The 72,089-nt window shown below is 37.2% G+C and overlaps 1 protein-coding gene and 1 pseudogene across 2 annotated transcripts; both read right to left on the reverse strand.

Annotated features, from left to right (window-relative positions):
• Window positions 1-1,318: 1,318 nt before the first annotated feature.
• Lonrf1 (LON peptidase N-terminal domain and ring finger 1) lies at window positions 1,319-34,413 on the reverse strand. 2 transcript variants are annotated; one of them, XM_027954717.3, is made up of 12 exons: window positions 33,645-34,413; window positions 21,941-22,059; window positions 20,290-20,412; window positions 17,175-17,324; window positions 16,261-16,501; window positions 16,065-16,128; window positions 14,725-14,839; window positions 11,215-11,336; window positions 8,489-8,647; window positions 8,220-8,382; window positions 5,066-5,218; window positions 1,319-2,665 (listed from the first exon to the last, which is right to left on the reverse strand). In XM_027954717.3, exons 1-12 carry the CDS (start codon window positions 34,351-34,353, stop codon window positions 2,507-2,509), a joined length of 2,277 nt encoding a protein of 758 aa, XP_027810518.1. In that variant the 5' UTR covers window positions 34,354-34,413; the 3' UTR covers window positions 1,319-2,506. The 2 variants fall into 2 exon arrangements, with proteins under 2 accessions (XP_027810518.1, XP_027810519.1); XM_027954718.3 differs by having other exon boundaries at window positions 16,065-16,161.
• Window positions 34,414-50,998: 16,585 nt separating this feature from the next.
• On the reverse strand, window positions 50,999-52,732 carry LOC114107298 (nuclear receptor coactivator 4 pseudogene; annotated as a pseudogene).
• Window positions 52,733-72,089: the final 19,357 nt, after the last annotated feature.

Genomic DNA, 72,089 nt, shown 5'->3' on the forward strand with positions numbered 1-72,089 from the left:
GCTGCAAAGTTATGTATCAGATTGTAAGTATATATCTCAGATGGTCCTTAAATTCACTGGTGAGTTGATGAGATTTTGGTTTCATAATGTCACTATGTTTCATTTTCTTTAATTTAGGAAAGAGGAGGAGATGAAAGTATTTGTGCAGTCCTACCATCTTAATCTCTTTTCTTAATTGGCACTTATCCCAATTATGTTTAGCAGTTAACCAATGACTACTTAAATCCTAAATCTGTCTGAACTACTAAACTGTCATAATACTCCAAAGAGCTTGGTTGGTGTATTTATTTAAATTACCCCCATCAGTACATAGCAAAGTATGTGAAGATGCTATGGAGTTCAAGAGTTCTCCTACCTGAGTTGGACCTTGAAGAACAGGAAGAACTGGACATGCAGACAGGTGTATAAAGAGCGACAGCTAGCTACTTTGGCTTGAAATGTTGAATTCATGACATAACTTAGGCACCTAAAGTGATAAGGGAAAAAATCTTTGATTCTTTTGCTCTTTTCCCCATGAAAGATGCAGTGGGAAAAAAATTATCATGGTCTAAAAAAAATCTAGAGTAATTGTCAGAGATCATTTGTCACAAAATTAGGATCAAATAATAAATAAGGCCCACAAATTTCTATTGGTATGTGTAAAAACGTGTACATATATGGAAATCATTAAATGCCCCTTTGAGTGTCCATTATATACTAAAAATGTGGATTTGACACCCAGGTAATTCCTTTTGCATTTGATATATTTTGAGAAATATATAGATAAAATCTTCATTTATACTAACAAATCCCTTATCACGCATTTTTGTAAATATAAGAAAGTTGAATATTTCAAAAACTACTGATGTTTCAGGGAATAGCTCATTCCTTAGAACAGAGTCCTAATTGGCATAATTGTGAGTGTGAAGGTGGTCTTCTAGAGAGTCATGTCTTCACTATTTTTTATAAAAATACTGAATATTAAAAGATGACTTACTTATACTTGGAAAATCTTGGCTGGGGAACTGAGGGCAGAAGTAGTCAAGTCTAATACACAGGAGTCTCAAGTGGGGTAGCATTAAGAAAGAATTTTATCTAAAGGGACATGGATTTCTTAAAAGATTAAAACTGTTTTAAATGATGGCTCTAGGATCTCAGAAGCCTCAAGATACTTCATTCTTTGCTTAAAAAAGTAAACAAAGCATTTTGAAAACCACAGCTCATGTTTTAACATAAAACAGTAAGCAAAACCCATTTGTTCTTTACTATATATAGTTTGGTTCCTCTACTGATCTTTTTTTTTTTTTTTTGACACTGATCTAATATTTAAGAGAAAAACTATTATGAATTAAGCTTTTATTCAAAATTAAATAAGCAAAAGCAAAAATTTTAAGAAACTTTTACAAATTACTTACATAAAAGAAAGTTAATAGGGACAGTCACAAGTTTGCAACAAATAATTACAAAAGTATCTAGGGCAGCATGAATAGAAACCATGTCACAGCATGGTGACCTAACTGTGGTATGAATAAGGCATAACTAACATTCGCACCAAGACCAGAATTAAAAACAAAACAAACTTTTAAAAGCTTAGTTCTACATTAAGCTTCTTCTCTCTCCTCAGATCCTTAATGGGTTTATACTACGTAACTTTTTAAACAAACACATCATGTCAAACTATAAATTACATAGATGGGCAGTTAATGTGAATAGCCCCCTAAAATGTACAAACTAACTGGTACTGAATTGAGTTCTCCATTTACCTTTATGTACAATTAAATGTAAACGATATTTTCACAGTTTTAAGTATTTTATGAATAGATGCACAGTACCATGTCAGGTTTGCAATTGTTCCTGAAAACTGGCTCTAGGTTCTGCATCCAATGCCTGTCGGTCACTGGGATGCAAGTTATTTACATAAATAAGAAAGAAACTGTGTCATAGTTACTGGTCAAGACAGTTCAGTAAGAGCAGTATTTCCAACAAAGAATGATACTCAGTACCATATTTTACATACTTGTGCAAATATAAGCATTAGGACAAATAAATCTGAGGCAAATTCAATTTGCAAAAACTTCTATCGCTATTGTTGTAAACTTGGGCAATAAATGACCCTCGGCAAATTCTGCTCTCTATGGCTTTTTTTTTTTTTTCCTTTTAAAATTTTAAAGCCAGAGAAAATACACACATACTGCTCACACAGGCGCACCCATTCACACATACACACATACATACTACATACATACACAGAGTTCTTAATTCATTTTAGAATATGGTACATAGTGCAACTTCATCACAATGTAGAGGTTTAACACACATTCAGTGCGTGTTTTTCTGTGCAAGTTCTTAGTGGTCTAAATCCTAGTTGAAGGTATTCATTTGAAAATCCAAGATTCAGGAGGTTGAAGGAAAAAAAAAAGTTTCATTACATTTCTTAGACCAGCACTGGATGTGCAAAGGCAGCGGACAATCTAGCTGTTCACACAGCCAGATTAGGATTACGTTAAAGTAAGATCCAAGCAGTTAGTTATTTAGATTGGTCTCTAGAAAAATAGGTCAGTATATGCTGTATCTTTGTCAGCCGTTCTTCCAAAGACTTCATTGACAAGACTGACAACTGATATCGAGGATCTACAGGAAGAACTGCAAGAAGCCACCAACACCATGCAGGTCCATTAGGGGTTGCCTGAAATTAATAAACAGTTAATAGTATTAATAAAACAAGTATTTATGCAATAATAACTAAAAACCTACTACTGACTGAACACTTCAATATGTGTGAGGTGCCATCTTGCATTCCATTAATAATCATAATGGCAGGATACCATTTTAAGCCTAAATAAATGGGGAAACTAAAGCTTGGAAACATAATTCCATTGTCCAAGATCTCTTAGCTTGTATGATGCACAGCAAATATTTCAATTCAGATCTGGCTCCACAGCCAGCCCTCTTTCCTCTGGATGACACTGCCTTAAGGCATGGTTTCTCCAACTCAGGCTATTGATATTTGGGGCCAGATAATCCTTTGTAGTGTGAGGCTGTGCACTGTAGTACTAGCAGCATCTATGACCTCTATTCACTAAATGCCAACAGCACATCTGCAGTTATGATATCTAAAAATGCCTCCAGATAGTGTCAAATGTCCCATGGGAGAAAAACTAGTCCTAGTTAACTGTTTCCTTAAAATACATATTTAAAGCATTAAAAAGTTAATTGATATTTAAAATTTTCTTTTTATTATGGAATCCTAAAAAAGATATAAGAAAAAAAAATCTTGGCTTCCAGTTTAGTTTGAAAAAGAAACATATCTCCACAAAGAAGTCCCTCTATGTTTCAAGGGCTAACCAGTGGCTACCAAAAGAACTAGGAATTTACATAAAAGGATTCGTAAGCCTCTTACTGCACATAATTGCTTTACATTGGACCTGAAATGTGAAGTTTCAGAATGACAAAAGGAACTGCCAGAGTGTTGATCTCAGTAAGCTTCTTTTAGAACCAAGTTAGATTTCTATATTTTGTAATGCCTGTTCTCAATCCAGCCTCACCAGTAGCTCCTTCTGCTTTTCAACATCAAAAACTACATTTCCCAGAATTTCCTCCTCCATTTCACTCCAGGTTAGAGGCACTCTTGGGAGATGTGGAAATTGGAAAAGAGGTTGTTCTTCTCTGGAGACTGCTACAAAGTGAGGGCAGCAGCTTTACAGAGAATTCTTGAAAACTACTGGCTCCACTGCTGTAGAAATACTGGTAGGGCCTATAATTCCTAAAAATTATAACAGCTTCCCCACAGTTTATTCAGAAGCACCCTGCTTCACTGTTGCAGGTGATCTATGGCAACAGATTCCCTGACCTCTAATGGAAACACCCCTGACCTTTGCTCTATCAGCTCTCCAACTATTGTATATACTTTATGTTTTATAGTAAACCCTTCATTCCTGGAATATGCAAAATGGCTGCTTCTGTTTTCCTGACTAAATCCTGGTTCATACTATTATTAACAGAAAGGACTGAAGATAAATGAGCAGGGTGGTGAAGATGATAAGAAAGCAATGATGAATTTTTATTTAAGTTTTTTTTTTCCCCCCAAGATTTAAAATTTACTTGTTCAGTTTTGTTTTTATTAGAGCCCATTTTGGTCACATTTAATTAGATTCAAGCAGCCAGGATAAAACAAACACATGGCAACTGATAATATGCTAGACAGAAAAGGAGTACTATTCTCAATTTGGAGGTGGCCTGATGTTGAAATTTCAAGTACAGGTGAAGGATTCAATTGGGATTCAGATAGACTTAGACCAACCCTTGAAAAAGTGAATGTGAAGCAGTATGAATCACTGTAGATTCTCCATCTTTGTATAACTGTTTACAGTCATTCCTTTATGTAATCTATCACACTTCATTCAATTCAAAATGTTTGTACCTAAAAGTTGGCATTTGATGAGTCTATAATCAGATTTCCCAGGAGAGGAACCCTTCTTATATGCCTCCTGCAGTACCTACTACACAGATCTGCACACAAGTGCCTGATACACATTAATTAGATTAAGCATACATGTAAACTCCAAGTACCTGAATAAGACCTTAAGAATAATAGCTTCATGAACAGTGAAATATTAAACAAATGGACAAAAATGGATTAAAATAGTGGGTAAGATGTTGGGAATAAAAGAAGAGGTAAGAAAGGATTTTTAACAAGTACAGAAAATTGTACAACTCTTCAGTGTCAAAGAATAAGAGTAACAGCTGATGAGCTCAAAGACACAGCTATCTTGTAGTCACAGTTTAAGGGCGGATAATGTCCCATTTTAAATTCCTTATGCCTCCTTTTGAAAATCTTCAGGTATTTACTTTCTCCTTCTCTGCCACTTCCTCCCACAGGCATTTTATCTGATAACTATTTTCAATCCTCTGCTCCTCTGCTATGTAAATCATAGTAAATACCCCTGCTTTGAAGAATGTAGTCAATTCTAAAGATGAGTGGGGGAGGGTAAAAAATGCTATTTAAAAAAAGAGAAAATGAAAAGCTATTAATTTTTGTTTATTAAAAAAGGTGAGACTTTTGGAAGCAATATCAAAGCCATCATACCTGAAGGTTTTCCTCCCTCTCAGGCATTGATCCAAAGTGCTGAAGAATCTGACTTCGAAATCTATCTCTTAAATTCTGAAACCAGCTGCAGGCTCGAGAGTATACCAAATCATGAAGCTCTCTGAGACTCTTGATCTCATCTTCATTTTCAACCTAGAAAGAATGGTCAGTAAGTTACCTGTGTCTCATCTCCCTGTCCACATCACCAAACTAACAGAAATGCAAAACAGTATCAGAAAACAAGGAGTACTTACCTTAGTGCTAAGATTACCCGAATATTGGTCTTTAGCTATAATATAATATATTTCTGCCTCACATAGTGCTAAAGGGACAGACTAAAGAAAGACAGCAAAGCCTGACTTCCATCTAGCCTTGCTAAGCCCTACAGATAGTTCCCTGTCTGTAAGGTTGGGAGTAAGTTCTGGCTCAAAGGTCTACAGAAAAATAGGGGTCAGAATGCAGAACACATAGCAACAAGTAGTAACAGGAGGAGGACAAAAATACATCTTTTACCAGGAAACTGGGTCAAAACACAAAACCAAACAATAAATAGCAATAAATAACCATGTTATACAATGCCAGGAGATAAAAAATTTGAGGATAATTTATATAATGTTTGACTTCTGCTCTAACATCACAAGGCTATATCAAAGCTATCATATCTGTGGTAACTCTACAATACCTCAGTGTAACCTTGAGCTTACTGAATGACCAAACTGCATATGTAAAATAGGTGCATCAGTCTTCCAGCTTGAAGAAGAATCCAACAGAACACAGGTGGAAGATCTAGGTTAATTCACCTATCTTATAACCATTCCTTTGACACACACTTACATCCCACTTGCTACATTGCCAGCTCACCCTCTGTTTCATATATATTAACTCATCTGAACAAATTACAGGCTGACTAAGCCTTTCATACTTCAAGGATGACTAACATGAAAACAACAAAAGGACTCTGAAAAGATTTTAAAATATAAAAGGTAAGACTATAGCATACAACAGACAAAAGAACAGACTTTTTTCTTTTGAAAAATTGAAATGAAAATTAGAACTAAACTTTTAAAAGGATCTATATTTTGCATAACAGCATGAATGTATTTTTTATATTATATATATATATATATATATATATATATATATATATATATTTTTTTAGTTGTAGTTGGACAGAATACCTTTATCTTATCCATTTATTTTTTTATGTGGTGCTGAGGATTGAACTTAGGGCCTCACATGTGCTAGGCGAGTGCTCTACCACTGAGCCACAACCCCAGCCCAGCAGCACAAATGTATTAATGTCACTGAACTGTACACTTAAAAATGGCTAAAATGGTAAATTTTGCGTGCATTTTATTAAAAATTTTGAAAAAGGGGAGCAAAGACCTTATGATTGAACAATTGTGGTCTTGCAATGACTATATAAGATTTAGTCACCTGCTAACATACACAGGAATTGATATGAGTAAAAAACAAACTTGTGACCTATCAAATTATTAAAATAGATAAAAAATTATCTCCTTTAACACCCTTACAAAACTGAAGAAATGAATCATGGGCTGTGGAATAACCCCATGAGTCTTAGAAAAAGGAGCCAACCAGGAAGCATGCAGGAATTTTAAAAGCTAGATTTAGAACTCTATGTAATAATATAATAGAACTTAAACTTTCATTAGAAGTCACAAAAATAATTACTATAATAAGAAAAAAATACTTTGAAATAGAAACAAATTTGAGAAGAGTTTCCAGGATGGACAAGAAAATCACTATTTAGATGCTACTAAGGTGAGAAAAAATAAATTCCTAAGACCACACAAAAGATTCAGCTTTCTAAACATGTTTTCAGTAAATCACCCTATTGTGTGTGTATATACACACATATGTTTAGCTATACACTCAAGAGATTTTCACATCAAATGCAATATATGAAGATGTAAATTTACATAAAATTAAAATAGGGTTATTAGTCTTACATAGAGCATTACCTTCAGCAAAGTTTCCATTAACCAATGCCCAAAGTACAAAGTATACCTTCAACTCAAAATTTCAACTACCCAATATTTTTGGTCTGCTGCACAGAGCAAAGTGTCCCAATGGCATGTATATAATAAGATAAGACAGGTGATAGCAAACTAAGTTTATCACCAGAGAGGCAATATGGTACAAACATAAAGCACATAGCTTGGGAGCAAATAGTTGGCTTTGAATCATTTTGTTACATGACATACAGAAGCTTGGGTAAATTAGTTAATACCTCTGAATTGTACTTTCCTCATCTGTTATTTTATAGTTGTGAAAATTCAATGAACTAATGATTAGGAAAATGTCTAAAATCAACATTCAATAAATGTTGACTGAAATGAAAGACATAAATAGATCAATAAATAAGTGATTAATGTAAGATTTGCTTTTATAATTCCTTTGCCAAAGAAAGTAGCTTCAATTTGATACTTATAACATCACAAGTCATTTTTCCAGTACCTCAATTAACTGAAGTTAGTGAATTAGGTTCTGGAAACATCAAAAGGGCAACATTAATCCTATCCAAGAAGGTACCTCCATCATGCCCTTCCCAGATGAGGTATCACCGATACATATACTTGACAGTACTTTATCTGTGATGCCTGACAGTTTTAACACAGCATTCAACTGTATTTATTTTATCATTAAGGTGATCTTAGGCACAGGAACAATTTTAATATGTGAACATTTTAATGTTTATCTTTCAGTCTACTAATTGTATCAACCTTTGATTACTAAACAAATTCCATAAAACAAGACAGATTAGCAACTTTTGAAAACTTAGATGGGTTGGCAGTTCAACTTAGTCAACTGCTACTGTTTAATAACTATCAAGCATATACACACATGCATGTATGTACGTATCAACACATACAATCTAGACACTGTGCTGGTGGGCAAGCATGCAAAAATGAAGAGGATGGAGGTTCTAGGCTCTCAAATTCTCCTGAATGTATAACAATTCAAACTCAAGATAAGAAAAAGGCACCTGGAGCTAATTCTCATAAGGGACAGTAATGAGGGTCTCCGACAGTAAGAACTGATTCATGTGCCTAGAAAATATCAGCCTGTATGCCTGCATCACAATCACTGGGTAGACCAGGGTGTGCTAGAAAAATAATATTTTAAATACCTTAACATCTTCCAGGTATTCAATGTCTGCAGTGCAATATCCATCTTTCATTCCTCTTTTTAGAACCCTGAACCGCTTTCCTCCAACTGTATCAACCACAGACCTTCCATCAGGTAAGAAATGTACATTTCTAATTTGTAACATACAACCATAATCTGCAAAACTGAAAGAAAAATCAGGTCAGTGTCAAAGTAAGTGTACAAGTTCTCATTCTTGTTCAAAGAAAGTTCCAGCATAAATAAAAACATTTAAGTTCACAAAAAGCATACCTATTTTGTGTGTCACTGACACACATCCCAAACTGCTTGGTTCCAGTCTGCATACTTCTTCGAATCATCAGTCTGTATCTTGGCTCAAACACATGAAGAGGACAAGGCACAGTGGGGTAGGCCATAGTGCAAACAAATATTGGAACATTCTTGGTCAAGCTGAAGGAAAAGATGTTTCATTATTACAGATCAAAACATACAATAAAACAAGTGATGTTTATAATAGCTTTAAATAAATGAAAAACAAAACCAAATCAGTTCTAAATAATATGATTTTAATTCCTGGCAAGAATAAGAACCAGCAACACCTTCATTAAACTCACACTGATGCCATATTAACTCTAAAAACCTGTTTGTGATCCTCTTATTTATAAGTTTGAATTTCAAAATACTAGGTTATCACACAGAGATAAGTACCTTTATAAATCAAAAGGGAATTTATTATAACTAATATTTTATATTAAAATATGTTTAAAATATTTGTAACAAAGGTCAGTATTAATTTCATTTATCCATAAAATATACTGTAATTACTAGATAACAATAAGATGAGCTCCCACAATAGAAAAAAGCAAGTAATTAAAACTTCTTAGGCATTAAAATATTTTCAAATGATCAAAAAACATAATTCAACTGGGCACAGTGGCATTGTCTGCCTGTAATCCCAGTGGCTTAGGAGGCTGAGGCAGGAGGAGGATCCTGAGTTCAAAGCCAGCCTCAGCAACTTAGCAAGGCCCTAAGCACTTTAGTAAAACCCTGTCTCAAAATAATACATATGAAAAAAGCTGAGGACGTGGCTCAACAGTTAAGCGCCTCTGGCTTCAATTCCCAGTACCAAAAAATAAAAAATAAAATAAAAATCAACTAGATAACATTTTTTCCAGATAACCCTAAAATGGTATAATATTTTTCACTACCAGATTGATAGAAAAGAAGAATAAAGGCTACACTGGGGCAGGGGGGCTAGCACCATGGGACAGTTTTAAATAGTATTAAGCATGCCAAATAAGTACTTAGCTCGGTAAATCAGAAATTTTGTTTTTGATAGGAAATGTCCATGTGCTTGGAACTAACAGGCTTTCTTTGAGAAATAATCCTGTAATTACTATACGAATGCTCACTTTAGCATTGTATAGTAGCCAAAACTTGGAAGCAAAAACAAGAGACTAGTGAAGTATGGTTTATCACTAAAATGAAATACTATGCTTTCCACTGAAAGACAACGTGTCCAACACTGACTTAGAAAAACTGTGTTGATGTGAGGAGGAGGTTAGAGAACACTATAAATAATATGATCCCATCTTTCTTTAAAAAGAACTTATCTATACAGTAAAGTCTGGGAAGACATGCCAAAATGTCACCTGTGATTCTTTTTTGGGTTACCAGATATAGTGTTTCTGCTCATTTTGTAGTCTTCTTCAAAATGACCATAAATTACTTATGTAAATATAATACTTAATAAAAATATGTTTAATTTTTTTTTAAATAGCCCCACGAGTAACAAGCAAGATTTCCTTCAGCTTCTTTCCACCACCCTCAGATCTCCGCATGCTAGGGCTTCTCCTTCCCTTGCTTTTACCACTCCTCTGACAGCAGTCAGGTTGCATCACTAAGATTTAAAAGGTCAAACTGCAGTTTTCTTAAATCTAGACTTTCAGTGCTGATCAAAAAGGTTCACAGCCCTCACATCAGAATATTTTCTATCATAAAACCACACAAAATGTCAATTCTGTGGAAAGACAAGTTACTATCAATTTCTATAAAGAAAACAATAGAAATCTTTCTTTTATTGAAGGTCAATAGCCTATTGACACTTGATGGGCACATATCGAAAAAGAAACGTCTACAAGTACAATTGATTTTGCTTTAGAAACAGAAATAGAAAATGTTCCATTTATGTTTTGAAATATGATAGAAGCAAAAAAGTTGTTAAATAAAAACAGCATATAAGATTACAATATTGTTCTTCAGGGTGTTCAGTTAAAGCAGAGTTAACAAATTAAAAACCTGTGAAAGAAATTCAGAGAGACCTCAGTGACTAGTAAAAGAGGGAAAGACATTAAAGGAAAAGAAGGGGAGAAAAGTATAAGAAAGTAGTACAGGGCAATCAAAGTCAGGCCCAACCTACCCAGCTCCAATCAGTTGTTTGTGCCCTAACAGTGGTGTGTTACTATATACCAAAGGCACCTTGGGAGTTTCACCTGTCTGATCCTATCTTAGTTCTGCCCCCATTCGGTATTTTTTTCTGATAATTTGGCCTCTAAGTCATTCCTTCAAATTTCAGTCTTTGGTCCCCTTCCAAACCTCTAATTGGCTAAAAATCCCCTACTAACTTAAGTCATTTACTGTTTACCTCCTACAGAGTCATGAGACAAGAGAGCTACTGTTACCATCCATGTTACTGTTACAGGCTCCATCTCTCTAACTCCCATTCCACTGCTTGACTGTCACTCAGGAAATTCCTCTCCCACCTCAATAATACTTCAGTCCAAAGAAATGAGTCAAAAACTCCCTATTAGAACACCTAGATACTACCAAATGAACTTTTAAAATAAACTTTGTCTGCTGAGGATATGGGGAAGTTAATCACTATTTTTTAAAAATATGCCTTGGCTAGAGTGACTTAAGGACAGGATCCAGTTTACTGTGGGAAGATTTTTCATTACTATTTTCAAGGGTAATGGTTTATGATTTGATCAAGTTAATTTTTATGAGAAGAAACTTACTGTGAGAGTTCAGCAGTTTCTTCATCATATATTTTTTTTCTCTCAGACAGTTCATCAGGCAGATACTTCACTATTAATTCTTCCAACAGCTGTGTGACACAGTACCTCCTATCTGCTAGATACTAAAAGACAATATTATTTTACATTCCAGTTGTTTTCCTATGGTATAAAACATGTGAAACAGTTTAACTGATATATTAAAGCTTTTATTCCATATACAGTCGATTCTGAGTAAGTTTAATTATGGAGGGGACATAGCAGTGGATAACGCTGCACCCTTCACGAGTAAACCTATCTGAGGCTTTCCTCAAAAGCATTCAAGGTACAAGGTTGCAACCTGAACCAAACACTGCATTTAAGAATATTTCCTGCTATAATCAAAAATCCTTCATTAGCAGTGGTCAGCCTTGCCCCTTCCATCTCCCACAACACAGTCCAGTTTCCACCTGACAGCTCATGGTACTTACTGAAACTATCATTTTGACTCAGAAATAAAATGAAGATAAGGCTGAAGAATATAATGCATTTCCCTTACTGAAGAAAAACAAAACAATTCCTCTCTTTGGTTACCGCTTTCAGAGGCAAAGACTCTGGATAATTTTTCTTTCAGGTTTTCCTATTATTGTCACGGTCACTCAGACCTTATATCAGGATACACTATTACTGTGTGATCCACCATCCCCTATACAAAATGGTACATTTATGCTACTTCTTAAACACTGAACTGCAGTCCTTGTGCATTTTTGTGTCATTTTCTATTTCAACTGATAAAAACCATCTATTTCACTCCTGCTTATAAAAAGAAACTATCCTTTAAGACTGGCTCCAAATTTACCTTTTTATTATAAAGCTTTCCTTATTTTTCTGTCTCCCTAAATCCCCATATTTTACCATATACAAGAACTTACCATTCCCTGCATTGTATTATATAAATATGGATAATTGTACTCGGTAATTAAACTAAAAATTGCTTAGGGCCAAAGACCAGGTAAGACTGAGTACACAGAAAATGCCAATATAAATTTTATTAAATACACATAGTGAAGAAAAACTCTTGGGAGACAATCACAAGACAAAGAGAACCTATCATTTAATCTGTAGAGCCAGAAAAAGGGTGGGGGATAGGTATGTGTCAATATCCAATGACAAATACATTAGGAAATGTGAGACTTTGGTAAAATGGTGTAGAAGTGGTTTTCAAATTTAAGAATCAATCAGGGCTTGTTAAAATATGAATTGCTGAGCTCTACCTGAGATTCTGATTAGTGGATATGGAGTGGGGTCTGAGAATGTGTATTTCCAACAAGTTTTCAGGTGATACAGATGCTACTGGTCAGGGGAACATATTTTAGGAACCATTGGGCTATAGATTTAGAGAAGTACCATTAAGCAGAAAATATGTACAGAGATAATTTAAGAGTTTATGATAAGATTAATCAGAATACAGACACTATAAAAGCAGTTCTTTATTATCGATTAAATTGATAAAGACGCTTGAAAATTGAATGCCCATGTAATTAAAGTTGCGGGGAAATGGCCTCTTTTACATTACTAATAGGAATTCGAAATATGTGTAACATTTCTGTGGGCTAGATAATCTGGCAATTGGTTTTAAGAGTTTTATAAAGCTTTTGATCCAGTAAATTCACCTCCCAGGAATTTAACCTAATGAACAATCAACAATTCATACAATCATTACTTTAAAATTCTTTTCACAAAAGCATGGTATATTAAAAAAAGAAGAAGAAAACAACTTCTAAACTGAACAATAGAGAAATGCTAAATTATTTTACTGTTATACTGCTCTCAAAATTAGGTCATTAAAATATATTTAAATGTAAAAATGAACAAATTAAAATGACAAGTAGAAAAAATGTAAAACTGTGGAGAATAATGTAATATTGATGTTATTAATTATTATTCAATAATATCAATTAATATTGATATTATTAATATCTCCACTGAGATCTACTGGTTTTACAGGTCATTGGCAATGATCACAGACTCTGAGAGAGGATTATGGAAAACTACACCCACCTCTTTAAAATTCCATATATTTAGATTTTACAAACTATATCATGCAAAGTATCTTCAAAGTTGGAGAGGATACACATTTTAAAACAGTATGTTAGCTGTGTTTTCAAATAACATGCTCTATGTTTTTCTTTGAATTCCAATGGTTTTTAAGAAAAAACTGTCTCTAAATGAAATCAGTGGATCTAACAGCTAATCTGAAAAGAAGCATAATTATACTACAGAGTATCTAAAACAACTAGAAAAACAGGTTTAGAATACTTTATCTGAAAACACTGATCATATTAGTTGAAAAAGTAATGAGTAAACTTCTTAAGAATAACTTTATCTTATGTATCCTGACTTTGCAAACATTCTGTATACGGTACTGCTTTACATATCAGCTTGCATTGTGTGTAAAGCATATATCAAATGTTAACAGTATGCATAGGCTATTATCTGTAAAGAGTCTTGTTTTCTAATATAGGAAATAACTATAATCAAAATGCTTTTATAAATTTTTTATTCATATTTGGAAGACTTTCTTTTCCTGTAAACAATCCCATCAGTCACAGCAGACAGAATCACTTTCCCCATCATTGCTCAGCATCACAAGGCTTGCACTGTACCTTAGTTGATCATTCAAACATGATTGAGAGGGTACTGTCCTCCCCTTGGGGCAGGAGACTACACTGAGATCTACTGATTTCACAGGTCATTGGCAATGATCACAGACTCAGAGAGGACTGTGGAAAGCTACATCCACCTATTTCCTTCTAGTCTAGCATTTTCCAGAGCAGCACTATGTAGTGTGGTAGCCATGTGCCTACTTAAATTTAAGCTAATTAAACAAAAAACTAAAACACAGTTCCTAAGTCACATAAGCCACAATTCAAGTACTTAACCAGTCATAAGTGGCTAGTGGCTACCATCCTGGATAGCAAAGATATACAGCATTTTTATCAGTGCAGAAGGCTCTACTGTTCTACATGTTAAGTGAGCTGGGAGAGGCTTAAAATCTGGCTTACTTACTATCAAGGGCAAAAGGCAATGCAGTATGATTTCTCTAATATTGTCATCATTAAAACTGAACTTATTGGGATGGGGTTATAGCTCAATGGAAGAGCGCTTGCTTAGCATGTGTGAGGCTCTGGGTTCAATTCTCAGCACCACAAACAAATAAATAAAAATTTTTAAAATATTAAAATAAAACTGAACTTATCTATGACCAAGTAACTGACCATAATTCTTTTTGTTAAAAACAAATTTAACTACAAGGGGCTTTGTATTTTGTACCTATCTTCTTTCCTCTACTCTCTCAATTTCATTTTTCTCCTACATTAGCATATGGATAATAAAATATTTTCCTTTTTAGTCACTCAGCATAGGTAACATACCTTATTCTGGACACTATAGCCACTATTTCTATGGCTGAACAGAAATCAGATCGTGTAACCAAATTAAGACCAATAAACAGATATTAATATATATATTTACCTCTTTTAAGCTTTCTTTGCAAAGGGGACAATATGGTGCATGATCTAAACAGCGCTCAAGACAATTCTTACAGAATGAATGTCCACAAGGGGTTGTTACTGGCTCAAAAAACAACCTGAAATCAACCAAAATACATATTAGTTTTCAAATTAAACTATCCAATTTTGAAAAGCTTACACTAAATTATAGACCAATGCTAACCTCTACTTAAGAAGAAGAAGAAGAAGGAGGGCCTGATGAGCAGGAAAAGGAGGGGAAGGGCAGTGATAAGCACAATTATACCTTCCTGAACTAAAGTTCTCAATCAACAAAGGCCCACTTGGAGCCAAAACCTGTGCTGACTAATATGACAGCTATAGAACAGATGAGGCTAACTAAGCACTTGAAATGCTACTAGTTTAAATTGAGACATACAGTAAATATAAAATGCACACCAGATTTCAAAGACTTAGTGAAAATAAATAATTTAATTATTATTTTTGTATGGTTTTAGATTCCCAATTTATCATCAACTTAAAAATGGTTCTCTTAGTAGCATTACTATATAAAATTCATTAAACTACATATTACTGTTGAATCCTAAATAACTATTAGGCTTAATACTAGATGCAATACTCAATGCAGAAAAACTGATTTTACTAACTTTATAATTATTTCCTAAAACATGATATTTTGCATTCCCTAGAAATATTGTCAGATTTAAAGGTACTTTAGAAATCACCTGGTATAATCTCCTCACCTCAGAGGCTAAGAATAGACTTGCTCAGGAATACAACTAATTACTCCCAGCTTAGTATAACCTGTTTCAGAGCTCTTGACTTCATTAATCCTTGATTTTACTACAATTTATATAAATAAGAAATATTCTTTCAAAACATTCAGTCTTAAAGAATTAAAAGTAGTCTGCACAATGGATCCTTATCCAGCGTTACTTAAAAAGGATTTTATGATTAATAAAAACAAGTTAGAATCATAAACATAAAATGTACAATTAGAATTCTTATCCAAATCTAAAACCATGGCTATATCTAGGTTTAAATATAATATCTATAACTTTCATAGTACTTACAACTTCCTAGATTCTTCTTTTATACTTAAACTACTGGATTCTCACATGCTGGACATAATCAATGCCAATATTGACCCTACTTCTTAAACAAGGAAAACTGAAATTCAGAGATTTGGTTAATTGCCCAAAGTATAAAAGGTAAATCCAGGACTAAAAACTTGTATCTTCTGATATTTAGTCCAGAATTCTATTACTTTATATTGCCTATTATTACCATTATTTATATTTACATTAATACAAAATATTTATCTAGAAAATTTTACATACTGACCTCATGCAGAGAGAACACTCAAAATCTGAGACATCTATTAATTCTTCTGGGATGTCGCCATAATCTAATGAAAACATACAGACTTCACTAGGCGTTTCTATTCAAACAAACAACAGGGTTTTCTTCTTTAGAAAAAAGTTTAAAGGACATACTGAATAAATAAATTTATTTCATATGAGTACAGTGAAATTTTTACCTCCTTGTTTTTTAAGCTTATTTCTTCCATCTTCACTTACAACCACATCCTGTTCTAAGAGAGACAGCTTTCTTTTTAGCAGAACACCTTTTTCCTGAACAGAGAGTAAAGGTTCTGAGGATACCCTTTTTAAACAATCATCTCTGGCAGGCATATCTTTTGAATTGATAGCCTGTGCTGACTGAGCACGGTTTAAACTTCCTCTGACAGGTTCTGAAGTATCCTCTGGTAGTTCTTCAGTCTACAGAAATATAATCAACAAAGATAACCCCATTTCTTTATTATCCATTATTATTCTAGCCAAAAATCAAACTAAATGAAATTTTGGTGCCTTATAATGTTCACTTTGATGCTCACTAATAGCACCCACTTTTAATTCCAAAGCCCCTCTCAAGTAAATGATGTTTGACAGTATTAATATAAGCTGACTTATGTTATAATGAGGTTTAAAGTAGTCATGCTAATATAGTTGTTCATAAAGTACTAAAATAAATACAATGTTCTATAAAGTACTAAAATAATGTTCTACATATTCAAAGAAACTAAGTTTTCTGACATTTAAGTGACCTAAAATTGTGATCAGTAAATATTTCACATGAAAACTTTTACTATAAATGAACGACTACAGACAAAATTCTATTAAGATAACTAGACAAGTTAAAAGTGCTTGAATGGGTTCAAGTGCTTGAAACCAGGAAAGCAAAGATCTTAACATTTAAAAAAAAAAGAGAGGGACTGGGGTTGTGGCTCAGTGGTAGAGCGCTTGCCTAGCATGCTTGAGGTGCTGGGTTCGATCCTCAGCACCACATAAATGTAAAATAAAGATACTGTGTCCACCTAAAACTAAAGAATAAATATTAAAAACAAAAAAAACAGATGAACTACACCCATGATATTTTCTTCTTACCCCTTACCTGCTTCAGGTTAAGCTCACTGGAAGTGTGAGATTCTTCCATTACTGAAGGAAAACCTAAAGGTTTGTTTTTAATACATGGTAACGAATTCCAGGAAGATTCCTTCAAGCCTTCTTTTAAGTTTTCAGGTGATAATAAATCACATAAAATCTGTAGGAGAAATATTATAAAAATAATGAAGAATATATAATGTCTTTTTAAGAATAACACTAAATTAATCTAATATTGAAGAATGTCTAGAAAGTTTATATCAGACATTATTAATAATGAGAAAAACAGATCGGTTAATACAATAAAGTCATACAAAACTGATGTATGCCTCAATGGGTCAAATCACCTCAAAACAACAAAATAATTCAAAACTCTGAAAGGAAGACACAGAATGGCCTGAGAAGGTACCCAAAGTGAAGGATAACTTTTTTTCCCTTCCATGGTGCTGAGGATTGAACCCAGGGCCTTGTTTATGTGAGGCAACTTGCGCACTCTACCAACTGAGCTATATCCCCAGCCCAAGGGTTACTTTTTAACGTAAGGATTATAAAGAGATCACAAGGCAGAAAATATTTACCTCTGAATATTAGTGAACCTATCCTGTCAAAACAGCTCATGGTTCACACCTATGTGCATTTTCAAGTTAGACACAGTATATTGTTGAATATTTATAAGAATGAAAGAATTTGACCCTCTAACAATAAAATTTTAAAATTCCTTGTATTTACATTGAATTTATCGCTGAGACTTGTGTGGTCAGTCACTAATGCTCAGCACTTAGATGGGAGCACCAGATGGCAGCTGCCCTACACCAACTGGGAATTAAACTTGGAGATGGCTTATAACAGGGAAGGTTAAGATAGGGGAACAACTCGGCTGCAAAAATATTATAGGGATTCTGGTGGGGTTTTTTTGGTTGTCCAATAAACTGTATTTACATATATAGTAGAGCATTTCTTAAAACCTAAATTTGGAGATTCTGTTTTTCAGTGGCCCTCTCTATCAAACTAGAATTATCCACAAATAAATATATAAAAATGTGTACAATACAAATAAAAGTGTTAGTAGATGCTCAACTAACACCCCACTTAATGATGAAACATTTAGGGGCTGGAGATGTAATTCAATGGTAGCCTAGCACATATAGGCCACTCGGTTGGACACACAGCACCACACAAAATAAAGGGAAAAAAAAAAAACATTTAAAAAGGTGTATAGATTTTAACATCTTCCCTCATATTAAAAAAAAAAAAAAATCACAGGTACCCAGTAACTCCACTCCTAGGTATTTATCAAATAGATATAAAAACGAATGTCTATGAAATGACTTATACAAAAAATGTTCCTAGCAGCTTTATTCACAACAGTAAAAAAACAAAACAAAAACAAAAAAATACCCCAGCAAAACTGGAAACAAATGAAAAATCAATATTAACTGAATACCACAAACTGTAGTATGTTCATAAAATGAAACACTTGTTCAATAATGAAAAATAAAAAAATTCCTGGTTGTTATCTCAAAAATGGTATGTTGAACAACATCACCACTAAAAAGCCAGAGTATATTCTATATGATGGCAATTCATGTTTTCCATAATTTTGTTCTATAATGTTTAAGTAGCTATTAACATATATATGTAACCACTTTCCATATATAAATAAAATCACTTTCCCATATATATTATAATGTATATAAAGTCATTTTCCATAGTTTTGTTCTATGATGTGTTAGTAGATCTATAATATATATGTATATATATGTATGTGTGTGTGTGTGTGTATATATATGAAATATTGAGAAAACTAAGGCAAATATGCTGACTGCGGCAGTATTGCAGCAACATCATGAAAGCAATGTTTAATAAAGGAATGTCAATCTGGTTTTGACTGAACAAATTACAGGTAGAATCCCTTTCCAAAATGCTTGGAACTAGAAGTTTTTTGGGGGATGGGAGTTGTTTAAATATTTGCAAATTCATAATGCACTATTCTTGGTGATCGGACCTAAGTCTATACATGAAATTCATTTATGTTTCACATACAGCTTACACATGTAGCCCAAAAGCAATCTTCTACAGTATTTTTAGTGCTTTTGGATTTTGAGTGTGACCTGTCACATGACATCAGGTATGGAATTTTCCAAGTGGCATCACATCATGATCAAAAGTTTAGATTTTGAAGCATTTCAGATTTTACATTTTCAAATTAGCGATATTTTGCCCATAATAAGGAATATTTAAATTAATTAAATAAAAATATTGCATTAAAATATCTGTGAATGAAATATTTTGATTTCTCTAAGAATTAAATATACTAGGTCTGTGAAACTGAAAACTGCTTGTCAAATGTTTCCTATTATGTACTTTTTTTAAAATTTTTTAATTTTAATTTTTTTTTAATTTTTATTATTGGTTGTTCAAAACATTACATAGTTCTTGACATATCATATTTCATACATTTGATTCAAGTGGGTTATGAACTCCCATTTTTACCCCAAATACAGACTGCAGAATCACATCGGTTACACATCCACTGTTTTACATATTGCCATACTAGTGTCTGATGTGTTCTGCTGCCTTTCCTATCCTCTACTATCCCCCCTCCCCTCCCCTCCCCTCCCCTCTTCTCTCTCTACCCCATCTACTGTAATTCATTTCTCCCCCTTGGTTTTTTTTTTCTCTTTCCCCTCACTTCCTCTTATATTGTAATTTTGTATAACAATGAGGGTCTCCTTCCATTTCCATGCAATTTCCCTTCTCTCTCCCTTTCCCTCCCACCTCTCGTCCCTGTTTAATGTTAATCTTCTTCTCATGCTCTTCCTCCCTGTTCTGTTCTGTTGTTCTCCTTATATCAAAGAAGACATTTGGTATTTGTTTTTTAGGGATTGGCTAGCTTCACTTAGCATAATCTGCTCTAATGCCATCCATTTCCCTGCAAATTCCATGATTTTGTCATTTTTTAGTGCAGAGTAATACTCCATTGTGTATAAATGCCACATTTTTTTTATCCATTCATCTATTGAAGGGCATCTAGTGTGTACTTTTTATTTAATTTTCTAATAATCATTTCTAAAAAGACCTGTGTCAGACTTGTCTTGAACTATTCAAGTTGGTAAACTGATTACCTTTTCTACTTGTAACTTTGCAGGTGCAAAATCTTCATCAAGGGCCAAGCACTGAAGAAAGAGTTGTAAGGCATCTCCTAAAAAGCCAGCATCCTGAAGTACTTTTCCTTTCCTGAAATAGACCTTCAACAAAAGCACATGTATGAAACCTTTATAAAGCTTTTAACAAAATCAAGAAAAAAAAAAAAAATTGGCTCAGAAATGTGAATGTGAAACTGAATGACCCCAGGGAGGCCAAAGTATTTTAAAGGCTCATCTACCCACCCTGAAAAGCTGGGGAACTGAGACCCAGATGATTCCTTCATCAGACTTCACAGCCAGTTAGAGTTTGGCAAAACCAAAAATACAATGTTATCTCACTCTCAAGAAAGTACTAATTTAAAGATTACTGGTATCAGTTGTTTGAAGGAAAGAGGAAATAGTAAACTTATACAAACTTTAAGATGCATCAACATTAAAGAAATACTAAAATGTGAAAAAAAAGTTCACTTTACAATCAGGGCAATATGGGAAATGTCTTCTAGATTACTATCTTTGCCTATACCATTTCTTAAGAAAGTACTTATAGATATGATACTTTTCATAAATCCTTATTTTGTCTTTTGTCCTTCAGGATATGAATTCATAAAGTTCTATGAAAAAAGCTGAATCCTACTAATTGCTACTGATAAGACAAAATTTAATTTGTGGGTTGATCTACCAACAAGTGTCAACTGCAAGTTTTAAATAGGTCTGTAACTAGCATGAAAAGAGGTTTTATAAGCCACAGAACAAACTATGTAATAACTTCAGAGGAACCTAAAGAATATTCTACTCAGTTTTTTAGCTATCATTTAAATGGCTGAAAAAAACCACCTTTCTGATTAGTAACCACTCGTTACTTCAGTGTTAAGTCCAGAGGGTTCTTTCCTTCTTAACAGTTTTAAAGCTCTCCATACCAACTACTTTCTTCTTAATCTTTTGTTTTGTACCAACCAGTCATGCCATCATGGGAGTTTTTATAATTTTCCTTACTGATATATATAATTTTTAGAGCATACTCACCATAGTATCCTCAAAGGCAGTTTTGGAGAGCAAATGTAGCATTTTTAATTTCTAGCCTAAAGAATACTTATGGGAGACAGATTGATTTGCCTTCAGAATTTGATGAAAAGGAGAATTAGTAAACTGATTATATGTAATTATATGTTATTCCTCAATAACATATGAGGCAAACCATATGTTACTCTGAAACCACATGCACAAGCCAACCTCTCCTCTGCCCACATCTACTTTCTAAATTCACTGCCTAAACACCTCATTGTCATTATAATGCCTTGAACAATTTTCCAGCCTCAAGGACTTAATCCTCTTTCCATTAATAAATCTCCTTTAGTGAAGTTCAGTTTGAATGAATCTTCACAATATGGCGAAGTGTATTTCTTTGCAAAAATTTAGTATAATAACATCTTTGGGTTTTTTCCCTTGTCAGGAATTCAATTTATTCTTTGATTATAAAACAAAGGATTGATGATGTAAAAAATTTCCAGATGACATCTACTCAAAATATTGGCTCTAAATTTCTAGCAAACTATATATTTCATTTGACCATCTGTTTTGTTAAATCTTGTAACCAATTAAATTAAATGTAAATATAAAAAAGCAATTTTACCTCAGGCCAATTTGGAAGTTGAAAGAGAACTGCATTTAAATCTTCTATGGCTGCTTTAAACTCCTGGAGACCAGCATAGGATTCTGCTCTGTAAATTTTGAGAGTCAGGTCGCGGGGCTCTGAAATAAATATTTTATAAGGATATATTATTTTACAAAGATTACTGCATAATCCACAGAATATTATCATGCTAGCCTAAGAAATGACTTACAATTTCAGGGTCTAAATCCATCAAGCTAAAGCGGAAGTACAACACAGGGTAACCCACTTTACATGCTGAATCTTACCTAGAAGTTTTATCAAATCATTACAAACAGAAAATTTTAGTAGAAAAAATTATTGTTCTTGAGAATACAGAAGTATTTTTATAACATGAATAATTACCCCTAAGAAAATGGTATTTTTAAAAAAGAATAACCTATAGATTTTAAAGCCCACATGTTACATATTGAGACTTGCCTTTTCTAAAATGTAAATCTTAAATTTTACATCTTCTAAATCTTCATCTATTAGATTTAGAATGGACATTCTCTTATGACAAGGAACTAGACAGGGTTCTATCTTTTGAGGTTATTATAGTAGTCTTAGAGGAAATACATAGTAGGTTCTGGAGGAAATGAGTCAAGATATAAAAATATAACTGTTTCTAAAGGAAATAGGTTAAGAGTCAGCTTTTAGAAGGTCAAGATTTTAACACTTGCCATTAGCAACAATGATCTTAGACCATCTGAAAACATTTAATTTCATATGTTCTTAGGAAACCAAACTGTTGTTAATTTCACTATGCTCTAATCTCTACTTGAGACCATCTATTGTCCAACAGCATAAGGAATTTCAGATATTGAGCTGGTTCATCTATGTTATTGCAATCATTTACTACGGTACGTAGATCATGAAACTAAAGGCTAAGCAAACAATTATGTTTGTCATTTCTATAAATTTTAACTTCAGTCTTTTTTTAAGGCTTTTCGTCTTTGAAGTCTTCAAAAACATATGCTTGAAAAATAAAGGATTCATCATGAGAGGACACAGACCCTTAAGCCTCTAAAAATAAAATTAATACTACTCTAACAGCTCCTTGGTGCACACTAGTTTTTAAACAACTGCTTTTCTACAGAGAAGTCTTGCTTTACCAATTAATTTAGACAGGCAGTTTTCAGTTGCTGGTGCTTGAAAACTGGAATTATAATCTTCCCTCAATTTAATATCAATAAATGTTTTTAAAGTTTTTTGAGGCATATCTTCTTTATTTAGAAAGAAATGTTTGGTTTTTGCTCCTTAAAGCAATATATAGAAAATCATCCTCTGTGAACAAAAATGCACAGAAATCGAAAGCTCCACATTTTTAATCAAGCAAGAATTAAGAGTTTCCAGCACAAAGTAAGACCTTGTAGGTGCTCAAAACTATCTTTATTATTCCTGTTTTTACAGAGCTTACAATCTAGCTAGAGAATTTTGAAAGGGCATCATTTAAAAGATGTGACGAGCACAACTGGAGATGAGAAAACAGAGAGGTGTATGCCAATACCATCTAAGAATGAACAGTAAAACTTCATCAAAAACTCAGTGCAAAAGGCTGGGGCTGGGGTTCAGCAGTAGCGCACTTGCCTTGCATGTGTGAGGCACTGGATTCAATTCTCAGCACTGCATAAAAATAAATAAAATAAAATAAAGGTCTATCAACAACTAAAGAAATATTAAAAAAAAAAAAAACTCAGTGCAAGAAGTGCGGTTTTCCACCCACAGCTCCAGGGCTTCCAATGATACCCTTGAGACAGACTTCACCAAGAGGGAGTTCACTACAGAAACAAGCAGCTCATTCCATGCTTATACCCCTTGTGGGCTTTTCATTTCAATTTTTTTCTTGTACAGCAAGTTCTCGCTGGTACTTAGGGCAATGCACAATCAGAATTGTGGAACATCTGCCCCTCACCTTTATATAACTTCTCTAGGGCAGTACTGAAAGAAGTGACTGAGAAGACCCATCTTTGGAAAAACCCAGTTAAATCCATCTATAAAGCTGATGGATATGTTAATTACTCCCGATCATTACACAATGTATATATGTATCAAAAATTCACAATGCTCCATAAACAAGTACAATTATTGTGTTAATTAAAAAAGACATGGCAAGCCAGGTACAGTGGTACACGCCTGTAATCCCAGCAGCTCGGGAGGCTCAGGCAGGAGGACCATGAGTTCAAAGCCAGCCTCAGCAAAGTTGAGGTGCTAAGCAACTCAGTGAGACCCTGTCTCTAAATAAAATACAAAACTGGCTCAATGGTCAAGTGCCCCTGAGTTCAATCCCCAGTATCCCCCTTCAAAAAAAAAAAAAAAATACATGGCAAAACAAATCTCCACTCTACGCAAACATTCAGGATGAAACGCCCCCTCTAAAAAGAGTCCTAAGAAATTAGTGCATATTAGGATGAAAAGATGTACTCTGAAAAGACCCATACTTTAAAACTCCTTGTAGAGAATGTTTTCATTGATAATTTCAAATGTTAATTGAATAATTATCCTAGATAACTCTATTAGAAAAAAAAAAGAGAAAAGTCCATTAAATGAGTTCGAATTTCCCAGTTTTTAATGTTTTATTTTTGCATTACTGGGAATGGAACCCAGGAGTACTCTACCACTAAGCTACATTCTCAGTCCTTTTAATTTTTCATTTTGAGACAGGGTCTTGCTGTTGCCCAGGCTGGCCTTAACTTCCTATCCTCCTGCCTCCTCCACCTCCTGAGTAGCTGGGATTACACACATGTGCCACCACACCTGGCTCCAGTACTTTTTTAGGAGATCAGAACCACTGTTATGGTGGTTATGTTATGTTTCATAAGTGACCCCTAACAACTGTGTTGGAGGCTTGCCACTGAAGTGGCCTTTAGAGGTGGGGCTTTTGGGAAGTGACTGGATCATGAAGCCTTTGACCTCATTAGTGGATTAATTCATTGGCAACTGAATGAATTACTAGGAGGTAGAAGAAGCTGTCAGGAGGAGGGGCCCAACTGGAAAAAGTAGGTCACTGTGGTCACGCCCTAGGTTTCTTGTCCCCAACTCCTTTCTCTTTCTGCTTCCAGCTGTTATGAGCTGAATAGCTTTCCTCTACCATGCTCTTCAGCCATGATGTTCTGCCTCACTTCAGGCCAAGAGCAATGGAGCCAGCCAACCATGGACTGAAACCTCTGAAACCATGAGCCCAAATGAACTTTTCCTCCTTTAAATTGTTTACGTCATGTATTTTGGTCACAGCTGACAGATGACCTCATTTATTTAAAATCCTTAATTCTAAAAAAGAGCCAAATTCACTAATTGAGCCCCTTTAAATAATCAAAGCATACAGAATGTTGTCTTCCATGTAAAAACTTTTCAAGAAAGACAAAAAAAGCAATCAACCCTGACTTTGTCATTACCTCAAGTTTGAAGAAGTCAATAATTATTTAGTCTCTGCTCTCCACCTGAGCTTGAGGACAGTTAACCAGTTACTTCACTTGCCCATGTCATTTGGGAAGATTCTTCCAATCCACTATTATAAGTATCTATGGTACCAACAAATGTCTGGCATATTACATACTTTGAATTTGCTGAAAAATTGAAAATATAAAGATGACATGGTTTGAGCTAATTGTACTGAACATGATGATTACAGGTCTTAACTCTGTGATCTTATTCCAAATCACTCAATAGTTCTAGTTTTGTTTCCTGTCTACCAGGACTAGGGACAGATGTTCTAGTTCTGGGTAATGACTTGCTTCTCAGACCTTCATTTTCAGTCTTGATTTTTCACCCTAACTCCAGTGTCCTCAAATTTCTAACTGTTCTGCTATACTTTTCCTCAAACACAGCATGGTCTCAAACATTTTTCACAATAATCTTTTCATGACATCACTGACTCCCTAAACCAAAATCATCCTCAACTTTGTCTCACCTCCTATACTTCTCAAACTTGCCTTTCCAGTCGTCCTGATAGTAACTTACCTGACACTAGGCTCCCAAATCTCTCTTTACTACTACAGTGATAGCTTTCTAACTATCTCCTGCCTCCAGTTTTACCTAGGTCCTCACCACCCACAAGATAAAATAGGTCTTATTTAGTTCAACATACAAGTTGTTTCACGTCTGCTTCCTGCCTCTCTCTCCAGCCCTACTTCCTATCATTATCAACCTCCCACTTCAAATCTCAATAATACTTTACCACTCATCCCGCTCCAGGTATGCCCTATTTCATGCCTCCTTCCTTTGCTCATAGATCTCTGTAGTTAGTCATATCATTCCTAACCCAGACCTCCTTTCATCTTTGGATAACTTTTCTATCCAACAAGACTCTTGATCTTTAGGATATCTTTGTTAAAGGAAAGCATCTTGATCCTAAAGATCAAGAGTCTGACCCCTGAAGTCACACTTCGTGGCTTCAATTTCTGCTCCTCCCCGCCACTGATTATGAGCGGAGGCAAATTACAAATCAATTTATACATTCAATTTTATAGCTAAGGAAACTGTGTAAGGAAAACATTTTTTTTTTTTTTTTTAAGCTGAGCATAGTAGCTCATGCCTATAATCCCAGAAGTTCAGGAGGCTGATTTAGGAGGATCGTGAATTCAAAGCCAGCCTCAGCAATAGCAAGGCGCTAAGCAACTTGGTGACAGCCTGTGTCTAAATAAAATTTAAAAATGGGCTAGGCATGTGGCTCAGTGATTGAGTGACCCTGAGTTCAATCCCAGGTACCAAAAAAGGAAAAACTTATTTTTTAAAAATACCACCAACCAAGCACTGTTCTAAATGACTTACAATTTTCAAAAAATCCTATGTGGATCCAGCATTGTAGACATTTTTAAAGGGTAAGAAAATTGAGCACTGAGTTCAAGTAGTTTGCCTGGGATCAGTTGGTGATGGATTCAAACTCCACAGTTCTCTGTTTATTTCTATGCTATGTTAATTATAATATTTACCTCATGAAGTTACTCTCAAGAGCAAATCCATATATGTAAGGTACTTAATATAGGGCTTTGTATGTGGAAAGTACTATTTGTTTGCTATTATGATTATGCTTCTTCACTGCATATGCACAGCATTTTTGAGTAGTTTAATTTGAATATCTAGTTTTGAGCTCCCTCCATTATTTCCCACCTTTGAATCCTCAGGCCATGGCTCTGATAATGTATCATAAAGTAGGGGAAACATTAAAATCTGACTCAGTTAAGCTCCTCAAGTCATACTCTCATTTTCTCTTCTCTTAGAACCAGTTTTATTAGTTGTAAATCATTAGGCAAAAAAAAGCTATGTCACACATCTGAAGAAAATTAGTCTTGAGTTGTCCAGAATTCTTCATGGGCTGAAGAAAGTTTCTAGAGACACCCATCTTTGTGACATCCTTAGGAATCCATGACCAAAGTAATAGGAGTCTTAAAGTTCTCTCTTTGGCCTATCTTTTAAGAATGTTTTTCATATTGCAAAAGTTCTAAAATATTTATTCACAAAATTTAAAGATATAAGAAATTAAGAATTAAAAAGTATTTTTTCCCAGCACTGGTATTATCAAAAGACAAGATTATCACAATTAGTTTAAAGAGCTAATTGGCTTTTATTTATAATTCTAGAATCAGGTAGCACCTAATTTAGAATGAGTGTTCTGATAGGGTGGGCAGAATTTGGCTTAATAGAAAAGAGCTGAGATCCAAGTGTGGTGGTACACCCCTGTAATCAATCAGCTACTCAAGATGCTGAGGCAGGAGGATCTCAAGTTCAAAGCTCGTCTTGGCAACTTAGTGAAAGCCTGTCTCAAAATAAAAAAGGGCTGGAGATGCAGCTCAGTGGTAAAATATCCCTGGGTTCAATATCCAGTAACCCCCTCCAAAAAAGTTCAGTAGGGTAAAACTTGGTTATCATAATTAAATTGAAAGATGCCAACTGATGTTATTAATGATTTATAAATCATGTGCAAGAATAGCAGTTTAATATAAAACTAAGATCATAAGCACTAGATTAAAAATCTGGGTTCAGATTCCCTTTGAGTAGTTTATATAACTCTTAAAATATCAGTCTCCTCACCTAAAAAAATACTTACATCTTAAGACTTCTGTAAAGACTGAATAAATACTGCACATAAACAGTTAATACACTGCCTGACACACAGGGCTCAATTTGTAATAATAACTGTGGCTGAAAACATTACAAAATATTTTAGAACACATCAATTAAAAAAAATAATTACCTCTTGAGACAAGATATACAAGAGTATGTTTTACCTTGTCATTTAACCACATAAACCTTAGACTAGAGGAGAACCATCCTTAGGGATCTGTAGGACCAGAGTAGGCCATAGAGGGGAAGCAAGAGACAATACTATCTTACTAAAGAAAAAAAAAAAAAACTGAACAGAAGCTTTTTTCTTACATTTGAGAGTACTCTGAAATCATTCATCTTCTATAATAAACAATTCCAATTTTTAAAAATACCTTTGAAATGAAAGAAGTACAAATTAATCTCAAATTTTACTTGAATTATTTCTAAGACACTTGGAAAAATGATTCTGAATTCCATCAAAATAGAAGAAAAATCAGTGGAGTAGAATAAGGGGGACTGAAAGGAAGAAAGGGAAAAAACAGTAAAATGAATCTGATCTAACTTTTCTGTGTACCTATATGAATATTCCACATTTCACCATTATGTATATTTACAAGGAGATATATAGGAAGTACTAGGGACTGAAATTAGAGCAAATTGTATTCCATGCTTTTATAATTATGTCAAAATGAATCCTAATGTTAGATAGAATAAAAAGAATAAAATAATTTAAAAAGAAAAAAGATTCTGAATAAACAAAAAGTCAACAGACAAGTAACTAGAAATCTAAAATAAGTTTGGGTATACTTTGATAAATTGATTAAAAAAACAGGTAAAACATGGAAATTATTCATTTAAAACAGGTCACTTCACAGTCATTTATGTAACTAGTTTTTTCATCTTTTACATCAATAAGAATAAGCCACTGAGCTGGGGTTGTAGCTCAGTGGTAGTGCACTTGCTTAGCATGTGTGAGGCACTGGGTTCGATTTTCAGTACCACATATAAAATAAATACAAATAAAGTTCTATCAACAACTAAAAAAAATTTTTAAAAAGATTAAAAAAAAAAAGGAATATACCATTATAACTGATCTTTTTAGTAACTCTGAGGCACTGCAAAGAACAAATGAAACAAACCAAAAATATTCTGCATATAGGCTCAGTTAAATAGAAGTCAATAAATCTCATTTTCTCGAGATTTTCATTAAGTATCAATTTGCTATGATCATAAAAAAAATACGAACTCTATAAGGAGAAGGATTTTATTTTGTTCATGTCTATATTTCTAGAATATGAATCAATATCTGGCATATAGAAGGTACTCAGTATTTGTTGAATGAATAGTAAGAGTACTTAAAGATTTGTTTCATGTATGCTAATTTTTATATCCAGTTTATGCTCAGAGTAATAGTCATATATCACTTTTAGCTCTAATTTGGTTACTTACATAAGAAAGTCACCTGAAATTCCTGGGGCTTTTTTCCCTTAATCTATGAATTACCAATACTAGTTATCTGCTCTTTTATCTCAGTCTTTTGTAAGGATTAACTAAGATAATGGAAGCAATAATATTTTGTAAATTATAAAGCACCAAACAAATGTCAATGTTCCAAGTCCTTTGTATAGTAAGGATATAAATAAGTCATTAATTAAATTCAAATATCTTCATTTTAACCTAGTTGAATTGTTAAAAATTCAGTATTTATCTATGACTTGATCAACATATATTTAAAGTGTTACCACTGATTAACATGTGCAAACTGGAATGAGAATTTAACCTTGATTCTGGTAAAATTAATTTAATAGACAGAACAGAATAAGACCAAAAAATCACAAGGTTTTGATTTCAATTTCCACTGTATCACCTAACCATAATACAACTTTTAAATTTTAAAATACTTTATTGTTTTCTGGGAACTCACTCTGTGTGAAGCACTTTTTGAAACCCTACATTTTCTCTCTCATTTAATTCTCAAAATAACCCTATGAGGCAGAAATTATGCTCACTTCTCAGATAAGAGAACCAAAACAGAGTGGTCAGGCAACATGCCCAAGGTCAAAAAGTAAGGGGAGCGCTGCACTCAGGTAATCTGCTTCCAGCACACATAGCTTTCATCCTCAGGTTATACTGCATCTCTCTCTAGCTGCCTCAATTTCCTTCTGAGGATAATAGTACTCCAAGGATTCTGTCAGGATCAAATGATATATAGGATAAAAAAGTACTTGGTAACAGTCAAGGGCTACAGAACTAATATTAAAGACAAAATTTTCCTTCCCCAAATACTTTAATGCCCCCTGTGACCTTTATATTTTAAAACCAGTTCAAACTGTAAATTATACTGTTCTGTTGTCTCCTTTGAGGGAGACGGATGAACACAGGAAATAGGCAAGTCAGTGTAAAACTCTGTTAAGAACAAAAGACAGCGTTATATAGTGAGATCATTTCAACAGACTTGAGTATAAAGACTCCAGCAGAAAAGACTTTTACATAATATCCTTGAATACTAAAAGGAAAGTTATGAAACATCTGAGAGTTAATACCAAAAGATCAATGGATTAAATGTTATCTAAATATATTCAATGCAACAGAAACTTATGTAATCTCAATGGGAAACTTCTGATTTTGGCAAAGGTTTTCAAGCTTTCCTTTTCTGTTGACAAGGATAAGTTTAGATGTGTGTGGGCTAACTGTAGACTAGATTATTTTTTTCTATTTAATAGTATTTGTTTCATTATGAGAAATACATGAAGAAATCATAGTGAAGATTGCTTTCATTATCAACATGACAGTATCATTAATAATTAAAACTGGGGCTAGGGTTGTGGCTCAGTGGTAGAGCGCTAGCCTAATGTGGGTGAGGCACTGGATTCGAACCTCAGCACCACATAAAAATAAACAAAATGAAGATATTGTATCCAACTACAATTAAAAAATATTTTAAAAAATTACAACTGTATAATTATTTAAATACATTTCAGACAACTGTATAATTATTTAAATACATTTCAGATTGCTCAATAGCTAACTTGCCAGCTCCCAAGTTAAAACCTAACAACAGTACAAAGAGATTTATGGCTCTATTAGTTAATATTTTTGTGTTATTTAACTAATATTTGTTTATTTTGGGTTTTGTTTGCAGTGCTGGGGATCCAACCCAGGTCCTTGCACAGCAAGTGCTCTACAACTAAACTATACCACTAACCTCTTATTTATGCTCATAAATTATGAAACATAAATCCATCCTTTATCCACTAAAAATTATGAAACATAAATCCATCCTTTATCCACTAAAAATTATGAAACAAATTCATCCTTTATCCACTAAAATTTGGTTTAAAATTTCTTCTCTACTTCACATTAAAACAAAACACCTTAACAAAATACCGTATCTTAGTGCCATTGAGACACATTTATTTTCAAGCACAGAATTTATTTTTTTTAAAAGACAAAGAGGAAAACATAAGCTAATGAGGTAAAAGTCAAAAAGACTTGAGTTCTAGTCCTGCAAAAGTAGAGTTAAGTGGCTTACTGGGGTATAAAATTCCCATGTGCAGTCTATGCAACTTATAAAAAGAAGAGTCAATCTTTCAGAGCCTTTTTCTGTTAAAAATAATCATCTCCAATCCAAGACCTAGAATTTCCTCAATTAAAATTGTGATCATAGAATGTTATGTTAGATCTTAATTAGTTAATGTGCTCACTGTTCTTCCATGGATTAGGACCTAAATTTTATGAATCACCTAATTTAAGAGAAGGTCAAATAATTATATTGGTAAAGCTAACACTGATAGTGCTGTAATACTTCTATACTTTAGACAAATAAATAAATAAATAAATAAACAAGAACAAACTTCCCTGAACAATCCTCTTAGATAAGCTATAAAGATAGAATGACTCTAGATCAACATATAGAAGTGGAGGATGTAGAGTTGCCTGTATAAACAGCCAGCTGGATGACTGGGAACAAATCATTTTGCTGACCTGGCTCTGCTTCCTCATTAAGATGAGACTCTGGTCATTTACTGGGTGGTTATCACCAAGTCCAGCTTCTTCACACCACTTAACTCACCCAGAGAGCTAGAGTCATCTGTACCAGAATTCTGGACTCCAAATAGTTTTCTTTTGCTCTGGGTCTATCATTTTATTCTAAACTGCCTACTCCTCCTCATAAAGAATATGAGAATATGCCAGGTTTGTGCTTTGAACCCTAAAGGTATTTTTCTAAGATATTGTGACTACTTCAATATGACTAAGCACTCAGAATAAAAGACCCACAGGATGATATTTTCAGTTACACAGTTCAAAAACATACTTAATACATATAGTCAGTTTTTATTTTAGACGTCTATTTTCTTGGAGATTACTGACAATACAGATAATAAAATCTTGAAATATGTTTATTATAAGGTTTACCAATAGTGACATGATTGACATTTGTGGCCTGATATTTCTTTATTTACATAGGAGGCTGTCCTAAGCGTTGTGAGAAGTTTAGCAGGACCCCTGGACCAGTCACTAAATGTTGGTATCAGCAACACTCCCACAAGGGGTGGCAACGCAAAATGTCTCTATATAACGTCCCTGAGAACGGGAAGGTAAAATCCACTCCCCCATTGGTGGAGAACTGCCAATTTAAAGAACAAGTCTTCATTTTTCTTAAGTTTGACATTACCCTCTTTCATAGCTAAACTAAGAAAAGTTCTAACCAAGGTTAGGAAGCCAAAGCTGCTGCTTCTTCGACAGGAAGAAATAGACAGAAGACTTATAAAGCCTACAAAGCCTTTCCCTATAGCTAGATCAGAAATGTTGAAACAAAAAAGAAGCGCAGCAAACACTCTGGATCAGAGGCTCTCTGTACCTTTACAAAACCTAGGTGCATCTGAAACTAAGCACATAGGTATATGTGAAGTATGACTTGAAATAGGCTGACACTGACAAGAACCAATTCTACAAGCAGTGTCTGATAAGAGGTGACCACCGGTGGGCGCCCTGACACCCGCTGGAAGCACAGCGGCCGGCTGGGCCTCCCGGTGCTGGGTGCCCGCGCCGAGCTCCCGACACGCCCACCGGACGTCACCCGTTACACAACGCTCCCCCCACCCCAGCTTATGCAATTCTGCCCTCCCGCGGCTTCCAATTGCCCGGGTGACTTTTATGCGAGAGGAAGGTAAATGCTGCCCACCTAGCTTCGACTGGGGATCCTCTCCCCGACCTGACTGTTGTTCCCCGCGGCGACCAGGCCAATTACCGGAAAGATCCAGGCAGGAAGCCAGCAGTCACTCGGGCTAGCCCCTCTCCCACTCGTCCCGCGCCCGGGCGGCCTCGGTGGGGGTCACCCGCTCCGCGCCAGACGCGCGCACCCCCCGCTAGCCGTGGCCGAGGGAACCCCGCTTCCGTGCGCCCCTCCCCGCGCCGCGTCACAGTCAGCTCCCAGGGCGATCCCCATTGTGACCGAAGCACCCCGGGGCGCCGCCCCCTCCCACACCCTCGAGCACCCCGAGATCCTACACACTGGGGGCCAACTGGCTCCCCGGGAAGGAGAAGTGCCTCTCGGGGAGCAGAGGAGCTCTGGGTACCCGGCCCGTCCGGGAGATGAGGGTGGAGTCGCCCGGCCCGCGTCGCATCCCCGCGCGGTCACCTGCTCGCAGCGCCTCGCAGGCGGCGGCCAGGGCCTCCCGGTAGCGCCCCTGGTGCAGCAGCTCCCCAAGACGGCCAGCCGCTCGGGCCCGCTCGCGCTGGCCGGGGAACCACTTCTCAGCCAGGTGATTGAGGACGACGCTGGTTCGGAAGTCCGAGACGGCGACGGCGGCGGTCAGAGGCGGCGGCCGCGGGCTGGTCCCCTCAGCATCAGTGGCACTAGCGGCGGCGGGCGGAAGCCGGTCCCGGCAGAGGCGGCAGCGGGCGCGGAGCTCTCTCCGCAGGCAGCGACGGCAGTAGCTGTGGCCACAGGGCACCGTCACCGGTTCGCTCAGGAAGCCCCGGCAGCCCAGGCAGCTGAGGAGCCCGCCGGCCCCCGCAGCCGGAGTCGCACTCCAGCCCAGCCCGTGGCGGAGCCGGTAGTTGAACACCAAGCAGTCCACCAGGGTGCCGAGGCACTCGGGCCTGACCGGGGCCCCGCGGCGCAACGCCGCCGCGTACGCCTCCAGCGCTCCCTTTAGGTGGCCGCCCAGAGCCAGCAGCTCTCCGCGGCGGAGCAGCAACTCCCAGGGCTCAGACTCCGCGGCCGCGCGCTCCAACCGGTCGCCACTGCCGCCGCCCACTTCCCAAAATCGGCCTGGACTCCGCGGCCTGGGGGCCATCTCCTGACTCCCTCCCGGGGATCCCCTCGCCACGACGGGAGAAGACATGGCCAGCGGAGGGCTGCTCCGCCGTCGCCGCCGCCGCCGCCCGCCGCCACAGTCCCGGAGCCTCCCGGGCGCGCGGCTCCGCACGCGGCCCGCGAGCAGGGGGGCGTGGCGCGCGGACATGGCGGGGCGGCGCGCGCCCGGGAAGCCCCCGGGGCGGGGCCGGGGGCGGAGCCTGGCGGGCCCGGGGCGGGGCCCGGCTTGTCTACCGCGCCCCGGACTCCCCTACACCACCCGCGGCCCAGTTCCCGGAGAGCCGACCGCCCGGCCCCGCCCTTTTCGAGCCCCTCCTGGCCGGGGACGCAAGGTCAGATGATCCCCCAGCAGGGATCTAATTGGCTTCTCAAGAAAGGAGGGCATGGCTTGCAACTGAACAAAGCCCGGAGGAACCCTGAACCTCCATCAGCGGGTCGCCTGCCGCCGGGCCCCGCCCACCACGCTATGCCTTTTCCCCAGCCCCTGCAAGGTGGGCGTTCTTCTGCCCAGAGGCCCGCCCGGCGGAACCGAGACTCTTATTGTCCACCCACTCCTGACGTATCCGCCCACCAGGGTGGGAACGGCCCCTACCTCCACCCTCCTCTCGGCGAGTGGGATCCTCCGGGCGTAGTCTTGTGTGAGGAGTGGGTTCTGGGTGCACCAGGTTACAGTTGGACACGTAGAGGCACCGGGACTAAGAATGCGCAAACCCATGACTTTGTGACGCCTCAAGTCTGTAATCGGGCAACTTCAGGAACAAACCAAAAAACCCGTGTTTCTGTGCCTACTTCCTCTAGAGGGCAAGAGGGGTTTTTTGGTGCCAAGTTAGTGCCGTCTTTCCTGTTTGAAACTCAGAAACTCACCCCCCGCCCCGCTTTCGAGTGAGGAAGCCCCCAAGTTCCTCAGGTACTCTCCAAACTGCAGGCACAACACCAGGGTGCTGCATTTGATATTTTAAAAGAACACGAGGATTAAGGCTTTTTCACATGGCTGTCACCAGATCACCACAACTCAAGGGGGTCTTCAGTTTTGCCTACGGGAGGAAAGAAAAAGAAAATATTATCTGACTTACATACAAAGCGTTACATTTCCTTTAAACTTGTCAGCAGCGAGTTTAAAGCTCTCCGTTGAAAATATTTATAGATTTGATTATAGGGTATTAGATTGTCGATGTAGGAAGAGAACTTTTGGTTCTTTTTCAAATGTTTGGAAACAGCGAGAGAAAGCTATTTGTCCAGAATCACCCAGCCAATATTATGTAAGAGATTTTAATCTCATCTAACCTTCTACTATAATGTTACTGTGATTGTAATGATATGTAAGGTTTAATAACATGTAATATTTCTTTAAATATTATTCTTTAAAAGATTTTCGAAGTAAAGGAAGTTGTTAAATGGAATATTAACCATCATGTTCTGTGTGAAATTGGCTAACATTTCATTAATATCCCTGTTTATACAGGACAGGCAATTAAGGCTCAAAATATTTGAATACATGTGGTTTTACCACACAATGAGCAAATTGTGTAACTTCAGAAAAGATACATATTACCCCTAAGGAATTGGGAAAAAAAGAGTTGACTCAGAAAATCCCAGGCTCATGGGTTCTAATAGGATGCAGAGACAAGTCATTGTTATTCACTTTGCACCTGAAGCAAATTGCAGGGAGATCCGAGGAGCACTTCCTAATCATTTGGGCTGGGGAGCATTGGGACTAATTCAGGGGCATAACCTTAAATCGAATCCTAACTACCTAAATTACACTCTCCCTCAAACAGAACCATGACTTCAGTTAGATGCCCATGTACTTGAGACCTGAAAATCAACTAGTATAACAAATATCCATATGCGCATGCACATTAACTTTTGAGATGCAGTCTTGTCCTTAGCAGCTACAGTAAATATTTCATAAATCTGTTCATGATTATCCAGGGAGTAGAAGAAGTCCACAAGCATTCATAGATTCCTTTTCAAATATAGTTCAAATCAGATTTTTATTATTGGATTTCCCCCAAAAAAAGTATATGGTTCAGAAAATAATATGAAGGAGTTCCTATCCCTAATAAATAAAAAAATCTGCTTATGATGTGAAATAAAATGACACAATTATGATAATGTGAGGGGGAAAAAAACTGTAGGAGGAATCTTGCCCTGTTCTCCTTGGCATTTGTGAATGGTTATAATTCATGTTTGCTGGTTTATACATTTACATAACTTGTTCTCATTTATGTAACTTATTTATGTAAGAGGCTGTACTGCCACTGTGGCCTTTGTATGCTGCACAACTTCCCTGTGAATCAGGAAGTCTAGGCATAGCAATCACCAGCACTGTAACAGGTCACTCTTCTATCATTCCATGCCACCAAAAAGGGACATACACTTTGATGCAACTACTTTTTAAATTCAAAAGAGAGAGAAATTAGTATCTTCATTCATTTTCTAAAATTCAGACTTTGGTCTCTGACTCACCCAGTAGGCTGTGAGGAAAAAAGAGGGAATCCTGCAGACAGCCCCTGCAACCAGGAGGAATATGATGATTCCTTTTCTTTTTTCCTTCAAGCATTACTTGCTTGTGTCATTCTTTGCTAGCAAAGTAGTAAAATCATGAGATTTGTATTTCATTTCAGTTTTTTAGTTGTCTTCTAAAATAGATCGGTTATGTAAGAGAGTAAGAAGAAAAGCGTATCTGTTTCCTAATTTGGAAAATGCTTATCACCATCATTCCCTGCTTATCCCTCCCACCCACTGCCACACCAGAAGACTTTTCCTGATATAGTTAGGTAAACTCCTGTTTAAGAATCACATAACACTGTGCTTTTATTGTATACAAGTCAGCTGAAGATATGTATTTGAACCTTTTTTCTTTTTTTTTTTTTTTCTCTGAGTTTGCCATTTGTTTCTTCACATTCTTATCACTAAAAGAGACAGAGACTGAATTTAAACTTTGAAGAACCAAGCAGGGGATGCGAGTGAAGCTCACTGATGGAGTTTATGCTTAAGAAAGCCATAGGTTCAATCCAAGTAGCAAAATAAAAACCCAGCAAAATTATGACCTCTTCCTGATTTTAGTTGATAATGTTCTTCTAGTCACTACATTGAAAATAGTCAAACATAAAATTCCACATAAGCAGCACATACTCCATAATGTTTCTATACATGGTAAACAGATGGAAGAGGATTTAGAGACCACTTCTCATATTTCTAACTTTATTAATCTTTTTTTTTAATAAAGATTCCAGAAGCTGCTGGTTTAATAGAAGTCATACTGGAGAAGGGAATCCAGAGACTGATACTGACAGTATCCATGCCTGTGTGCCTGGAAAGAAGTCATCTGGCTTCCCTGGGCCTCTGTAAAAAGGGAACTGGAATTAGCTCTAAAGTGTCTTCTGCCTCTTATAGCCAAGCCCTAGGGGTTTGTTTGAACACAATAATAGGAGGCAAGGAGTCTCCCAGGCTCAGGAACACAGCAATGTGACACCTGATGAAAATGTAACAGCAGAAGGTGAAGGCTGAGAATAGAAGAAGAGGGTATCAAAAACCACATTCGATGGTGCACACTTAGCCCTGTTCAGAGGAGGGGGAACCAACCCTGTGACATGAACATTTTTCATGGCTAGGGATCCTCTACCCCACACACATCCTTGCCCCTACCATAAATCTGAGAGACTGGAGAAAAGCCTGTGGGGGGGAGGGGGACTGGTTATATAACTTGGGCATTTGTGGGGAAGTTTATATAAGATGCTAAAAATACAGTATATGATTGCTATAATAGTGTTCTAAGTAAAAAGCCCTAATGAGGACAACCTGAGTAGGTTAAATAGAGGTGATCTTAAGTAGATGTCTAAACCCAATTGTCTGCAATGACTACTGTCTAACCAAGTACAGTTTACGATTTGTCACTAAAATATCCTGTTATCCCTATGAGGAACATTGTCCAAGTGCTCAAGAGCCTCTTTTATAATACCCTGAAGAATCCAGAAATCTTAAGTGTGTACACCATGTTCTGTTTTCTTAGTAGACAAATTAATAAAAATCAATGCATTTTCCAGTACCAAGCTATTAAAAAGAAATAAACCTCATACATTAGTTAACATATTCTAAGAATTAACTACACATGTATTCCCCTTATACTCTCCATCCTCCTTCCTTGCTCCCCTTTAGCATTTACTATTATCTTTATAGATATAGATACTCCACCCTCTAGAATGTAAGCTCCTTGAGAGCTGGGCTTTCATTCATCTTGTTCATTGATGTGTCTCTCGCTCCAAGGCATTGAGAAGACACTAGATAATCTTTGTTGAATGAGCCCACCCAGAAATCAAAGATATCATCTGCTATTCTTTGGTTCTTTAGTGACCAAACTCACTCACACTAGAACAATTTATTTCCTTCCTTTCTTTTCTGTTATGGACTCAATGTGTTGTCCCCAGATTCATATGTAGAAATCTAATCTCATGTGATGTTAGTAGGAGGTGGAGTTTGTAGGAGGTAATTAGGCCATGAGGGAGGAGCCCTCATGAAAAGGATTAGTACTTTCATAAGAGGAAGCCAGAGAGCTAGCCCAGATTCTTATCATCAGGTGAGCATACAAGAAGTTGTCAGTATGCAAATGAGTAGGGAGCCTTCACTAGAACCTGACCATGTAAGTACCCTGATCTCAGACATCCAGCATCCAGAAATGTGAGGAATAAATTCTTGTTGATGATAAACTACCTAATCCATGGTTATAGTAGCCCAAGTGAGACATTTCCTTCTCTTTAATGCTTTCAATCTGGTCTGTCAGACAATCCTTTTGTATCTACCTTCAGCTTAGATCCTGAATTGATTCTTTTCACTGTCCTCCTACCCAACAGCCCCCACTGCCACCTTAGCCTAAGCCATCAACATCTGATGTCTTGAAATTAAGACAATTGGTTTGGTATTATTTAGTTAAAGAATTTTGCAAGTAGAAACAGATATAAAGTTATATTCAGTGAAAAAATATATATGCATATATATACATATGAATTAAGAAAACAAAGCATAACAATTTGAACAGAGACTTGGGTATTGTTATCAATATGATTGTTTTAAAATATTTCCTAAACGATTGGGAATATCAAGATTTGATAAGTGCTCATGTAAGTCAAAAAATCTTGGAGTCATCCTCAACTCCTCTCTTCCCTTCATCTCCCATCTGTTCTTCCTAAAATCCTTTTGGTTCTACCTTCAAAATACATCTGGAATTTGATCCCTTCTCATCCACTGCCTCCCACTACCTGGCTCCAGCCACCAGCATCTCTCATTTGAATGACTACCACAGCCTTTTACCCAGCCTCTGTCATCAGACCCCTTCCTTCTGTTATCAACACAGCAATCAGGGGCACCATCTGAAAACATAAACTTCAAGCTCCTCCAAGCCCCGCATTTGCTTCCTACCCACTCTGAGGACAATCCTAAATCCTGATCCTGACTCAAGTCAGGGCTTGATCTGTTCCCCCAATCTCTGACCTCGTCTCCTGCTGGTCTCCCTGTTCTTTGTGTGTGTGTCTCCTCTCCAGTCACACTGGCCCTGAGGAGTCAGGACCTTTGTCCTTTCCATTCCTCTTCCCTGGGGTGCTCTTCCTATAGACATTCTCAGGGCTACCCTCCTCTCTTTTCATAGGCTTTTGTGCAAATATCACCTCTTTTGTGGTGACTTGCCAGGTCTGTTTATCACCTTCAGTCCCACTTCTTCAACCTTTAGTAATTCTCTCTGAAGTAATTCTCTCTGTTTTATCCATCTTATTTACTTTTTGTCTCCTCCAAAGAATATAAATGCCACAAGGGATTGTATTTACTTTACTCACTTCTGTATATTTGGTGCCTAGAACACATAACAAGTTGTCAATAAAAAAACTGTTGAATAAAAGATCAATAAAGGACTCTGGTGCTACACACAGAAACATGTTTGCCTGAATGCTCAACTGCTCCTATGGTCACTTGTGCCACGAGAGGGCAAAGTAAAGCCTATAGAATTAAATATGTGAAATGGAAAATGTAACACAGTTTCCTAGGACAAAAACTTACATGATAAAAATTATATCTAAGACAAATAAGTGGAAATAAAGTTGTAATATCAGCCTATTTGAAAAGGAATCCCTAGTACTCGTGACCAACACCACGTAAACCTTCAAAAATTTCTTGAATGTACTAGAAATCTGGTAAATTCTCTCATGCCTCTCAATATAGAGAACCCCCTACCACTGTCTTCCTCCCATGTGACTTTGTTTTGTGTATACATCCCCAAGGTTATGGAACTTAGTTAAGCTGTCTCCTAGTGTAGAGGATAAAGGCATACAGAGCAATTTTACCTGTCATATTTTCAGTTCCTGTATGATATTTTAAAAATCTGAGTTATTAGGTAAATCATAAAGGATTTGGGATTACAATTCATAAAATGAGTGGCATGGATAAGGTGACTATTACTGCAGTTTTTGTCTGAAAGACTAGGTTAGTTGGGTAGGGAATGAAAAGATCAAACATGTCAAGAAGGAAGATACCTGTGATTGGGTTATCCCAGATGATCTGGGTCCACCAGTTCACTGCTATAAAGGAGAGATGATGACTTCTGATGATAGAGGAGTACATGTGTTAGATTTTCATCACTATAACAAATACTTGTGATAATCAACTTATAAAGAAAAAAAGGCTTATTTGGTTCAATTTTGGAGGTTCTAGATTTTGATAGGTTGGTTCTTTTGCTTTGGGTATGTGATGAGGCAGAGCAACATGGCAGGAGCACCTGTTAGAGTAAAGGCCAAAAAGCAAAAGGGAATGAGGAAGGGTGTCCAGGTCCCTTAATTCCCTTCAAAGACATGCCACCAATGACCTAAAGACCTCCAAGTAGGCCCCATCTCTTAAAGACTTCACCAACTCCCAATAACACCCACCTGAGGAACAATCCTTTAATACACAAACCTTTAAGGAACATTCAATATTCAACCTATGAGCCAGGCATGATGGCTCATGCCTGTAATCCCAGCAACTCAGAAGGTTGAGGCAGGAGGATCACAAGTTCAAGGCCAGCCTCAGCAACTTAGTGAGACCCTAAGCAACTTAACAAGATGCTGTCTCAAAAAAAAAAAAAAAAAAAAAAAAAGAACCAGTGATGTGTGGTTCATTGGTTAAACACCTCTGGGTTCAATCCCTGGTACCACCCCCCGCCCCCGACCTCTGCCAAAAAAAAAAAAAAATCTATGGATGGCAGTAAATGACCTTGAGATGAAAATGTAATGTAGAGATCAAGCATCAAGACAAGAACATAATACATAAGAACAAGCAAGTAGGTTAGTGGTTGGTAAAGTTAAAAGATAAAATGACAAGCAAATGGAATATATGAAATACATCAAATTGATGAGCATTACAAATAAGTTTTAGTCAGTATCTAGTGCATGCTTAAGTCAGGCTTAGAGCCTTGGACCAAAGAAAAGGATAAACATCTCTTTTCCAATTCTGACATAGCTAAATGAGAGGACATTCTTTTAAATGTAAGTGAAAATAATTAATCAAACAACACAAATAATTCTTTATTTAACGTCTCAGTTCATTTAGTTGCTATAATAAAAATACCCTAAACTCATCATCTATACACAACAGATTTAGACTGGAAAGTCTAAAATCAAGGTGCCAGCATATTTGATGTGGGTGTGCACTCCTGCTTCATAGATGGCCCTTGTGATTGCTGTGTTCTCCCATGGCAGAAAGCCTCCCCTCCATTTTCATAAGGCCACTAGTCCCATTTATGAGGGTTTTGTGATGGATCCTTCCTCATGACCTAATCACTTCCTAAAAAGACCTATCCCCGGGGCTGGGGATGTGGCTCAAGCGGTAGCGCGCTCGCCTGGCATGCGTGAGGACCAGGCTCGATCCTCAGCACCACATACAAACAAAGATGTTGTGTCTGCCGAAAACTTAAAAATAAATATTAAAATTCTCTCTCTCTCTTAAAAAATAAAAAGACCTATCCCCTATTACTCTCATATACAGAGCCTCCAACATAAGAATATGAGAGGGGACACCAACATTCAGACCACAGCAACTATGTATTACAAAAGTAATAAAATATAGGGTTTTAAACAAGTTTAAGAATATGGATACAATAAAATAAGACTGAGGGAAGCCAGACTCTGCTAAACTTCAGGTTAGTCAAAAGACAATGGTGTTTTTTGATGATCCAACCTTTGATGTTTTTGTCGATAAGGAAGCATTAAGCTAGGTACTCCAGAGAACTAAGGCAGTAGGTTGGTTCCCATATTCTCAGAACTCTATTTGATCCCACCAATTTCTTTATGAAACCAAACACAAACACATGATTAAACAAAATGCCTTGCAAAAATCAGAAATATCTTAAGAGAAGTCTACATAAAATGTGAGATGTAGGAATATGTTCTGGTACGTGTATCATTTTTTTGTTTTGCTTGTTATGTTCTTAGTAAGTTGATGGAAGTGTTATGTCATTTTATATTTCTTCGGCCACGGATTCCAAAGTAAACAACCACTATCAAATGGAAATTTGTGAAAACTATGATTTTTACATGTATCTTACCCAGGGCCTTGTGCTTACAAGGCAAGCACTCTACTAACTGAGCTATAACCCCAGCCCATACTCATGGGTTTTTGTTTGTTTGTTTTTAAAGATTTATTCTTTAGTTTTAGGTTGAAACAATATCCTTATTTTATATTTATGTGGTGCTGAGGATCAAACCCAGTGCCTCACGTGTACTAGGCAAGCATTCTGACACTAAGCCAGAACCCCAGCCCCATGTATTGGTTTTTAAAGACCCTTCCACTCCCAGCTGCCAGTTCATATAAGCCGCCAGAATTCTGGACACCAATATAATATGATTCTGACCCTAGTTTTTTTGAAAATGCTGGACTCTAGACCTTGGACTCTGATCCTTATTTCGTAGCTGACAGCATTTCTAATCCAGCATGGGGAGAACCAAAGCCTCCCACGACTGCATTTATTCCCAGGCCAATTTTGCTTCAAGTGCTTTTGGCCCTTAGAGAATTTATTAATCCACATGTCACTATATCATTGTCCCCTATTACATCAACTCAGGCCTCTGCGGTAGAAAGTGCTTTCCAGATTTAGATCCAACCTTTCTGAACAGCTCCAGGCATTCTGAGTAACTAAACAGCTGCAATTTTGTTTCTCCTAAATTTGATGTAGCCATGTTATCTGACTCCAAATATAACGAGATAGCTCAAATACAGCCAGCAATAGCTGAGGTTACTAAGCTTCTTTCTATTTCTCTTTACATAAATAACTTGTTTTAAAAAAATGCTTTCAAATTCTTTATATGATAAATCAAACTTGTTTGGTGTTTATGTGATTAAAAAAGAAAGAAGGAAGGAAGGAAAGGAAGAAAGAAAGAGAGAGAGAGATCCTCAAAGCACATAAGAAAAATTGGCAATTGCCACCTTGGTATGAGTTGGACCCTGTGTTCATATGGTGACACCAAAAATCATCCTACCTGAGGGCAAGCCACCTTGGTCTGTAGAAATTATTTCTAAAATCCTTTTTGTTTAAGAGAGACTAATTTGAATACACTCCTGCCTTTAGATGTTTTCTCCCCAGTGGAAAATTAAGCCCCTTTGGGATCTCAAGTGAAATCTTTTATTTTTGAGTAAGAAGAAATGAAGGGAGATGGGGAGGGAAGAAGAGGGCAAGGAAGTAGAAAAGAAAATCATCCACTGGCTGCAGCTGCAAAGCCTTGAGCCAATCCTGGTGGAGGCCATGAATAGGCATGTGCATCTCCTTCCTTCCCAGGCCCACCATTAAGTCTTCACGTAGTTGGAGCAAGTGCTTGCAGGCATATCTTTGTTCTCAGAGTATGTCCAGGGTGTCAGCTATAGCTGCTGGTGTCCCCAAAAAGGGCCACTATGCTGTCAGAGGGCTTGGGGATTGCTGTTGCCATATCTGAATCCAAAAATGGAGTCTAAGCATGGACAGAGACCAAGGTGTTTCCAGTTTAGTTGGCCTTAGTTATAAGTAAAAAATAAAATACATTCTAAGAATGAAAAGACAAAGCAAAAGAAACCTGTAAAGCATAATCAAAAGGCATACGTTTTTTTCATTGTGAAACCCTCAAACATGTTAGGGAGAAGAGATGCTGAGGGAAGACTCAAACACCTGCATTCAGACCTTAAGTATAGCAGACTCAGTGGACATCTGCTAGGTAGCTGAAGTGTCTCTCACCTTCTTTTTTTCCAAATGTACACATTTAATTATTTAGCCCAAATACTCCTAACCTGCAGTGGGTCTAAGAAGCATCTGGGATGCATTTCTGAAGTGCCAGTTCTTGTGCCTGAATAAACCAGGATGTCACAGAGTGAAACCATTTTAGGTGATTCTAACAGAGATGATCCAATATCTGACTCAAGTCTAACACTGGTAGGTGGTCCAATTGAGGACCTTAAAAGTCAGCCTTTACTCCCTGGGTTTTCATTTAAGTGTGCTCATTTCTTTGGACCATGCACTGGTTCATTTTATTCATACTTACAGTAGACATTCATTACCAAATATTGAAATAAGAATGTACTATATGCTAAGCACCATTTTAGATATTCTCCTAGTTGGATCAACTTCTTCCAAATATGATTTGTATAATGTTACAGATTTATCTTATTCTTTTTAGCTGTTACCTAGTGCCTCCTTCTGGGGAGACACCATTGTAGGAATGAGGGTCATATGACCATTCTTCCTAAGGGAGAGAGCATAATAACCTCTAAAAAGTAGAGAGCTTCTATTGTCTTTCTAAGGCTTTATAATATTGCCAAGAATAAAAACTTAGATGAGTGTTCTATGAAACATATAAGAAAATAAAGGAAGTTGTCAACAGTGGGGGGAGGGGAGGGTTGTGAAACAATGGCTACACAGTACATAAGAAAATTACTACTCTTTCTGTTTTGATGAAATCTATATTGACCAAAAGCGAATCCTATCTTGTTCTCCTTTTAATCAATGATCATATCCACAGTAACATGCTGCAACACTGGGAACTAGGTTTTAGGAACAGAAATAAATACATATTTCATGGAAAGAAATCAAATCTTTTGTTTCTTTAAAATACCAAATACTTAGTTCTTTCTCAACAGTATCTAGTCTTAAGCTTGTATAGTGTGTAGAAATGGGGAAAAAAGTCTTTTAGCAAATTATGGTCACCTTTGGAACTTTCATGCCCTCTGGTTCACATACCAAGAGAATGGAAGGTCCATCCTGTTGACATACCAGGGTAAGTCCTAAGGGTAAGTATTATGTGCTGCCTTGACACGGTGAAATCAGCAGGGCCTTGAATGTTCTGAGTGCAATTTCTCATCCCTGCTCTGCTCCAATGGATAAGGTGCTGTAGATGAACAACCTTCCTTATCAAGAGCACCAGAAGCAGTTTCCCCCCCAACCAGTTTGCAGAATTATTCAAGCAATAATCCAGTCACATTCTCTGTGGGAACCAGCAGACACCTTACCCTGTTGGTACTCTAAAGCCTGACTCTCACATCCACCGATGGGTCCCTGGGTTCCTGTGTGCCACCCTAAGTAACATGTGGTGTCTTCTCCCATAGGCAGTGAGTATATATGACTAGGAAACCACTGTGCATCTCTTCTGTCCCATCACAGCTGTGGAGTCTTCAGGAATCCCCAATTCACAGCTGGAACGAATATGTGATGAAATCAACATGTTTTATCCTCTTGTGATAGTCAGCTTTCTTGTTGCTGTGATTAAATACCTACATAAACAACTTAAAAGAGTAAAGATTTATTTTGCCTCACGGTTTCAGAGGTTTCAGCCCATGGTCAGCTGGCTCCATTGCTTTGGGTCTGATCTGAGGTGAGGGCGAACATCATGGCAGCAAGAGAATGTGACAGGGGATGCTTGCTCATCTCATGGCAGCAGGGAAACAGAATAAACAGGGTTCAGGGATGAGCTATGCCCACTACAGTTTCCGCCACCTCCCAATAGTCCATGCAGCTATGAATCCCCATTGGGTTGATCCATTAATGAAGTTACAGCCCTCATGATCCAATCACTTCTCTGACATTGCTACATTGGGGACCAAACCTTTAACACGAGTCTTTGAGGGCCATTCTAGACCCAAACCATAATCCCACTTAAATCAGATCTTTGTTGAAATACATGTTAATTTTTTTATTTCTATATGTTCATTTTTTTAATATTTATTTTTTAGTTATAGGTGGATACAATATTTTTATTTTATTTGATGTGGTGCTGAGGATGGAACCCAGTGCCTCACATGCTAGGCGAGTGCTCTACCTCTGGGCCACAACCCCAGCCCAATATGTTTAAATAAATAAAGCATGTACATGATTTTAGAAACCATTAGAAATCATGTGTTTTTTTTTCCACCAATATCAAGACAAACAGTGAAGCAATCTACTTGGATATTTTCTTTTTGTCATAGCCTGTCTTTATATTAGACTGGCAGTAAAATACTAAGTCAGTTGCAGTGGATTGTTAACCACTTAACAATTTTTCAAGATAGGTACTATTATCTACGTTTTGCAAATGAGGAAACCTACTCTAGATGCAAAGCTAATAAGAAGGGGAACCTGCATTCAAACCTGGATCCAAGGCTCTTACTAGCAACCCAGATATGCCTGGGCATTTCTGGGGAGAAGTGACCAGAGAAAGGGGGTTGCCTAGGACAATCAGTTCCAAGCACAAAGCTAATAAGGCAATAGTCATTTTGTTTTAGACAGAAAAAAATCAAGCAGGTGTTCTATACACATATGCTATTAGTACTGGTTGCCATACAGGAGAAGCCATGTAATAGGAAGTGAACGTGCAGTTAAAAAACATAAATACTTATCCAGACTATGTATTTTGATACCACTTTCTAGGTAGCTCACAATTGGTTGTACAAACATATTGCAGCAGTATTTAGAAAGCACAGTTTGAAACATGTGTGCTCTGAAGGTATTGATCAGCAACCAGCAGTATTCTTACATAAGCGTGTTTATGTTGCATAACATCAATACCTAGCGCAGTAGCCAAATGATGTTATGCTAACTGATGGGAACAGGAAAATACTGCAGAGCTCAGCACTTCACACAGCACTGGTGGTATCTAGTAATAAGAAGCTACTCACCTTGAGAATACACTTCCTGCAGATCTGTGATCAGTTCATTCACTTTTTTCACTGCAACTTTTGCTTTGACTGTAGCCTGTTTTTCACCCTCATTTATTAAGTTTCTTTTTTAAGACAGGGAATACTATTTTTAAAATATTTCAAAATACAAAAAAAAAAACTGACCTGACTGAATACTGGCTGGCCTTCACCAAGGTTTCTTGTGCTGAATCCATTGTTTGAAGGATTTTAGACATAGTGATTTGTAATGGCATTTATAGAGCTTACTATTAGTTCTCAAAGATTCACTTGTAAATTAAGCAGATTTGAGTTACATTCATGCTAATGGTGCTAGTTCAGGGAAAGTGTTTCTATTGACATCAAATCACTGTGCTTTGGAGACACCGTCTTTCATTAAACCTGCTCATTATAAGACCAGCTTTGGTGTCTCTCACCGCTGCGGCATTTGTTGTAATTAGCACACTACATAAACATGCCATCATGTACACACATCTGCTATGTAGCCTCCAGTTTGCGTTGACTCCTGTTTTATTACATTGAAACTTAGGGGGTGGATATGTCTTCTGCCTCCACAAGCCTCAAAAGTCTTAGTAGAATACTCTGAACCTTCTGAGCACACACACACCCCCCACAGGATTTTGTCTGACAGTGAGTTTCAAGACAATTGACAGTACAGTATTGTAGCTTTGAAAGTATCTCATAGGAATAAAACCTAAACCACTTTTCCCAGAATCTGTGCTTTCTTGAGTAGTTTCTTTTCTTAGAGTAAAACACTTTCCATTACTTGTTTATTACAAACAAACCCATGTTTAAAGGAAACACAACATCTTAGCCAGAATTCACTGGTAAAAGATCTTACCATACCTAAGGGCTAAAGAGATTTCAAGTGTGTGTCCTATTTCTGATTTATGCCAGTTTATCTGCTTTCCTATTCACTTTTTCTTCCATATTTTTTCTCTCAGGTCTCATCAGCAATACTTTATTGTGACAGCCCATGTGTACAAGTATTTCTAGATCCATCAGTGACCTTTTGTGTGATTCTTATTTAAGAATATCAGACTTGGGCTGGGGATGTGGCTCAAGCGGTAGCGTGTTCGCCTCGCATGCGTGCGGCCCAGGTTCGATCCTCAGCACCACATACAAACAGAGAAGTTGTGTCCGCCGAAAACTAAAAAATAAATATTAAAAGAAAATTAAAAAAAAAAAAAGAATATCAGACTTATTTAAGTCTGAACTTCCCTAGTGGTTAAGTTGGGAGAGATATCATTTTACATTACAAAGGAAAGTGATGATATAAAGAAGAGATGAGTAGTCTCTGATAGCTCATGGCCCATATATCCCAGCTCCTCGGGAGGCTGAGATGGGAAGGTCGAAAGTTCGAGACCAGCCTGGGCAACTTAGTGAGACCCTGTTTCAAAATAAAATTTTTAAAAGGTGTGGGGAGGTAGCTCAGTGGTAAAGCCCTTGCCCTGGGTTCAATTCCAGCACCACAAGATGAAAGAAAGACTTCTGGGTTCTGTGGATAGTTGGGTGATGATGGCAGAAAATATGGAAAGTACTTAAAAATAGTTCATGGTAAATTATGTTTTACTACAACTTAAAAGAATCTGTATCATTGAGCATCTGAGTGGGCCTGCACTGTACTAGGTGCTGGGGCCACAGCACTGAGACAGATACCATCAAGGTCCACATGACATCTAGTGGAACAGTCTATTCCATTAACCAATTAATCCAGCAAATGTTGACACCGTAACATGAAAGATATGCTGCTGAGAACCAGGTAGTGGTAGTTTGACGGGCACAGAGAAGGCCTACCTTCTTGGGTGGTGATGCTGATGTGAGGCAGGTTTCGCCAACTGAAGCATTCAGGGAAGGGCTTCAGGGCCATGAGATTTAGGAGCAAAGGACATGAGGGGGAAGGAAGTCGATGTGATTGAGCAGCTGAAGGAAGGCTAGGGTGGCCAAAGAAACCTAGGGGCCACGGAAGCTCGGAGTGAAAAAAAATTGGAGAGGAGTCAGGTTCCGGGTCATTCAAGTAAAAGAGACCTGGATTTTCCTAGAAATAAAATTAAAGTCACAGCAAATTTTAAACAGGAGCCTGATATGTCATCTTATTTATATTTCTGAAAGTCCATCGTCACTGCAGGGTAGATGCTGGGGGGTGGGCAGAGGAAAGAGTAAAAGCAAGAATAATAAGCCATTTAAGCCCTTCTCCCTCTTAGATCTAAAGATACAATTTGCCTTATAAATAAAACCATTTTTTAAGGATCCATTTAAGGTGAACTAAATACAAATTATATCCATCAGTTCTTGTTTGTTTCTTTATATGACTAAACTTTTTCCTTGTTTTTTTTTCCTATTCTACACACTTTGATTTTCTTTTCTCTGTATTTTTCCTGAATATACAGTGGATTTTTTTCTTGACCAATGAGTTAACTTATGACAATGCCATTTGTAAACTGTTTCTACTGCTGTCATTTAATATCAGATAATAAAAATACTCAAGACGATATTTCTTTGGCTAAAAAGGTATTCCTAAATTATTGATATTGTTCTTTCACTATCAAAGGTTGATATTTTTCCTTCCATCTTATTTGAACCCCCCAATTCTTCTTTGACTGCTGGGGATCAAAGAGGAGGTTCCTGGAGAAGGGGCACATCTCTAAAGAGGGCTGTGTCCTCCAAGAGGTGTCTGTTCTGATACTAAAAAATTAAAACACTTGCATCACCTAATACTAAGGACTGGTAGAAAACACACAGAATGAAGGCAGAATTCCACTGCCAACTGTGAAAAAGAAAAGCAACTGTTAAAAGACTATTACAAGACAATGTGGAATTGCAAAGTAAAGGGCAAAATGTACCAAAAGAGACATGTAGCAAAGAAGGTATAAAATTTACGAATCTTCTTGAACTGAATAATAAACTGTCAACTTTAAAAAAAAACTGATGAATAAGAGACATAGCGGAAATTTATCAGTGAGACACTATTCTTTAGTGTTTGCACATTGAGCAGAAAAAAGTGAGATAATATATTTTAATATGTATATCATGTGTATGTGTGCATAATTTGTACTTCATATAGAGAGACGATAACTACTTTTTTTTAGCATTTGAACATTTGTAAAAATTGATCCCACTTTTTTTGTGGGGGCAATCAAAAGTTTAGGGAAGTTTACTAGCTTTAGAATACATCAGCACAATTTGGTTATAGAAATATTCACTTTAAAAACTACAGTGTTTATGTACTAGTTAACAACCCCATCTAAAGAGCCATGGAAGCTGATGATAACCTATTCACCAAGATGGTGCATTTGTAGTGTGGGGACAAACTAAGTGAATACTTCTGAAAGAAGAAAATGAATAACCTCAGCATCAAAGAAACTCGTAATTTTTGATGATTTTTCTTTGCTAGTTCAAAATTATGAAAGAAACTAAGCTAACTGGTCGGACCCAGGAACATGATGATTTGGCAAGCTGCAGTCACCCAGTTCACAGATGTGTGATAATCTGCAGAGAAGCTGCTGGTATAGTAGTCCATGCCTTCACATCTGGAGAGGAGTTTGATATAACCACTTTTCTTTATCAACTTGAAGCTGCATACAGGCAGAGATCACAAATTGCTGGGAGGCTATAATGGTCTGGGGGGAGTTTCTGTTCCTCTTGAAGGAGTGAGTTAAGAAACACCTCCAAGGCCTTCTTTCAAAATAGCCACTAGTCCTCTCCAGAGGATAGCTGGCTGAGAGGTTTCCCACTTTCTTTCCTGGCAAGACCCGGTCAGCAGAGTTGAAGGGACACCAGGAAGTAGTAACGGGGCTTTTAAGCTTTTGTTTGCTAGCCCTGTCCTCAGTACTGGGCACTTTCTTGGGACTTCCTTCTTTGCTTGAGGACCTGACGAGCCACCCTGACAAGGAACCGTTCCTTATGACTTGAAAGGAATCAGCACTTCTAAAAGGAGCCATTGCCTTTGGTGCCTTAGCTTGTTCTGTTACCTCATTTCTGGGAAGGACAGAACTACATATTCAGACTCCGGTTTGGGTTCCATTGACATCCCATTTTTATCCTCTCCTTCTTTCTTCAGAAGCCATCTACACAAAGCTTCCTTCTCACAATTCTCCCCCACCCACATTCTGCAAAGCTCGCGCAGAGCTCATTGGCTTTGCATACATCTTCTACTTTGTATGGGTCCCAATGATTCTGGACAAGCCAATCCTCAGTAATCATGTTGCTGGTGGATGGTGGTTTCTTGGCCTCCAGGTGGTCATTCGGGCACTTCAGACTGCCCAGGTTTTCAATCTCCCCACCTTTGGGTTTGTTGCCCCAACGGTTGGTATAGGAGTCAGGTCTGGCAAGCCAATCATTCACACTGTAGGGCTCCTGGAACACCTGGAATATGAGCTTAAACTTCTCACTGGTTTCACGGCTGCCTTTCTCAGGTTTCTCCAACTTGCAGGGTTCCTGGGGAGTCACCAGCCAATCAGGCAACCCCATCGCATTTTGATCAAGGAGCTCTAGATCTTCAACCTTTTCAACTTCAATGGAGAAAGAACTGGTAGTAGAATGGCTGTTAAATTTTTGCTAACTTGGTTTTCCAGAAACTTTTTCTCTAGGAAGAGTCCAATGTTTGATAAGCTAGCATGAGCCATAAGGTGCTCAGGAATTTGAATGGTCTTGAGGGACCCAAAGGTGGTGATGGTTTGGCACAATGCAGTTGTGTCTGCTTCAAAGAGCAGAACAGTTGAATCTTCAGGCTAAAGGGTCAAACTGTCCAGTCTCTCCAGGCTCACAGAAACTTGATTGGTTAGATCTTTATTTTGGGTACACTCCAGTTGATGGATAAGGCAAATTAACTGGACTAATAACCAGTAGAGCTGCTGAGCCTGCTGCTGAAGTGTCTCTTCTTTCTTTTTTTAGTTGTTGATTAACCTTTATTTGATTTATTTATATGTGGTGCTGAGAATCGAACCCAGTGCCTCATACATGCCAGGCAAGTGCGCTACTGCTGAGCCACAACCCCAGCCCTGAAGTGTCTCTTCTTTAAGTTGATAGATGAGATCTACCTGTTCACACGGCGATACCTCACGGCTCTAAAGGCATTCCAGGTGACGGCTTATACAACTGTGAATCTGAGCTTTCACCTTTTGCAAGTTATCTTTGATTTGCTGTTCAGCCCAGAGAACTCCACCAATAGCAAGCTCCAAGTCCCTCTGAGCATCCCTAAATCTCAAAAGGGCTTCTCTATTACTGGAGCAGCTACTCTGGTCCTGGGAGGTATTCATTCAGCTCACTGTTCCTCGAAAGGCAGGTCCTGGCCAGGCCAGCTACCTTGCAGGCAAGCAGTGATTTTTATCCCCAGCCTGGATGCTCCAGGTCCCCCGATCCCATATTAAAATGATAAGAAATTCTATGTCCACTATTTGCACAATGGAAATAACAGCCCACAGAGGCTAATCCCAATCAGTAGAACTAAAAAATCAAAAGATTAAATGTGTGTATGTACGTATTGCATACATGTAATGTGTCTATAAATTATATGTGTAAATATGTCATTTAAATTGCCCTAAAGGCCGAGTGAGGTGGCGCACACCTGTAATCACAGAGGCTCAGGAGGCGGAGGCAGAAGGATCGCGAATTCAAAGCCAGCTTTAACAATTTAGCGAGGTGCTAAGCAACTCAGTGAGACCCTCTCTCTAATAAAATACAAAATAGGGCTAGACAGCATAATTCACAGTATCTAAACTGTGGAACCAACCTAGATGGCCTTTAATAGATGAATGGATAAAAAAAAGTGGCATATATACACAATGGAATATTACTCAGCAATAAAAGAGAACAAAATCATGGCATTTTCAGGTAAATGGATGGAGTTAGAGAAGATAATGCTAAGTGAAGTTAGCCAATCCCAAATATCCAAATGTCGAATGTTTTCTTTGATATAAGGAGGCTGATTCATAGTGGGATAGGGAGAGGGAGCATGAGAGGAATAGATGAACTCTAAATAGGGCAGAGGGGTTGGAGGGGGAGGGAAGGGGTATGGGGTTAGAAATGATGGTGGAACGTGGTGATCATTATTATCCAAAGTACAGGTATGAAGACACAAATTGGTGTGAATATACTGTGTATACAACCAGAGATATGAAAAATTGTGCTCTATATGGGTAATAAGAATTATAATGCATTCCACTGTCATATATAAAACAAAATCAAATAAAGGGCTAGAGATGTTGCTCAGTGGTCGAGTGTCTCTGAGTTCAATCCCCGGTATACCCCCACAAAAAATAATAAATAAATTGCCCTTAAAACCCTAAAGTCTCTTCAGTTAAAAAGGAAACCAAATTTTTGATTATGTTTTTATGTTAAAAATAGTAACAATGTTGATACTACTTATTAAATTTAATAGCCTGTGGCTGGCTAAACTGAACTTGGGAAAGGTGCATAACTTTTTAGGCTTAAATAAGTTTATTTTAAACAATAAATAAAAATAAATAAATGAAATAAACATGCAAAAAAAGAGTTTAAAAGAGACACAAAATGAAATCGTAGAACACAGAAGGATGGAATTATAGAGGAAAGAGAGGTCCCTCCCTCCTACCCTGCCCTTCCACTCTCCTTAGGTCACATGTGGGCTCTTTGACTGGATGTAGGAACCCAATGTATATAAGAGCTGATTAATAAATGAGTTTTATTAATTTTGCATGTCCATGGGGATTCTCACAAGAGAGTAAAGTACGAAGAAATTACCAAAGCATGGCGTTTTTATACTTTTGGACAAAGAATGATAAATTTGTGAAGAAATGACAGGACAAATGGATCTCTGCACTAGAGTAATACATTCTAGGGTTGTTATAAAGAGATACATAGAATTTGCATAGAAGCTAGTGGAAGATAAGGGTTACTTCAGAGTTTGTTACTCAATTTTATTGCAGGCCCACTTATCAGTTTCTGGTGATCCAGGCTATTTCCTGGCTGTGGTATGTAAAAAACATCCCTTTTACAACAATTATAATGGCTTGCTGCAAGTAGGAAAAAGACAAACCAAATGGCCCTTTCTGAAGTTACAGTCCTCAATTGATTTCTGCTTGAAATAATCAACATGCCAATTTAGCATATTTCAGATGGCACATCCCTAATTCCATCATAACTCATAAAGATAGAATCAGAAATTTATTAATGAGACAGCAGAAACATCTTAATCAATTTCATAAAACATATAGGTGTTTACACAAGAAGTTTTTAGATAAAAAATCTGAGGAAACAAATAAATATCTACATCCATTTCAACCAATATTAAGTTCACTTAAGCTGTGCTCACAATATGCACTATAGCTCTCTCCTCCTCTTGATGAAATGCTTTACCATCATCTTTGATGAAAGCTCAGATTGTCTCTTAAATTTTTTTTAAAATTTTTTATTAGTTTTTGATGGACCTATATTTTATTTACTTATTTATATGTGGTGCTGAGAATCAAACCCAGTGCCTCACACATGCTAGGCAAGCGCTCTACCACTGAGCCACAACCCCAGCCTGGGATCTTAAAATTTACACATTTGCATGGCTTGGGGGGCGGAGGCAGGAAGATTGTGAGTTCAAAGCCAGTCTCAGCAAAATAGAGGCGCTCAACAAAATCATGGAATACAGTGAGACCTTCTCTCTCAATAAAATACAAAATAGGGTTGGGGATGTGGCTCAGTGGTTGAGTGCCCCCAGTACCAAAAAAAAAAAAAAAAAAAATCACATATTTGCTACTGAGGATGTGTGATATTTGCCTGTGTTTCCTCATAGCATTGTTTTTATTATAAAAAATTGTGAACAATCTTAATTTGCAAAAAGGGGGATTATAATTTAATAAATGTTTCCATCCTTATCATTTAATAGATGCAATCAATAAAACAGTACTACAGAAATACACCAAACAACAAAAGGAATGTTCCTAATATATTCAGATTTCAAAAGAGGAGCTCAAAAAATGGATTATAATGTCAATTGTTTAAATATACACACACAAACACATACACACACAGAGTACAGTAGAGAGAGAACAGACTGGAAATCATGAACAAGAATTACAGTGGGTTCACTAGTGATCAGTTCTTCCTCTATTCTAATTTTTTTCATTTCTAACATGAACTTATATTTAGAAAAACAAATCAGAAATTTTATTTTTGTAAAAATAATGCTTTCATCAATATTTTCTAGGAAGAGCAAACCACGAAAATCAATGCCACAGTCCTATATGTATTTAATAAATATTTATAGGGTATACTAGGTGCCAGACACTGTTTGACTCTGGAGGTAATGAGTAAAACAAGCAATGAGCAAAATAGTAATGAGCAAAACCAACTCTCCTTCCTCTTGGGTCTTATACTCTGGAGAGAGGGATAAATAGATAATAAATGAATATAAGAACAAACATTATAATTTAATAACATCACATAGGAAATGAAGGAACAAAGAGTGATGGAAGTGGAAGACATTATTTTATAGATTGGTGCAGTTTTGCTTTTTATACACTTTTTTTTTTTTTTGTAACAGAGATTGAACCCAGAGGCACTTAACCTCTGAGCCACATCCCAGCCCTTTTCAATTTTCAATTGCTAAATTGCTTAGGGCCTTGCTAAATTGCTGAGGCTGGCTTTGAACTTTCAATCCTCCTGCCTCAGCCTTCTGAGCCACTGGGATTATAGGCATTCCCCACAGTGCCCAAATGTTTTTTATGTTCTTGCAGAGGAAAGAGTCTGAGACAGAGCATTTCTTTGCAGCTTTATTGAGCTTCCGTGATCTTTTGAGTCTTAACAAGAATTATCCACAATCTAAGATCCACAAACTCAAAAGAGACTTGTAGTTATTGATGCTTATATAATAGCAGGACTTCAATTTTAATACTGTGGCTAAAATTAAGGCATGAGCAGGAAAGATCCCCAGGTGGAACAGATAAAACTTGAGCGTTTAAAAGAAAAAGCTTTTTTGACTTCTTTTGTATTGATTTTAAACTACTTTTATTTATTTGTGTCAAGTCCCACTGTCTAGTAAAACAATGAGCCCTACCCAGAACGTCTGATTTCAACAAACCCTCTAAGTGGTTCTGATGAATGTAGTGAGTATCCTTGACAGTGCCAGTATGATGATTGGTTTTTCAAAACAAATTGGTTTTTCTGACATTTAAGTATCTTCTGATTGCATATTTTTATATTAACTACGCCAATATTAAAAATTATACCTTTGGAAACAATTCTTCCAAATTCAACAACTTCAAATATCCAAAGAATGTCCCAGAATAGATTAAATCATTACATTATTCTTAAAGCAAAACATGCCAAATGCCAAAGTAAGGTACATATGAAAGTGAAGTGTTCTGGTTGAGATTACAGAGTGATACGGGACCTTGAGCTTCACTTGCTGGCTTCCCTATGTCCCTAAAGCCTGCCCCTTCTCTTTCTCTCTGCAGCAGGACCCTCTCTGAAGGGTCCTTAGAATACTCTTCAAAAATCATTGAATGAGACTAGGAGTCTGACCTTTAATTATATACTGTCTGTCTTAGCCTTGTATCTTCTCATATTTTTCATGAGAAGAACTTTGTATTATTTTATTGTTCCTTTTGGTTGTTTACTCTTTGCATGCTTGTGATCTGAACTCCTTCATGTAGGACACAGAAGAAACTATCATAAAGCATTGAATGTCTTATACACAATAAAGTAGGCACACAGAGCAGGCATATAATCAGAACCAACATATTCCGCAAGCTAGGCAGACTGAAGACTAAAATACTTCCTGCATTTTCCATAGTTTTTCTGTTGCATGGAGAAAGGAATACAACTGGTATAAAGAAGATAGCCTAATAAGGTGACAGTGAGAGTTACTTAACATCTACTCAAGTGGTTTTCACTTTTAAACATTAATTAGGGCCTTAATTTTCTCCTGTGCACCCCATATTCAGGAAGATTTTTCTCCATCAGACTAACCGGTACTGTTAAGGAATAAATTTGTTTTCCCGATTCTACTCAATGCAGTTGTAGATCACGCATCCTCAATGGGGGCAAAAATCAGTTCTTGTGGAACTGGGGAAACATCTTTCTCTTTTAATGTATAAGACACAGATAAGCAACTCCAAAACATCAATAACAAGACAAACAAACAAAACCAAATGACCAGATTTTAAAAATCAGGCAGTAGAACTAAGCAGACATTTCTCAAAAGAAGACCTACAAATGGCCAACTGGTATATGAAAAAAATGCTCAGCATCACGAAGCAGCAGGGAAATACAAAAGAAAACCACCATGAGATGTCCCCTGACTCCAATCAGAATTATCCCAAAGACAAAAGATAAATGCTGTCAATCAAGGACGTGGGGAAAAGGGGAGCTTTACACACTGTTGGTGGCAATGTAAATTAGTACAACTATCATGGGAGACAGCATGGAGCTTCCTCAAAAAACTTAAAATAGAACTCTCTTAGGATTCAGTAATCTGACTACTGAGTTCATATCCAAAGGAAGGAAATGAAATCATCTGCAGTTAAATGTTTATTGCAGCACTATTCACAATAGCAGAGAAATAGATAAGATAATGTGGTATGTATACACAATGGAATATTTAGCCATAGCAAGAAGGAGATCCTGTTGTTTGTGACACATGACAACATGGATATAATAGGAGACCATTGTGCTAAATACGCCGAGCACAGAAAGACAAATGCTGCATGCTCTCACTCATACATGGAATTTAAGAAGGTGAATCTTCTAGAAGGTGAATCTTCTAGAAGGTGAAGGTAGAATGGCTACCAGAAGCTGTAGACAGAAAGAGGGAGGTGGGTGGGAAAGGCTAAGCGGTGCTCAATAAATTACAGTTATATAGGAACAAGAAGTTCTGGTATGCCATTATAAAATAGGAGTGGTTCTAGGAAACAATTAAGGACTGTAAATTTTGAGAAATTAAAAGAAAAGATTCTGAATGTTTTCACCATAAAGAAATGGAAACATTTGGCTGAGACAGATATGTTTAACCTGATCTAAACATTACAAAATGTGTACATATTTCAAAACATCACATGGAACCTCATTACTTACTTATATTTTTATGCTTTAATGTATCAGTCAAAACAATAAGTTAAAAATTAAATAAAACACACACACATAAAGTGCATGAAAATACAGACAGTGTAGCTATGGTACTAAACTTTCATGGGGGCAACTAATATAAAAAGACTCCTTAGAGAGAAAATAATGAGGAAAAAAGTAATGATGCACTTGTATAAATGTCTTCCACACTGAACTTTTGTTCCATATGAGTTTACTACTATTGTCACAATGAGTTGGAATTTCAGTCAGTTGAAGGCAAGTAAATGTCACATTTTAGTTTGTGGGAAAGCATAACTGTCACAGTTATCCACTCAATAATGAGTGCTTTGCTTCCAGTAGTGTCATCAGAGGGAAAAAAAGGAGACCCACTGGAAGACTACTGCAACTGTCCTAGTAAGAAATGGTAGACATTGAACTAGGAAGTTTAGATTTTGGATATATTTTCAAATATACTGTTTTGAAAATACAAAACAGCTCATGGTTTCCATAATAAAAGATTCCAAGTTCTAAGTCTTATTTTAGGGTGTCTGTGCTGGCTTATGTACACGTTCAAAACATTTTTTTTCCTGGCATGGAAAGTCTTTAGGGTTGACAGAAGAAACTAATCAGCTAATATCACATTTTCCTTTGTAGGAAAAGTTTGTTTGTAGCTAGACTACATTTCTATTTGGACAAGGAGTGGCTCCAACTCAAAGACAGCTTTGTATATTTTGTTACACGGATATCCTTTATCTTTGAAGTTGTCAGCAACATTTTCACAATCGTAAGTTGTCTAGGTTGATGTAACCTGCTATATTCTGTAACTTTTAAAGTGCATTTGTATTTGCAGTTCAAAAAGTACATAAGAGGCACTAATGAGTCTTCCTGTGTAATTTTTAGCTTATTCCTGGCATCAATCAACGGTTATGCTTAGTGTGGTGAAATTTTCTTCCAGATAAAACCTGACTTTGGCCCTGGATTCTGTTTTTCCAATGGCTATTAATCAATTTTGCAAGCTGCCTCAAATTCTTTTTGGAGATAGGCAGTCATAAATAAGGAAAAACAATCTTTGGTTCATCCCGGAAGTGGAGAAGAGTAAGCTAGTATACGTGCAAGACAGCATGACTGGGGCATAATCATGCACTTGGGAGTTACGGTACCTCTCTGTGGTTGCATGGGTCATATACAGCTTGTATATCACCCTCTTGTGGGGTGACAAGGGTTGTACACAGCATGTGACCCAAGGGTCTCCTGTGAAAACAAATACACTTCATGAGATATGAATTCTCATTTAACTTCACAATGCCTTGAGCTGGTTGGTTAGAGTTTACATGGACTGTTTTCTTAATGGGCCTGTATGTCTTACAAATAATAGGATTTACAGTGGGGGACCATTTTCAAGGTTTCCTAAACAGAGACCTAAACTTGTTTCCTCATTCCTGGAGTGCAAGTAAATTATTTTGCTGACTAATGTATATGTAAACACATGTTGAGGAAATATTTGTATTTTATAGTAAAGGTATTGTTTGTTCTTTCTGTGTGTGCTTCAAATATGTATTTAAAGTATTTGTAAAAGGAAAATAATTTGGCTTATCTTACACTTCCTATATAGAGAAAAGAATTAACTGACAGGCATGAGATCGGAAAAGGTTATAAGATATGTAATGGTCTATGGATGAGAGAGAAGGAGAAAGCTTAAAGCAAACTCACATTGAAAGTGGGCAGCCAGTAAGCCATTAGAGACAGCTGAGCTTCTCTTATCCCCATTGGAAGTGTAGGGACTGGGGTTCAGGGACCTAACTATTCATGGAAGGTTAAACTCATAAGCTAATGAAGAGACTCCCGAAACGAAGCTAGCCAGGGAGTTGCTTCTTGGATTTCAAGAACAGACATGGATATCATTGGGCTTATGATCTTTGGATAGGTATGAAGAAAAGAAAGGTTTGAAGGAAGAGGAAATAGTCTAAAATTCTGGTATATTTCTGTTGTGGCTTCTAAAAACAGAAGGCAAAATGTCTTTTGGCCACAAACCCAACAAATTCCTAAAACTTAAGAGTGACGTAAATGTCTATTTCACATCAACTATATAAATCATGTGAGAGGTTTTAAGTGGACTATAGCTCTAGAATTGATGACATGGAACTAATTTATCTATGAATGAAGATTTTAACTGGATAGCAATCACCATCATGTTTCACATACATTTTAACAATGTCTATCATTTGTAAGTTAAGAAGTTCACAAGAATATGTTAATGAATAATTAAACCCTCTCATAGTTCAGATTGGGTCTTGTCTTTTAAAAATACTTTTTTTCAAAACTAAATTAAAAAAAAACTTTCACAATTTTCACAAGTGGGAGATTAAAAACAAAATAATAAAATTGCCATTAAGGGGCAGGGGAAATAAAGCAAGTCCCAATATTCATATTTTTGCAGACCTCTGAGAGGTAAAGGCTATGCTGAAAACTTCTAAAACCGAAACTTGCAGGGTGTTGTAAAGTCAGCAATGCCCTGCATAGACCATCTACAATATCTGAAAACCTAAACATAAGTTATCATTACGTTTTCAACTCTAAAGAACAACAAATACAGTCAAGGACAATTTGAAAGTCAGCAAGGCCCAGAATATGCTAAGTGGCCTTTCTTTTCTATTTCTTCTTCCTCTTCTTCTTCTTTTTTTTAAAACTCTGTTATTAAGGAAATCTCAATAATTATTTGTGTATGTTTGTATGTTTATATGGAAAAAGAATGCATTTTGCAGGAGAAAATAAAAAATAATGTACTAGATTTTTATAGCTAATTTCTTCTCAATTATCTTTCTCAGCAAGTCCTCAGCCCAAGGATATTTGATGAAATAACATCCCAGTTCTAGAGAAAGTTGCTTGAATTACAACACTGAATAGGAAACAGATATTTCACTTAGAATCTGCATACTGTCACATTTGGGGCTGCCTCTCTCTCACCAAGAACAGGTCACTACCTTTCTTTCTGAGAGAGGTAGCCAATGGAGCACTTAGAGGAAAACGGCAGCATTGTGTCATTGCTGACTTTAAGATTTGGTGGCTGTCCCATGGTTAGATGAGATAGTGCCTTGTTTTTGAAAAATGCGTTCTGAAGTGTTCAGGGTTAATGAGCATCAGATGTGCAGTGTACTGGGATGGCTCATCGAGAAACCTAAAATGAAAACCAAACCCAAACCAGAACATCGAAGGAAGAAAGAGAAGGATAAATCAAATGTTGCATAATATGAATGACTGGGTGAGGAAATATATTATTCTTGCAGCTTGCTGAAGGTTTGAAATTATTTCAAAATAAAAAGGAGAACAAATAATAATAATAATAAAAAGAACATAATCAGTTTGAGGGACCTTCAACTGGCCAAATTTGGGCCTATTTGAAGTTCAAAAATGTAATTGAGTAAAATATAATGAATAAATAAGAATCCATGGGTTCACATGATACAACGAAGAAAAGAAAAGGAAAAGGAAAGTCAGTAAGTTACCACCATTGGGAGCTATTATACCAACATCTTACTTTGAGTTTTTTTTTTTTTTTTTAGTGAAAATATTGAGAACTTACCCTCTCCTATTGAGTGCAATTATAGTCATCACCAGTTGCCAAGTGAAAGAAAACTCATCTTTTCAGAAGAATGACAGCTAATATATGTTGAAGAAGTAATAGAATAAAAATCTTTTTAACAACCACCAACGAAATAATACGTTAAAAAAAAACTGTGTGTGGAGGGAGTATACAGTCATCCTCTTTATTACTCCTTTAACTTCTTTGTGTCTCTGTAAACATACAAACATAGAAAAAAATCTCCAATACTAGTACCACCCTGCGTTTGGCTAGAGAATAGAAACCAAGTCCTAACCAAGGAGATAATCTATCCTATCAATAGTTAAAAGACTGACATATTTATTATTTTGCTGTCTCTTCAACCATAAAAATATACATAAAGGGGGAGATTTTTTACTGGCAGCTGACTTTAACAGAGTTTAATTCCTGAGAGCTGCAAGATGCATGAAATAAGAAAAAGTAACACAGGAGGCTCTGCTCTCAAATCCACCAGGTAGTGGGCACTACTTGTCACAAGTAGACAACAAGGCTGGTTGATATTCTGAAAGTAACATTTAAACATGCAGTTGCATTTATGAATTAAGGTCTTAGAGTTGCCATTATTCACATATCAAAGGATTATCAAATTCTTCCTTAGTCTCAATTTTTATTAATACACACCCATCCTAAGAAAAGATGAAGGAAGCAGTTTACCATGGATTGTGTCTTGTATTCATAAATCATCATTTTGGTATTTTCTTCAGCCATGACTATCTCCCTGGTGCTAAAGGTCAGAGAGAAGCCTCATCAATGCTAGCATAATTTTATGCAGTCTTCAAACTGACAAGTTCTTTCATATCCCTTCTTCAAAGGAAATGTCTACTGTTTCTAAAGCCACACACTAAAAACTCTTATAATAAATAAAACTATTTTTCACAAACATGACAGAGTGATTTTTAATGTTTCCGTTCTAATTGCAAAACATACCTAATCTTAATCCTATCATTTCTGAAGATAACATGAACTAACGAGTCTTTGTTATACAAGCCCAGATCTGACCTACAATTGCACTGTCTCTGTGGCTACTCAACCTAGCATCCTTGGGGATCCCAGATCTATTTCACTGATAGTATTTAACAAACTGAGACGTATTGCTATTGTAGGCTAGAATAGGTCCATCTATCATGGACATGCCACAGACTCTCAGATGGAATAAGCCAGGTCTATAATCTTGTGCAGGAAACATGTCAAATGATGTAGGAGAACAATGTCTGAAAAACAACATTGCATTAGCTAACTCCAGGGAGAATATGTAGAAGAGACAGAAAAAAAAAAAAAACAATTCTGTGAAAAACTCAAGCACCCTTGCTTGATATGCCTCTGTCAACAGTAACAGGTTCAGCAGGATCTCTAGTTTTAGCATTTTCTAATTTTGCCTTAAGGTGTTTGTGTTCAAAATGGAATATACGGTCTTTCGGATGCACACAAGATGATTCACTGGAGAACTTCTATATATTTTTTAACCTAAAAACAAGATGGAAAGTAAACTTTACAAATATTTAATATACAGGTTGATAATATTGCCAGCTATATGTTAGGATTCTCCAGAGGAGCAGATCCAGTAGCAAATAGAGAGAGAGATAAAAGAGGAGACTTATTATAGAAATGTGGACTTCCAGTTCAAAGCCAAGGGCATGAATAGGGTCAGAGGTATAGATCTAGAAGCCAAAGGCTAGAGACCCAAGAGATTTGATGTCCCAGGGCAAGAGAAGATATTGTCCCAGCTCAAGCAGAGAGAGAATTAATACTTCCTCCTCCTTTACACTCTATTCAGGTCCATTGGATGATGTCTACCCACATTGGTATAGGTGGGCCTTTTTGACTCAGTCTACAGATCCAAATGCCAGTTTCTTCTAGAAACATCCTCATAGACACACCTAATATTTTGTCAGCTATCTAAGTGTTCTTTAACCCAGTTTAATTGATATATAAAATATGAACCACTACACTGTGCCTTGGGCTACATGGCAGCCATTCACGTATGGCCTGCTGTTTACAAAGAACCATAGGAAAGTGGGGACCTACCACACACGGGCTGATATCTGCCTGCTTGGTCTTCTAGTCTATTTGGATATAACACTATTTTGTGAGATCTAGTTAAGTTGGCTTGTGAATTAAATTATCGAGCCCTAACTCAAACAAAAGTTTATAAATTGGACAAGTAGCATAAACTTCTATAAAAAAAGACCAAAACCCAACACTGTAACAAGACAGAAACAACACAAAACAAAAAACAACAAAAACCCCACCTGTTTGAAGATGAAGTAGCTCAAGTACAAGAAAACAAGAAGATAAAGGGCAAATTGACATTTCTGCTCCCCATAGATCTTCGCTGACTACATTATGTGGTTAAGCTGATAATGATCTGAAACCAAGAAACTTTAAGAAGAATGCCAAACAAGAAAGATTATCAAAATTTTTGAAATATGGATTTATATTCAATTTCATTAATGAGGAACCTTACCCTGAGGACCCATTGTGCCTTAGAATATTACTTGTTGATAGAATGAAACCATTATGATCAACAAGATATAAAAATTAATCATCTGAAATATGAAGGCGTAACTTTGCAAATTCTTTCAGTAAGGTTTATTCATAAGGTGTTTAATCCTGCTCTTTAAAACCTCTCACAAAATTTAATGATGATGAGATGATAGTTTCTGAAATTAAAATGAGTTCAGTAGTATATGGGTAAAATTAATATACAAATAACATTCGTATTTGAGTGATACATGGACAGGATTTCCTTACTGTCAAGACTTGGAAAAACAACTGGAAGACAAACAACTTCAGGACACAGGGTGTCGTAGTGGTATAGTGAAATGTTTTTCTTTATACAAAATCTGATGCTGAGGCGGGCCTGCGACCCACGGGCAGAACAGGCGCAGCGGCCTGCTGAGAGGCAGAGCCGCCCCCTCCCCCCGCGCCGGCAAGGTAGGCGGAACTGTGACCACCCACAGAACAGGCCCAGCGGCCTGCTGAGGGGCAGAGCCGCCCCCTACCCCACCCCCCCAGCACCTGCCAGGTAGTTGGAACTGTGACCACCGACAGAAAAGGCCCAGTAGCCCGTGGAGGGGCAGAGCTGCCAACCACTCCTGCAAGGTAGGCGGGCCTGCAACCCACCGGCAGAACAGGAGCAGCGGCCTGCTGAGAGGCAGAGCCGCCCCCTCCCCCTGCGCCTGCAAGGTAGGCGGAACTGTGACCACCAACAGAACAGGCCAGACCTGCAACCGACAGACAGAACAGGCCCAGTGGCCTGCGGAAGGGTAGAGCCGCACCCCCCCACGCCTGCAAGGTAGGTGGACCTGCGACCCACCGGCAGAACAGCCCCAGAGGCCTGCAGAGGGGCAGTGCCGCTGCCTGCGCCTGCAAAGTAGGCAGAACTGCGACCACCGACAGAACAAGCCTAGCAGCCCGCAGAGGGACAGAGCCGCCGCCCGCACCTGCAAGGTAGGCGGACCTGCTACCGACCGGCAGAACAGGCCCAGCGGCCTGCCGGCGTGGTAGGCACATTGCCCCAATTGGAGGAGGGGCAGAGCCGCCACCCGCGCCTGCGAGGGAGACTTTGCAACTATACAAGACCAATATAAATATATAGGGGGAAAATTCAATAGCACAACAATTTCACCAAGCAGAAAGAAACGCGAACAGTATGAAGAGACAAGGAAAGAAAGGACCACAAGCAATGCAGGTCAACTCAACGTTAGAAGAGGTAAAAGCTGCAGCAGATGGAATGTCAGATAAAGAATTCAGGATATACATGCTTCAGATGATCTGGAGTCTCAAGGAAGACATCAGACAGCAAAATCAGACAATGAAAGATCACTTCAACAATGAATTACATAAACAAATCCAAGAAGCAAAAGATCAACTATACAGGGAGATAGAGGTTATAAAAAACAAACAAACAGAAATCCTAGAAATGCAGGAAGCAATAAACCAACTTAAAAACTCAATTGAGAATACTACCAGCAGAGTAGAACACTTAGAAGATAGAACATCAGACAATGAAGATAAAGTATTTCAACTTGAAAAGAACATAGACAGCTCAGCAAGACTGTTAAGAAACCATGAGCAGAACATCCAAGAAATATGGGATAACATCAAGAGACCAAATTTAAGAGTCATTGGGATACAGGAAGGGACAGAGTTTCAAACCAAAGGAATGAGCAATCTATTCAATGAAATAATACGAGAGAAAACTTCCCAGACTTGAAGAATGAGACAGAATCCCAAATCCTAGAAGCCTACAGGACGCCAAATGTGCAAAATCATAAGAGATCCACACCTAGACACATTATAATGAAGATGCCCAACATACAGAATAAGGAGAGAATTTTAAAAGCTACAAGAGAAAGGAAGCAGATTACATTTAGGGGTAAGCCAATCAGGATAACAGCTGATCTTTCAACACAGACTCTGAAAGCTAGAAGATCCTGGAATAACATATTTCAAACACTGAAAGAAAATGGGTTCCAACCAAGAATTGTGTTTCCAGCGAAATTAAGCTTCAGGATGGAAGATGAAATTAAGACCTTCCACGATAAACAAAAGTTTAAAGAATTTGCAGCTAGAAAACCATCTCTTCAAAACATCCTTGGCAAAACATTACAGGAGGAGGAAATGGAAAATAACAATGAAAACCAACAGTGGGAGGTAGGACAGTAAAGGGGGGAAAAATAATCAAAGAGGAAAACAAACCATGTTTAGTAACATAAATAAACAAATATGGCTGGAAGAACAACCCATATCTCAATAATAACCCTAAATGTTAATGGCTTAAACTCACCAATTAAGAGACACAGGCTAGTAGAATGGATCACAAAACAAGACCCAACAATATGCTGCCTACAGGAGACGCATTTGATAGGAAAAGACATACATAGGCTGAAGGTGAAAGGTTGGGAAAAATCATATCACTCATATGGACTTCGGAAACAAGCAGGTGTGTCCATACTCATATCAAATAAAATAGATTTCAAGCCCAAGTTAATCAAAAGGGATAAAGAGGGACACTACATACTGCTCAAGGGAACCATACACCAACAAGACATAACAATCATAAATATATATGCCCCTAACAATGGTGCAGCTATGTTGATCAAACAAACTCTTCTCAAGTTCAAGAGTCTAATAGACCACCATACAATAATCATGGGAGACTTCAACACACCTCTCTCACCAATGGACAGATCTTCCAAACAAAAGTTGAATAAGGAAACTATAGAACTCAATAACACAATTAATAACCTAGACTTAATTGACATATATAGAATATACTACCCAACATCAAGCAGTTACACTTTTTTCTCAGCAGCACATGGATCCTTCTCAAAAATAGATCACATATTATGTCACAGGGCAACTCTTAGACAATATAAAGGAGTAGAGATAATACCATGCATCTTATCTGATCATAATGGAATGAAACTGAAAATCAACGATAAAAGAAGGAAGGAAAAAGCATACATCACTTGGAGAATGAACAATAGGTTACTGAATGATCAATGGGTTATAGAAGACATCAAGGAGGAAATTAAAAAATTCTTAGAGATAAATGAAAACACAGACACAACATATCGGAATCTATGGGACACATTGAAAGCAGTTCTAAGAGGAAAATTCATTGCGTGGAGTTCATTCCTTAAAAAAAGAAAAAAACCAACAAATAAATGATCTCATACTTCATCTCAAAATCCTAGAAAAAGAAGAGCAAAACAACAGCAAAAGAAGTAGAAGGCAAGAAATAATGAAAATCAGAGCTGAAATTAATGAAATCGAAACAAAAGAAACAACTGAAAAAATTGACAAAACTAAAAGTTGGTTCTTTGAAAAAAATAAACAAAATCGACAGACCCTTAGCCATGCTAGCAAAGAGAAGAAGAGAGAGAACTCAAATTACTAGCATACGGGATGAAAAAGGCAATATCACAACAGACACTTCAGAAATACAGAAGATAATCAAAAATTATTTTGAATCCTTATACTCCAATAAATTAGAAGATAGTGAAGGCATCGATAAATTTCTTAAGTCATATGATCTGCCCAGATTGAGTCAGGAAGATATAGACAACCTAAACAGACCAATATCAATTGAGGAAATAGAAGAAACCATCAAAAGACTACCAACTAAGAAAAGCCCAGGACCGGATGGGTATACAGCAGAGTTTTACAAAACCTTTAAAGAGGAACTAATACCAATACTTTTCAAGCTACTTCAGGAAATAGAAAAAGAGGGAGAACTTCCAAATTCATTCTACTAGGCCAACATCACCCTGATACCTAAACCAGACAAAGACACTTCAAAGAAAGAAAACTACAGACCAATATCTCTAATGAACCTAGATGCAAAAATCCTCAATAAAATTCTGGCGAATCGGATACAAAAACATATCAAAAAAATTGTGCACCATGATCATGTAGGATTCATCCCTGGGATGCAAGGCTGGTTCAATATACGGAAATCAATAAATGTTATTCACCACATCAATAGACTTAACAATAAGAACCATATGATCATCTTGATAGATGCGGAAAAAGCATTCGACAAAGTACAGCATCCCTTTATGTTCAAAACTCTAGAAAAACTAGGGATAACAGGAACATACCTCAATATTGTAAAAGCAATCTATGCTAAGCCTCAGGCTAGCATCATTCTGAATGGAGAAAAATTGAAGGCATTCCCTCTAAAATCTGGAACAAGACAGGGATGCCCTCTCTCACCACTTCTGTTCAACATAGTTCTCGAAACACTGGCCAGAGCAATTAGACAGACGAAAGAAATTAAAGGCATAAAAATAGGAAAAGAAGAACTTAAATTATCACTATTTGCAGGTGACATGATTCTATACCTAGCAGACCCAAAAGGGTCTACAAAGAAACTATTAGAGCTAATAAATGAATTCAGCAAAGTGGCAGGATATAAAATCAACACGCATAAATCAAAGGCATTCCTGTATATCAGCGACAAATCCTCTGAAATGGAAATGAGGACAACCACTCCATTCACAATATCTTCAAAAAAAATAAAATACTTGGGAATCAACCTAACAAAAGAGGTGAAAGACTTATACAATGAAAACTACAGAACCCTAAAGAGAGAAATAGAAGAAGATCTTAGAAGATGGAAAAATATACCCTGTTCATGGATAGGCAGAACTAACATCATCAAAATGGCGATATTACCAAAAGTTCCCTATAGGTTTAATGCAATGCCAATCAAAATCCCAACGGCATTTCTTGTAGAAATAGAGAAAGCAATCATGAAATTCATATGGAAAAATAAAAGACCCAGAATAGCTAAAACAATGCTAAGCAGGAAGTGTGAATCAGGCGGTATAGCGATACCAGCCTTCAAACTATACTACAGAGCAATAGTAACAAAAACAGCATGGTACTGGTACCAAAATAGGCGGGTGGACCAATGGTACAGAATAGAGGACACAGAAACCAATCCACAAAACTACAACTATCTTATATTTGATAAAGGGGCTAAAAGCATGCAATGGAGGAAGGATAGCATCTTCAACAAATGGTGCTGGGAAAACTGGAAATCCATATGCAACAAAATGAAACTAAATCCCTTTCTCTCGCCATGCACAAAAGTTAATTCAAAATGGATCAAGGAGCTTGATATCAAATCAGAGACATGGCGTCTGATAGAAGAAAAAGTTGGCTACGATCTACATACGGTGGGGTCGGGCTCCAAATTCCTCAATAGGACACCCATAGCACAAAAGTTAATAACTAGAATCAACAAATGGGACTTACTCAAACTAAAAAGTTTTTTCTCAGCAAAAGAAACAATAAGAGAAGTAAATAGGGAGCCTACATCCTGGGAACAAATCTTTACTCCTCACACTTCAGATAGAGCCCTAATATCCAGAGTATACAAAGAACTCAAAAAATTAGACAATAAGATAACAAACAACCCAATCAACAAATGGGCCAAGGACCTGAACAGACACTTCTCAGAGGAGGACATACAGTCAATCAACAAGTACATGAAAAAATGCTCACCATCTCTAGCAGTCAGAGAAATGCAAATCAAAACCACCCTAAGATACCATCTCACTCCAGTAAGATTGGCAGCCATTATGAAGTCAAACAACAACAAGTGCTGGCGAGGATGTGGGGAAAAGGGTACATTGCTGGTGGGACTGCAAATTGGTGCAGCCAATCTGGAAAGCTGTATGGAGATTCCTTGGAAAGCTGGGAATGGAACCACCATTTGACCCAGCTATTGCCCTTCTCGGACTATTCCCTGAAGACCTTAAAAGAGCGTACTACAGGGATACTGCCACATCGATGTTCATAGCAGCACAATTCACAATAGCTAGACTGTGGAACCAACCCAGATGCCCTTCAATGGATGAATGGATAAAAAAAAATGTGGCATTTATACACAATGGAGTATTACTCTGCATTAAAAAATTACAAAATCATAGAATTTGCAGGGAAATGGATGGCATTAGAGCAGATTATGCTAAGTGAAGCTAGCCAATCCCTAAAAAACAAATGCCAAATGTCTTCTTTGATATAAGGAGAGTAACTAAGAACAGAGTAGGGACGAAGAGCATGAGAAGAAGATTAACATTCAACAGGGATGAGAGGTGGGAGGGAAAGGGAGAGAGAAGGGAAATTGCATGGAAATGGAAGGAGACCCTCAGGGTGATACAAAAGTACATACAAGAGGAAGTGAGGGGAAAGGGAAAAATAATACAAGGGGGACAAATGAATGACAGTAGAGGGGGCAGAGAGAGAAGAGGGGAGGGGAGGGGAGGGGAGGGGGGATAGTAGAGGATAGGAAAGGCAGCAGAACACAACAGACACTAGTATGGCAATATGTAAATCAATGGATGTGTAACTGATGTGATTCTGCAATCTGTATATGGGGTAAAAATGGGAGCTCATAACCCACTTGAATCAAAGTGTGAAATATGATATATCAAGAACTATATAATGTTTTGAACAACCAACAATAAAAAATTTAAAAAAAAATCTGATGCTTTTGTAAAGGCTATGTGATAAAATTCTTAGTTACCCTGAATAATTACAAAGGAGTAATCATTATCAATGGATGTGTTTGGACATTTTGAAAGAGAATGAATACTAAAATTAATGTAAACATAACTCTACTACCCTGATCAGTGAATTCTTGCTTAGATATTTCTTTCCAGTCATTCAGATCTAAAGAAATTAAATGTGGCAGAACTAGTTCCCAGTGGGGCTGAGAAATGTTTGTTAATTGTTTTGCTAATCTACAGAGCCAGAATAGTTTGGGTTATGATAGTCTTGATTTGTACATGATTCATTTTACTTAGGCAAATGTCTGTATTGAAGCCACATTGCCATCATAACTAATTACCAGGACCAAGTGAGTTAGTGCTATCAAAGTAACCGATTCATGGAACAGTGGGAGCCATGAAGTCATGATTGTCATTGGCAGGGTTTGTAGGGAGGCCCTTGCTTGGGTACAGTATGAGTGTTGTCCAAACACCTTGGTAACTTGCAGTCTCACTTCAGGAACCCTGAGTTGTCCTTTGTGTTTGATTTTGGGTGAGACACTAAACTAAGTGTATTTTACTTTCAACCTCCCTGCCATCAAGGGATTCCTGGGAAATGGGATAGTTCTCATTCCAACCATATGTTCTCAAAGTTTATATACCATAAGACAGAATGTAATAATACAAAATGGCAAATTGCTAGATGTTTGCTCTCTGCCTAGCACTGTAGGGAGATATTTACTCTCTGCTTAGTTCTGTGGGTAGCAGTTTACATGATTATGAATCTTATTATAAAATGTTTCTTTTTATGCCTTTTTTTTTTCATTCCCGTGCTGGGGATTGACATCAGGGCTTCCAATATGCTGTGGCACTGAACTACATCCCCAGCTCTATAAAATGTTTCTTTTTTAAAAAATTAAATTATTTATTTATCCTAATTTGTTATATATGATGGGA

The sequence above is a fragment of the Marmota flaviventris genome, chromosome 3 (genome assembly GCF_047511675.1).
Source record: "Marmota flaviventris isolate mMarFla1 chromosome 3, mMarFla1.hap1, whole genome shotgun sequence".
Classification (NCBI taxonomy): Eukaryota; Metazoa; Chordata; class Mammalia; order Rodentia; family Sciuridae; genus Marmota; species Marmota flaviventris.

Coding starts and splice junctions, on each gene's coding strand:
- Lonrf1 (XM_027954718.3), bottom strand. CDS start 34,353: ATGTCTTCTCCCGTCGTGGCGAGGGGATCCCCGGGAGGGAGTCAGGAG. Junction 17,325..20,289: donor CAAAGTTACAAGTAGAAAAG/GTAATCAGTTTA, acceptor TTTCTCCTACAG/ATTTTATGTGATTTATTATC. Junction 8,648..11,214: donor GAAACTGCTGAACTCTCACA/GTAAGTTTCTTC, acceptor CTTTTCCTTCAG/CTTGACCAAGAATGTTCCAA.